General features: G+C 38.9%; 2 protein-coding genes across 3 annotated transcripts in view; one reads left to right on the top strand and one right to left on the bottom strand.

The window, feature by feature from the left end:
• SWT1 (SWT1 RNA endoribonuclease homolog) overlaps positions 1–25,110 on the top strand; it is a 90,506-nt gene extending 65,396 nt beyond the window's left edge. The window contains 4 exon segments of the mRNA XM_029935187.1: positions 9,959–10,025; positions 13,261–13,325; positions 24,078–24,174; positions 24,176–25,110. Of these exon segments, the coding sequence (XP_029791047.1) occupies positions 9,959–10,025; positions 13,261–13,325; positions 24,078–24,174; positions 24,176–24,211 (265 nt within the window). The 3' untranslated portion in view covers positions 24,212–25,110.
• A 5,671-nt stretch (positions 25,111–30,781) lies between these two features.
• On the bottom strand, positions 30,782–50,958 carry IVNS1ABP (influenza virus NS1A binding protein). Of its 2 annotated transcripts, none has more exons than XM_029935186.1 (15): positions 50,871–50,958; positions 43,940–44,167; positions 43,125–43,253; positions 42,733–42,902; positions 42,525–42,600; positions 41,194–41,367; positions 40,676–40,801; positions 39,244–39,351; positions 35,113–35,242; positions 34,664–34,888; positions 34,140–34,261; positions 33,919–34,045; positions 33,702–33,833; positions 33,391–33,564; positions 30,782–32,152 (listed from the first exon to the last, which is right to left on the bottom strand). In XM_029935186.1, exons 3-15 carry the CDS (start codon positions 43,233–43,235, stop codon positions 31,899–31,901), a joined length of 1,929 nt encoding a protein of 642 aa, XP_029791046.1. In that variant the 5' UTR covers positions 43,236–43,253; positions 43,940–44,167; positions 50,871–50,958; the 3' UTR covers positions 30,782–31,898. The 2 variants fall into 2 exon arrangements, with proteins under 2 accessions (XP_029791046.1, XP_029791045.1); XM_029935185.1 differs by lacking the exon at positions 50,871–50,958 and adding an exon at positions 50,219–50,528.
• Between the last annotated feature and the right edge of the window lie 21,131 nt (positions 50,959–72,089).

Below are 72,089 nucleotides of genomic sequence, written 5' to 3'. Positions count from 1 at the left end.
CAGGCAGACTCCATACAGTCAGTGAGGAGCCTGACGTGGGGCTCTAACCCAGGAACTGTGAGATCACGACCTGAGAGGGAGTTGGATGCTTACCGGACTCAGTCGCCCAAGCGCCCCTAAGGTTAAACAATTCTTATGGAAACTTTAAGAATACAGCACAGAAGTGCTAACTAATTGAGGTCACAGACCTTTACCCACCAAATGAATGAACTAAAACAACCTTAATGTGGTACAAATGTATATTTTAAATGAAGGGAAATATCTTGCTTATCACTGCACTAAAATCTTGGCTTGTGTTCATCTTATTAAACAAAAACTATGTTCCCAAAAACACAAGTACAGCTACTGAAATTCCTTTCAAAGATCTTTGCTGGGGGCTCCACAGTGAGGGCCATCCTGAAGTGTCCCATGAGGGGCTGTGTGCCACCACTTTACCTTTTGTATTTATCCTTTCCTTTGTCCTCGGTTGCCCTTTATTGGATTGACCAAGGTGTACTGTTGTTAATTTTTCCAAGCCTCATTTTATCCCACTTCTCGTTGGAAAGTTGCACATTTTATTTCTATTTTATATTGTTACCCTTAAACTAATAACTGCATACTTGGTTTATAAAGTCTAAAATATCAGGATTATTTAGATCCTGAGTAAAATAAGGATCTTAAGACTACTTAGATTCTCATTTCCCTCGTCTTCCTTGTCCATACTTTGTGATATTATAGGTTCACATTGTTTTAACCCCCCCAAATTACTTTTATATAAAATAGTTTTTGTTTTTGGCCCTGTCATATTTGTTAGGTGTTTGCATTTTCCTGCTGCTTCATTCATCCTACTCTGAGGATTCAGCTTTTTATTTGATAAAGCAAATGTTTGACTCATTCTTCTAGCAAAGCTGTAGGTGGTAAATGCTCTCATTTTGACTCCAAGTGTTGGTTTGCCTCCATTCTTGATTGATCCTGAGCTGAGTGTGGATTCTAGGCTGTGAACTCTCTCCCCTGAGTACTTGGAAGACAAAATTTCATTATCTTCTATCGTCTTGGAAATGGGAAGTCAGCTGTCAGCATATTGCTTTTCCTTAGTCTTCTTTTTCCTCTGAATGCTGTCAAGATATTCCTCTGTAACTTGTGTGTTCAGCAATTTTATCACAATACATCTAGGTATGGGTTTTGTTTCATTTATCTTTCGTGAGATGTGTGGAATACCTTCTTCAATCTGAAGACTCACATTTTCAATTCCAGAAATATTCATTCATTATCACATCCATCATTGCCTTTCCCCCATTCTCCTCCTTTTCTTATTTTGGAATTTCTATTCCTGCCTCTCCTCATCCTTTGAACTGTATCTCTTACCTCCTGTTTTGGTTTTTTTCATCTCTTTTATCCCTCTCTGCCATATTCTGAATTATTTCCTCAGATTTATTTTCTAGTCCATCAATTCTTTTTTTCCAATTGCAAATAATTTTATTTAATCATTAAAATATATAATACATTCACGTTGCTTAAAAATAATTCACAAAGCAAAGAAAGGATATACAGTGGGCTAAAGTTCTTCTTTGCATCCCTTTTACCTCAGCTACCTTGTTCTCTTCAAGGACAACCAATGTTAGTCCCTGTAGATTCTCTCTTGTTTATATTACTTGTTTTAAAGAGAGACTAGGTGGTGCTCTTTAAGGGCAGGAACTCTTATATCCCCACTCCACACAAGAGTTAACATGTGATAATCAGTAGGTGCAGAAATAAATAATTTGAAAGAAATTGCCCGGCCACCTGGATCTTAAAGCCATCATTCCATAGTTCCAGGTGTAGAGAGTTTGATCCCCAAATTTGCAAGTTTAGGAATTTAATCAGTTTACTGAAACCCTTCTCAGACTCACAGGAATCAAATTTAGAACAAAGTAAGCTGATATATCAGTACACTTATTTACTTATTTATGTTGAAATCAGCAGCCGAACCAAAATATTTATAAACTCCTAGAGGAAAGTTTATACTCCAAACTAGATCATTACCAAGCTTTCTTGCCATCCTCTTGCAATTGTTGGCCTGAAGCTAAAGTGATCTCTCTTTTACTCTAGAGCTTAATCTGCCCTTCAGTCAGGTCAGCCTTTCCTCTATGCAGGGAAATTATTCTTTAATCCCTTTTTCCAAGTTCTATATAGACTATTAGTTTTCATCAACTATCTCAGTCTGATAGTCATCTCAAAATTTTGAAACACAGCTGGACAGACCGACATCAGTGTTATGTATGTTGCTTTCATTACATTCCTATTGCTTAAAGAGACATCATGATGACCTTGATTAGAATTGGATGATCCTTAAGGTTCTGTCAGCCGTATACTTGCAAACCATATTTTAGGGTGAGTGTTCATCTCACGTGTTGCATGTATCTAGAGGCATTTTGTGTGGTGGGTAGTGGGTAGGAACCTGGACACTGGAGCCATCTTCCTTGGGTTTCAGTCCCTGCTCTTTCACTTTCCAGACTGACTCCAGAGAGACTGCGATTATAACATACATACATACATTTATTTATTTATTTGAGAGAAAGCATAAACAGGGGAGAGAGGAAGAAAGAGAGCGGGAATCTTAAGCAAGCTCCATGCTCAGTGCAGAGCCCAACATGGGGCTCGATCTCATGATCCTGGGATCATGGCCTGAGCCAAAATCAAGAGATGCTTAACCGACAGAGCCACCAGGTGCCCCTAACCATTATATTATGCTTAAATGCCAATGTAGAAAATACACTGGAGGTACAGGCTAATGACCCAGATAAAAGGATAAGTGAAAAGTATATGGATACATAGTATTTTAACCTTTTTACAAAATTAACAGAAAGCTGTAGTGTTGGTCAGTGTATTTTTATTATATGTATATATAGGTCTAGCGTATAAGTAAACTATATAGTCTGTTCCTTTAACAGAATTATATTTTGCTTCTATAAAATTGCCTTTATAACTAAACTACAAATGTAGTCATTAAAATTACCTATAAACTCTTGTCCCACCACCAACCTTAGGAGAAAAAAAGGATTGCCAGTATTCTGAGTAAATCAGATTTCAATTATTAATTTTGACTAAAGTTCCTATATTTAATATCTGTATCTAATTAGTATAATCACCTTGCAGAGTTCTTTGTCTCTGAAGGGAAAACAGGAAATTGAAATAATTTGTCTAATTTGTTTAAATCATTTGATTTTTTTCTTTTAACCAGTTTTTTAATTTTTAAAAATTTATTATTATTAGTTTAATGTTTGTTTAGTTTTTAGCAATAGAGTGAGAGCAGGGGAGGGGCAGAGGAGGCAAGGAGAGAGAGGGGGAGACACAGAATCCAAAGCAGGCTCCAGGCTCTGAATGGTCAACACAGAGCCCAATGCGGGGCTGGAACCCACAAACCTCAAGATCATGACCTGAGCCGAAGTTGGATGTTTAACCTACTTAGCCACCTAGGCACCCTTCTTTTAACCAGTTTTAATTATATACAATATTCTTTCAAAATTTAGCTGATGGATATCTCCTATTTACTCAGCTGATTTCACCAAATTAACTATGGAGAACATATGATTTCAATTTTATTCCTAATAAGTGACCCAAAAAAGGAGGCAGTTGTACTCTAAGACCAAAGACTTTTTTTCCTGGTTGAATGTTTCCTCATTATCAATGTGGTCAATTTTCATCCAGTTTATGAGTAATAGAACTTAAATCATCAGCAAAATCCAGTTTGGTAGTACTATCCAGGTATGTCACTATTAAAATGAGAAGAGAAGTGTCTGGGGGGCTCAGTCGGTTAAGCCTCCAACTTCAGTTCGGGTGATGGTCTCACAGTCTGTGAGTTTGAGCCCTGGGTTGGGTTCTGTGCTGATAGCTCATGGCCTGGAGCCTGCTTTGGATTCTCAGTCTCCCTCTCTCTCTGCCTCTCCTCTGCTCATGCTCTGTCTCTCTCAAAAATAAATAAACATTAAGAAAGAGCTCTGAGAGTCAGAATGATTAGCAGTTGAATCCTATTCCATCAATGTACTGTCACCGAGATAGGTTAACCTCTTTGTATTTGTTTCCTAATCTAGAAAACGGAGTTTATAATAGTTCCTTTCTTAAATTGCAGAGATTAGAGATAGCATTTGTTCAATTCCTGGCACTGGTTAGATGCTGAATAAATTATGTCATCCCCAATAATGATGTAAGCCTTGAGTCAGTAGAGAATGTAAAACAGGTGTTTCAAATAATGCCGTAACCAAACCTTTTCAGTCTGTATAGTTACTTTTTTTAATCTGATTTTTTTATTTTGGTAAAATGCACCATAAAATTTACCATCTTTACCATTTTTAAGTGTCCTTTACCATCACATTAACACATTTTTAATATATTCATAATGCACAGCCATCACCACCATCCATCTCTCTAACTTGTCACCTCTATACCTTTCATCCCATCTGCAACTAAACTATTCCCTTTCCCCAGCCTCTAAAAGCCTCATTTCTCCCTCAGCCTCTGACAGGCACTACTCTAGTTATATACACAGAAGGCTTGAAAACAGGGTCTCAGCTGTATTTGCCCAACCCTGTTCACAGCCAAATTATTCACAATAGATAAAAGATGGAAGCAACTTAAGTGTCCATCAGCAGATGAATGGATAGGCATTATGGTGTAATACATACAATGGAATATTATTCAGCCTGAAAAAGGAGGCAAATTCTGGTATTGCTACAACATGGATGAACCTTGAGGACATTATGCTAAATGAAATAAGCCATATAACTACTTTTAAATAAACTTATTAATTTTTTCACTCTCAAAACTATTTAAAATACTATATTAATGTAAAACTTTGTCTTGCCAGCAGGGAACATAATTTATTCAGTTCTGTGGGATGTAAGTTATGATTTATAAATATCCAAGAACATGCTCTCTCTTCTTTTGAATGTCTAGAATTAGATATAAAACTTGAATATTCTAGACTTCTTTTCCCGCTCCTGAGTCTGTTGCTCTATTAGGAGAAGAGTTTTGTTTCAATTTTCAAAATTCCAACTTAAAAATTAGTCATTTCAGTGCAATTATTTGATTTTTAATTTCAGTCAGATTATTCTATTAATTTGTCTCTCTTTTTTTTTTTAGTGTTTGTTTTTTTAGAGAGACAGAGCACAAGCAGGGGGGTGGGGAGCAGAGAGAGAGGGAGACACAGAATCCAAAGCAGGCTCCAGGCTCTGAGTTGTCAGCACGGAGCCCAACATGGCATCTGAACTCACGAACAATGAGAGCATGACCTGAGCCAAAGTCGGACACTCAATTGACCAAGCCCACCCCGTAACTTCTTTTTAAAACATTTGAGTGAATAGTCTTTTTGTTTTCTTAAAGAGATATATTGATATTGGACAAGATGGAAATGAAATTTGTGTAATTCAGATTAACATGTTGCTTACTTAATGCTAATTGCTCATAGATAAAAAGAAAAAAAGTTCTGTGGTTAAGTGTCAGGGCTTCTCTTGAGTGTTGGTTCTGGTACTAACTTCCTTTGTGGCTTTGAGAAAGCTATAAAAACTACAAAGATCAAGTATTTGAACATACACAAGACAGTTTACCAGAAACATTTGGTAAATGACAAATTAAAGCATTTCTTTGCTTACATTTAAAATTCTTCAGCTATTTTATTTTGATTTTATTACTATTGTTTTTTAAGTAGGCTTCATGCCCAACACAGAACCTAACACAGAGCTTGAATTCACAACCCTGAGATCAAGACAAGCTGAGATCAAGCATCAGACGCTTAGTCTACTGAGCCACGAAGGCGCTCCTCTAGCTATTTTTAAAAGAACTTTATTTCATTTGATTTAATAAAATCATTTAAAGGCAAGAAGATAGTGGTGGGTATCCTTTTTATCAGTGGAAAAAGCACAGGCTCCAGAGTCAAACCAGTGGAGAGATGCTTACCACCACTCAATATGATGTTGGGCATTCACGGGTGAGAAGTGCAGGTGCAGAGAAGCAGATAATTTGATCAAAGTCATGTAACCGAATTTGTGGTGTGAAAAGAATTCGAGATGATGTGTGTAATATGTGTCATCAGTCTCTGAGCAGGTGTTCAGGAAGACACTGTATGTTGTCGATGCTGTTCTAAGGGAAAGCAGAGTGCGTTCAGATGAGGTACAGTTTGTAAATAATCTACGAGCTGAGGACTCCGTCCTCTTTCAGAGGTCCGTTCCCCAATTCGGAGACCAGGTGTCCAACGTGAAATTTCCACATTATAAACAACTTGAAGATAGGCAACCATGTCTTTTAGTTTTCTCTTATATTCCATAGCTAGTATTTTAGTAAAATATCCATTTCAGAAAATAGTATGCATTTGATAAATACTATTGGTCATTGTGAATTTCTCTTGAAGAGACAAAGGTGGACAGTTTTATAAATTAAAAAAGGCCATTTTCTGAAGAAGTATTTCATTTCCTTCAAGGGCTAACTTCTTCATTCTGTTATTTTAAAAAGTTGCCACTGGTGGATAATTTTAGGACTTTCATTATAAGAGTCTTTTGTTTCCACATTGGTATAAGAAAAAAAAATGAGAAAGCTATAGAGAAGGCTGACCTCTCAAGAATTTCTGTGTGGGGAATTACTAAGGCATAGAAGCCCATGAAGCATTTTTCTCCATTTATTTTTTTATGTATTTTTAACAAGCTGTATTCTAGTTAGTGTAAGTTGGCAATTCTTTTAGTACCAGGCCAAATTCCGTTCTCATAAACTCAGAGTTCATAGGACATAATGAAGTCTGAATTCAACCCTAAACTGAATGTATTTTAATAAAGATTGTCCACTTAGGGTTAAATTTACCTCCAAACATTCTTTAAGAACAGTAAATTTTAAATAAAGGGACAAAGAATAGTACATTTATAATGAATTTTGTAATGTGTATCCTAATTTAATAAAATAGAATGTGTAGTTTTAGTCTGATTATAAAAGTAATATATCTGTGAATGATACACACCAATATACCTTTATTCACTAGAATATAAATAATATTGTGATATTTAGAGATAATCAAATCTTCATATTTGGAGCAAATGACTTCTTCCTTAGAAACGTAAAATTGTGTTTCATCACTAGAATCACTTCTAAACTTGTTTGTTTACACATAGCAATTGACAAGTGGGAAGAGATGGTCAAATGCATCACAATGAGATACTTGTCTTCCTTCGTTATCTTCCTGTGCTGTCAGGATGGTTGTTGTTTTTTTTTTTTTTTTTTAGGAGCCCTTTAGAGTTATGATGCATTGGTCTACCATGAGTCTTTGTCTTTTTGGTCACTGATGTATCCAAAGGCCTGGAGCAGAGCTTGGCTCGTAGTAGGTCCCAAAGATTTGTTGAATGAGAGAATAAAGGGTCTCTTGTTCTACTTTTGGGTATCTTTGGTATGCATCTTGCTTTTTTATACTTAACAAATACATTGTTGGGCTTTAGCTGTTATCCACAAGATTTTGACTCACCCACTGGGCTCTGAATCATAGTATGATAATCATTTATAGTTACAGCTGTGCTTTGTGATGATAAGAGGGGAAAGGATTTACAAACTGAGAAAACAATGTAGTCCAAAAAGGCAACACTGTAGGGATGGAAGGTAGATCAGTAGCTGCCTGGGGCTGGCTGGGATTGGAGGCGAGAACAGAAAGTGACTGCACACGGGCAGTAGGGAACATTTTAGGATGAAGAAAACACTCTCAATTGCATCGTTGTGCAGCTCTGTAGACTTACTAAAAATCATTGAGTTGTTAAATGAATGAATGTATGGTATGTAAACTGTACCTCAGTAAAACTGTTAAAAACAAAACAAGTAGGGAGTTTCAAATGTTTCAATTTGTTGCTAATCAGAAAACTAGGATAATGTAATTATTTTCTTTATTTCTTACTTTGGATATGACTTGTTGCTATAATAGATAAATGGCTAATTTACCTAAAACCAACTTTTCTGTGAAGTATTTCAGGACAGAGAAATGTTCATTTTATTCTCTGGTAAAGTACTTTTGTGATACTGGCTTAGAATTTTTAAGGCTTTTAATATAAAGCATCTTGTTTCATCTAATTTTCTTACCTTTTTTATGGAAATAATCCAGAGCTATAAAGTGAATAGATGTAAATTACTCCACATTGCTGCTAGTTTGTTTACATTTGGTTACAAAAGTAGGACATGTTGTTTTCTTCCATTGCCTTTCTGAAAGATTAATTTATCTAGATTGCTTTGTTTTCATTGTTTAAAGGGGATTATCTGTGGACTCTCCCTCACATACTATCCTTCTCTCCCTCCACCTTTTTTTTTTGGTTAGGAGATTATTTGTATTTTAAAGTTTATTTATTTTGAGAGAGTGAGAGAGAGAGAGAGAGAGAAAACATAAGTGAGGAAAGGGCAGAGAAAGAGGGATAGAGAGAGAATCCCAAGCAGTCTCTGTGCTAACAGCAGACGTGGGTTTTGAACTCATGAACCATGAGATCATGACCTGAGCCGGAGTCAAGAGTAGGACACTCAACCAACTGAGCCATCCAGGCGTCCCGAAGATTATTTGTATTTTAAAATTACTTGTTGGGAGGAAAAAGGTGTTTTCCATGAAACTAGTATTCTTATGCAGATTTTTGTATTTTGTATATATCTCCTCCAAAGGAGTATAGCCCCTTTAAAAATGTGATTGTATTCTGAAAAATGATTTATAAAAGCTTTCCCACAAGTCTAATAAAAGCGAAATAGTTGACAGATTTAATTAAGTTTATCGAGATCAGTTAACTCTGAAGTCTGAAGGTATCATGTGTTGGCAGGGATGTGAGGACCTAGAGACATTGTAAATAAAAGGCACTTGGATTTTAAGAATTAATTGATTTCTCATAAGTTAAATCACTGTCCTGTTATTCTGTGGCCTGAAACTCTCAGATGGTAATAGTGGTTATGTTACTATTATTACTATTATAATTGATAACATATATAGTGCTGACTATCAGACACTGTTATAAAGACTTTTCTTAAGGAACTCATTTAATTCTGCTAAGAATACTGGGAAGTGAGGACTGTCGCTGTCCTCATTTACCAGATGAGAGAAAAGAAGTCACAACTCACCCAAGGTCACACAGCTAGGAAACAAGGCAAGGCTTATCATCACTATACCATTAACAAAAGGACTGCTTTCCTTTCCTTTTTCTTTTTGTTTTCCAGAAGAAAAAAAAAAGACTTCATCCTGAAAGGGTTCAAAAATCCTTAGTATAAAAAAATAATACTTTAATGCTACATGGAGAAATATGTTCTTTTCTCCTTTATTTTTGTTTTTCTCCTGTTCCCATTTGTTGTTTTTAGGTTTCTGTCACTTACATATGTATATTTTTATGTTGTTTACATTCCTTTCCATTGTTATTTTATGAATCAGTGTTATTCTCAGCAACGGACATACTCTGATTACTCATGCTTTTTCATAGGATGAATGCTAAGCTGATAGTTCAAATAGTATTATTTGAATTTAGTTAGAAATCTCTTATTAGGATTTCTTTTATGTTGCCTGATAGTTTAATCAGTTGTCCACTCGGACTGGTTGAGCATTTCTGTGGGAACTCTTCAAGCGTTGCCTGCTGCTTAGAAGGCATGGAGTATAAATGCACTTCCATTTCTATCTGCCTTTTAAGAAATATGTATTATTGTAACTCCAAAGGTAAATTTCATGTAAGAATGCTTAATGCTTAAGTGGTGATATATCAATATAAATTAGTATAAAATAGCACAAAATAAATAAGCATAAAATATAAGAAATATTTTAATAAAATGATCTGTGTTGAATTAAATTGATGGTTTTATAATTTTTAGTGAATAAATAAAAACCAAAAATGTCTGTAAACATTTTAATAACCTTATCATACAGTAAATTATCTCACAGGGATATATTTTGAGGAAAAGTTCAAGGTATTATTTTTTTTTTAATCATTCATTCCCATTCCTTTGTTTTTATTTTATTTTTTAGGATTTTGGCCCCAAACAGTAATTATCAAGATGTTGAGACCCTCTATAACTTCCTAGTCAAGTATGAGGTATGAGAAATATTTTAACTTGTTTATCATATTTCCACTATAAACAAGTTTTACTATAAATAAACATGGTAGAATTCTAAAATGCAACAGAATTCTGTTTTACTGACGTTTGCTTTAAATTCTTAAATGCCACAGAAGTTTGTCAAAGACCCTATTAAATTTTTTCTTTCATTCTTGATGTAAAAAAGCATAGAGCTCTATAATCCTATACTTTCTCCAACACAGAACTGTTTGTCGTTAGGGGTGCTGTTGACATTTCGGACAGGCCGTTTCTTCGCTGTGTGGAACACTACGGATGTTCAGTATCTCTGCTCCTCAGATGCTGAATCCCAGTATCTGAGTCATTGTGACTACACCCCGCTCAGCTCACATAAACAGATGGCCCTCCCGGGAGAAAGAGCCACCTCTGAGTGAGAGCCGCTGATGGGCGAAGAGGAAGGCTGTAATTTCGTTTCCTCTGTAGCAGCAGCATAGGCCCTGGTGGTGGAGCTCCGAGCTGTGGCTCCGATGTATTTGTCACATAACTTGAAGGCTTTCCCTGTCAGTGCTGATCCAGGGAAAGGTTTCTGTAGATCTTCAGTTTCTTTGCCCAGGCTCCTGTATGTTCTTTCTTGGTGTGTGTGTGTGTGTGTGTGTGTGTGTGTGTGTGTTTAATTTTTTTTTTTAATGTTCTAAATGAAGGAATGTGACATACATTCAGGTTTTTCTTTTCTTATGGAGTCAAACTTTTTAAAATATATTCACTTTTATTCCTGGTTTGCTCCTTATTTAACTTTTTTTATTTAACATATTAAAAGCACAGACTGGAATCAAATTACCTGTGTTCAAATGTTGGTTCTACCCCTTATTAACTATGTGCTCTTAAAAGAGTTATTTAATTCTTTGCCTCAGTTTCTTCATCTGTAAAATGGGAATAACATCAGTAGATAAATTATATTTTTAAAAATGTTTTATGCTTATTTATTATTGAGACAGAGAGAAACAGAGCATGGGTGGGGGATAGGCAGAGAGAGAGGGAGACACAGAATCTGAGGCAGGTTTCAGACTCTGAGCTGTCAGCACAGAGCCCAACACGGGGCTCAAACCCACAGACTGTGAGCCAAAGTTGGCCGCTTAACCGACTGAACCACCCAGGCGCCCCTACAGATATTGTTTAAAGACTAAATAATTTAACATATACGAAGTGCCCCAAATAGGACCAGGCACAGAGTAAGTGTTCAATGGTGTTACCTATTTTATAGAAGGAGTTGTGTTTTCCATCACTGATTCAGGATTTCTGAAAATATAGGCACTGTGCTATTTGTTGAGTTATCTGAGAAAAAGAATCTCTCTCTTGGGCACCTGGGTGGCTCAGTCGGTTAAACATCCAACTTTGGCTCAGATCATGACCTCACAGTTTGTAGGTTCATGCCCTGCATCTGGCTCTGTGCTGACAGCTCAGAGCCTGGAGCCTGCTTTGGATTCTGTGTCTCCGTTTCTCTCTACCCCTCTGCTGCTTGCAGTCTGTCTCTCTGGCTCTCTCAAACATTAAAAAAAAAAAGAATTTCTATTAATTTCCAGATTCTTCCCTGTGCACATAAGGAGAATATAGCCTAAATCAATAGTAAGCTTCAAAAAATACAGAATTAAATCACAGCGTCCTCCAAGTGTGTCATGACTTTTCTTTATATGATCAATGACTTTTGTATTTATAGTATTATAAATTATATCTGAATTATTATATTTATGAATTTAAACATTTTTTAATGTCTTTATTTTATTTTGAGAGAGCGGAGAGCAAGCAGGGGAGGGGCAGAGAGAGAGGGAGACACAGAATCTGAAGCAGGCTCCAGGCTCTGACCTGTCAGCACAAAGCCTGATGTGGGGCTCGAACTCACAGACTATGAGATCATGACCTGAGCCGAAGTCAGATGCTTAACCAACTTAGCCACCCAGGCACCCCAAAACATATTAGTTTAAATGTTGACACCTTGACAGTGTGAAAAAGACATTTCTTTAGAAAATGTCTATAAATCAAGCTTTTTCTCAAATAGACCTTTTCCAACAGTTTATAAACTTAGTATTTAAATGAAAGGGAAGGCTCTTCAGTAAGGTCAGCTATAATACTCAAGTGTTGTTAGAACTGAATAGTTAATTTTTTCTTCCAGCTTGAATTATTTCTAATGTTCAGGATATAAACAAGGTGTGGCTGCTTCTGCTTTTAAAATAGTCTACCTGAATCAGCTGGCTGACTCAGTCAGTGGAGCATGAGACTCTTGATCTTGGGGTTGTAGGTTTGAACCCCACATTGAGTGCAGAGATTACTTTAAAAGTAAATAAATAGGGGTGCCTGGTTGGCTCAGTCCGTGAAGCATCTGACTTTGGCTCAGGTTGTGATTTCATGGCTCATTAGTTTGAGCCCTGCTTGGGGCTCTCTGATGACAGCACGGAGCCCATTTCAAATCCTATGTCCCCTTTTCTCTCTGCACCTCCCCCACTTACACACACTCTCTCTCAAAAATAAACCTTTAAAAAGTAAAATAAAATCTTTAAAATAGTCTACTTATATGACCCCAAATCTACTCAAGTCCTTTAAATATAATTTTTTAACTTCTTTAAAAAATTTTTTTTAGAAAATAAACATTGAATATGTGCATTAGAAATCTAAAATGCTAGGCTGGTTTAAGTCTGAATCTATTTTTTTCTTTAATATTTGTTTATTTTTGAGAGACAGAGCAAGAGCAGTGGGTGTGGAGGGAGACACAGAATCCAAAGCAGGCTCCAGGCTCTGAGCTGTCACCACAGAGCCTGATGCGGGGCCCTAACGCATGAACCACGAGATCATGACCTGAGCTGGAGCTGCACGCTTAACCAGCTGAGCCACCCAGGAGGTCTAAAGCCTGAATCTATTGATAAGAGCCGGTAGTAGTAATTTAGTGTTTCATGGAGAACGCATTTTTTTTCTTTCCACTTGATCTACAAAATGATTATCTACGTAATTCTCACCAACCCCAAAACCATAGATCACTTCTGATTCTGTGAACAGGTTGAGTTGTGGCAATAGGACTAGAATAGCTGGGCGTAGCCTAGCATTGTGATCCCCAAACTTCTGATTGTTCTTGCTCCAGTCGTTCTAGTGTCTGGAAACACTGGAAACTTGACATTCTCCCTCAGAATATGGGTCCCTCTAATTGTGCTTTTTCTGCTCAGGTGACTTCATAAGCATTTGAAATAACTACATCTTGGCTCTCTTCAGGTAAATAAAAACGTCCAGTTCACTGCCCAGGAGCTTTATGATTGCGTCTCACAGACCGAGTATCGGTAAGTCCCAGCCGTATTAGAGATCTGCTCTTGTCCTCCCTCGGCTTCTACCGAATATGGCACCACTGGATGTGCTGGCAGAGGGTGCTCCTTGTATGTCTTCACTGAACTGATTTGATCTTGCCTTTATTAACGTGAAATAGTCCATACAATCACCAGAGCTCGGTGTGTGCGCGTGTGCATGTACAAGGGTAGGTATAAGGTTTAATGTGGTTCTCAAATGTTTTGGCCTCAAAGACTCCTTTATATTTTACAAAACTGTTTGTTGAAGACCCCAAAGACATTTTGTTTATGTAGGGCATCCCTATCTATATCTACTGTATTATAAATTACAGTTGAAAATTTTTTAAATATTTAGTCGTTTCAAAATAATAACTAAGCAATTACATGTTAAGGTAAGGAGCGTATAATTTTGAAAATAATTTTTCCCCAAACAAAAAGAGTGACGTTCTATGCTGTTACAAATCTCTTTACGTTTGTTTTAATTGAAGACAGATGGGCTCTTATAGTTGCTTTTGAATGGAGTCTGCTTTGAAAATGCCATGTCATGTGCCTCTGGAAAACTGTTGCACATTCTTGCAAGAATGAAAATGCAAAAGGCAAACCATGCCTTAGTCTTATTATGAAAATGACTCTGACCTCTTTGACCTCACAGGCCCTTATTTTCCCCAGACCATGTTTCAAAGAGTAACTATTATAACAGATACTCATGCCTACCATTCAGTTGACAGAATAGACTTTTACCCCTCCCTACGTGTCTGACCTCCCTTCCATCCTCTCCTTGGAGATGTGTGCTTATAATTCTTGTCTTATGGGTGTCTGTATCAGTAAATATATGTTGATTGATTTCACCTGTTTATGTACTTAATATATGTACTTAATAGAATCATATATATTCTTTTTTTTTTAATGGTTTTTATTTATTTTTGAGAGACAGAGAGAGAGAGTGCTAGCAGGGAAGGGTCAGAGAGAGAGGGAGATACAGAATCGGAAGCAGGCTCCAGGCTCTGAGCTGTCAGCACAGAGCCCAATGCAGGGCTTGAACCCACAAACTGTGAGATCATGACCTGAGCCGAAGCCAGACGCCCAACCAACTGAGCCACCGAGGCGCCCCCATATATATTCTTTAAAAAAATAATTTTGTTTATAACATTCATGTGTAACAAAGGCAGTGGTATAAATCTGAGTCTTTAACATTCAGGGTGTATGTGTGAAGTCCTCCAGTCCTGAGCCCAGGTGAACACATTCATGAGGAGCAAAAACCCACTTAATGCTGTCGGTGTTTCCCTCCATCTCTCCCACCCCCAGCCCCCGGCTCTTCTTTTTTGGCTTTTGAGATTCATCCACGTTGAAGCAAGGAGCAGTAGTTGGCTTGCTTACAGTCAGTTCTATTGTGGCATAACATATTCATTCCCAAATATCACCTCTGTGCTATGCAAAATTATGCAAGAAAAGGGCTCTTGGGAAAAATGGGGCTAAGACACATCACTTAGAAACTTAGTAAGAAACCCATTTAAAAAAAAGATAGGAACCTAATCAAAGTGGTTTCAGTTTTACACATGTTAAATGGTTAAGAAATATATAAATATGACAAAAAACCTGACACGTTTCCTTGAAAAGGAGCTGAAGTTTGCATGTGGAAGTGGTTTTTGGAAGGGTTGCAGCTTGTGGGTTCGTGCGATGTGGTGGAAGGAGGGTTATCTGAAATGGAATGTAGAGTTGCAACACTAAATGTTTGGTTCTGGTACATGTTTAAAGTGTGTGCAGGTGTGTGTTTTGTGTATTCACATTAACTTCATTCCGCTGAGTACAGTTTTCTCTGTTCACTGTTGAAACTGGATATAAGAAAATGTGAAATTTGCATCATGCTCAACTTCTGTAATATAGCAGTGGTGGTGGACCAGATTCATGTGTTCAGAGCAAGTGCTGCAGCAAAACTGTACTTTCACTGCTGTGTAATATGCCCCTTCTATTTGCTAGTTTTGACTTGCACATCTACCTGCATTGTTACAAAACTTCACGAGCAGGTGCACTGACAGTGTTAACACGAAATTTTTCCAAGAAAAATCTAAAACCACTGGGCATGTCTGTTGTAGCTAGGTGTGGGTGAAGACAATTTTTTTTTTACTTTCATCTTCAGACTGTCAATCAGTTATACTCTTATTATAGAACTTTACAGATGGACCACATTTAAAGGTTTGTGTACATGACGTGTGTCAAAAATATAACATCTGCAAAATTCAACAATACTTTACGAAAAATCCTTCATTGCAATCAAGTAGCATTTATTCCTGGGTTGGGAGGGTGGTTCAGTATTCACAAATCAATCAACATGATATATCCCATCAGTAAGAGAAAGCATAAGAACCATATGATCACTCCAGTAGATGTAGAAAAAAGCGTTTGACAAAGTAAAACATCCATTCATGAGAAAAACCCTCAACAAAGTAGGTTTAGAGGAAACATACTTCAACATAATAAAAGCTTTGTATGAAAACTCCACAGCTAAAATCTTCCTTGATAGGGAAAACCTGAGAGTTTACCGTTCAGGTCAGGGACAAGACAGGGATATCTACTCTCAGCACTTTTGTGAAACATCACACTGGAAGTCTCAGCCGCAGCAATCAGACAACAAAAAGAAATAAAAAGCATCCTGATCAGTAAGGGAAAAGTGAAACTTTATTTTCAGATGGCATGATACTTTATATAGAAAATCCTAAAAATTCCACCAAAAAAGTTCTGGAACTGGTAAGTGAAATCAGTAAAGTCACAGGATACAAAATCAATATACAGAAATCTGTTGCTTTGTTCTAGACTCTGGGTCTGGAGTTCTTTCTTGTCCAGCAAGAAAGTAGGATGCAGGATTAAAAATGCAAGAGAAGTTAATGTCTGGGAGAAGACAAGAACCTTGAGTAAGGGTCCTTGCTCCATTTTTATTAGGATGGGTGTGCACAAAGAGACAATGAAATCCTGAACATTAACTCGTGGGTGTGAGGGAAAGGGGGGTTTGAAGAAATGCAGTGTTAGGGGTTTGGGTTAATAAAAAAAAAATCTTGGCTCAGAGAGGAAGGTTGTTTACAGCAGACAGGAGGCACCACCTTTGTTTACCTAAACTTGCCTGTAGGATAAGAATTTACCTATTTACCCATTTACCTAATATGGTCCTTCCTTCTTGTGAAAGCAGCTTTCTGCTATTGTACTAAGTTGGTGAGTGTTTCTGCCCTGAATACCTAATCTTGTTTATCTCATTGTGGATGTTTTCCTCCTAAGATTCCCTATTCCTGTACCTTTGTCCTATCTAGGCCATTGCCCACTTTACCTGTACTGGGCCTTGGTCCTGCCTTACCTAATCCTGTTTACCCAAACTTGGCTGTGTACATCCTATGGCTTTCTAATTCGTTATGCCATGTCAACCCATGGGGTGCAAGCAATTCGTAAACTTATTCCTCACTTTGCATTTTTATACACTAATAATAAAGAAGAAGAAAAATTAAGAAAACCATCCCATTTACAGTTGCATCATAAACTGGGAGATACCTATGATTACACCTAACCAAAGAGGTGAATGACCTTTACTCTGAAAACTATAAAACAGTGATGAAAGGAATTGAAGATAACACAAATGGAAAGACTTTCCATGTGAAATTTGTATGGAATCACAAAAGACCCTGAATAGCCAAAGCAATCTCGAAAAATAAAAGCAAAGCTGGAGGCATCACGATTCCTGACTTTCAAGTTATATTACAAAGCTGTAGTGATCAAGACAGTATGGTACTGGTACTGAAGTAGACACATAAATCAATGGAACAGAGTAGAAAACCCAGAAATGAACCTACAACTCTGTAGTCAGTCCTCAACAAAGCAGGAAAGAATATCCACTCGGTAAAAGACAGTCTTGTCAACAAATGGTGTTGGGAAAATGGGACATCAATATGCAGAAAAATGAAATTGGGCCACTTTCTTATACCATACATAAAAATAAATTCAAAATGGGTTAAAGACCAAAATGTGAGACAGGAAACCATCAAAACCCTAGAAGAGAGCTCAGGCAGTAATTTTCTGACATTAGCCTTAGCAGCTTTTTATTCTAGACATGTCTCCTGAGACAAGGGAAACAAAAGCAAAAGTAAACTATTGGGGCTACATCAAAATAAAAAGCGACTGACAGCAAAGGAAACAATCAACAAAACTACAAGGCAACCTACTTGGGAGAAGATATTTACAAATGACATATCGGATAAAGGGTTAGTATCCAAAATCTATAAAGAACTTATAAAACTCAATGCCCTAAAAAACAAATAATTCAATTTAAAAATGGGCAAAAGCCATGACCAGACATTTCTCCAAACAAGACATCCAGATGGCCAACAGACACATGAAAAGATGCTCAACATCACTCAGGGAAATGCATACCAAAATTATAATAAAGTATCACCCCAAAATTATAATAAAGAATGGCTAAAATAAAAAGTACAGTGAACAACATGTATTGGCAAGGATGTGGGGGAAAAAGGAACCCTCGTACACCATTGGTGGGAATGCAAACTGGTGCAGCCACTCTGGAATGCCAGATGGACGTTCCTGAGAAAGTAATGAATAGAACTGCCATACGAGCCCTACAATAGTAATTGCACTATTGGGGGTTTACCCAAAGAATATAAGAGCACTAATTCAGAGGGATACGTGCACTACCCCTGTGTTTATGGCAGCATTATTGACAATAGCCAAGATGTGGAAACAGCCTAAGTGTCCATTGATTGGTGAATGGATAAAGAAGATGTGGTATGTATATATACAATGGAATATCATTCAGCCATAAAAAAGAATGAAGTCTTGCCATTTGCAATGATATGGATGGAGCTAGAGAGTATAATGCTGAGCGAAGTAAGTCAGAGAAAGACAGACACCATATGATTTCACTCATATGTGGAATTTAAGAAACAGATGAGCAAAGGGGAAAAAAATGAGAGACAAAGCCAGAAACAGACTGTTAACTATAGAGAACAAACCGATGGTGACCTGAGGAGGGGGGGTAGGGGGCGGGTAGGGGATGAGTGAAATAGGTGATGGAGATTAAGGAGTGAAGAGAAGTGGAATATATCCAATATCTTGAATTCATTGCAAAATGGTGGCTGTTGCTTAGAAGCCTTTGATTAGTAGCTTTTAGATTTGTTACTCTGTGGTTTGTGTTGAAATTATTTGCTACATCTATAGTGTCAGTAGCTCTCAGACTAGCCTCACTTGCGCTCCACAGCTCACAGTTTTCAAATAAGCTGCTGAGAGAGAGGTTCTTTTGGTTTCCGTGGTTCATACTAGACACAGGGCCAAATGCACTAGATGAAAGGAAGCAGAGTTGCAGAGGAGGAGACTGCTGATGTGCCCCCTACCACGTTTATTGCAATAGGGAAGTAATTAAATTCCTTTTCAAAACCAGGAAACTATTTCCTAGGTTCTGATAAAGCAAGGAGTTAAGGTTTCAGACTGAAAGTAGCTTTGATCAAAAGTTGAGTTCCATGACACAGCAGACAGAACCTTGGTATTTATATCTATAAATAAGTTCTGTGTTTTACTTTCTATACTTTGTAGAGCCTTCATCAGAGCTTTTTGGGCTTGCCAGTGAGGTCTGAGGACTGCTTACCCTAAGGTAAGCTCTGAGGAGCTTGCTCAGAAACTCCAGGATGGTAAATAAATGAGGTTATCAAATAAATGACCAAACAGATATCCTGGGTGGAATCTTTTCTATGTATGAGAAATAAGTTAGCAACAGCATGTGGTTCACTTTGCCTTGAAAGCTCTTGAACAGTGTGTTCCAGCATGTTTGTGAGACAGGCCTCTAAAGGTCATTTTTTCTGTATGAAATGCAAATTAGTTTGCAACATCAGTCTCATAAAATAACTGGCGTATCCGAACAATATGCCGCCTAACCCAGCATCTGGATCTGAAGCTGCTTTTTCCTTGTGGCGGGTGCTTTTGGGAATTACAGCTTTCTGATGCCAGGAATCACCTCCATGGTAGTATCTTCCAGATCACGTTAGAGTTGTGGTTCGCGTAAGCATGGTTCCTGGACTTGGGGATCAGCCTTGCCTGGGAACATGCAGGAAATGCAGATTGTAAGGCTTCACCCTGGACCTTCTGAATTAGAGACTCTGGGGAGGAGCCCAGCAACCTGTGTTACCCACCCCTCCAGGAAACATTAAAGTTTGAGAATCCCTGCATTAAATTAATGACCTGGTCTGTCCAAGAAGCTTTAGACAGAAAAAAAGCCTTAGAGAAAAATAATCTCAAAACCACATTTAGACCTTTGATGCTTCTGCTTTAATTAGAAAAGGACACTATTTTTTTGTGTCAATTCAGCAATACTTTGCACTAAATTTGACTCCTTATTTGTGATAGAAGATGTTATAGGATAAACGTATACACTTTTTTAAAAAATTGAGATAAAATCTAGAATTAACAGCCATTTTAAAGTGTACAGTTCAGGGCCATTTAGTGCATTCACTCTGTCTTGCAATCATGACTCTAGTCCAAGACCTTCCCATCATCCCAGAGGGAAATTCAGTACGTGTGAAGCAGTCAGTGTGAGTGCTACCCTCCCCCCCAGACCCTGGGAACCTCTAATCTGCTTTCTGTCTCTCTGGATTTCTCTATTCTGAATGTTTCTTATAAATAGAATTCTACCACATACGATCTTTTGTATCTGGTTTCTTTCACTTGGCGTGATATTTTTGAGGTTCATCTACACTGTAGCATTTAGTAATTCACTCCTTTTTATGGCTGCATGATATCCCATTGTATGAACAGACCATATTTTGTTCATCCATTTCTCTGTTGTTGGACATTTGTGTTGTGTTCACTGGCCGTGGTGAATACTCTTGCTGTTTGTGTACAAGTATTCGTTTGAATTCTTCCAGCTCTTCCAGATTTGGGGGGTATATACCTAAGAGTGGAATCCTGTGTTTAACTTTTTGAGGAACTACTGCCTTTTTTTTTCACAGCAGCTACACTATTTTTCCTTCCCACCAGCAATAGATGAAGGCTCGTTTTTACAAATTTTGATAAAATTTATTTTCCACTGCTTTGTATTGAGTTTTCAAAATTGGGAAGTTGAGTCCTCTAAATGTTGCTTTTCTTTTTCAGGATTGGACTTTTTGGGGTCCCTTGCAATTTTGTGTGAATATTAGGATTGCAATATTTGAATATTGCAAAAAATAAAGATTATTGGGACTTTGATAGGGATTGTATTGGCTGTGTAGATTGCTTTGCGGAGTTATCACTGTCCTCCAATCCATAAACATGGGATGCCACTAATTTCGGTCTTTAATTTCTTTTGGCAATGTTTTGTGCTTTTTAAAGCATACAAGTTTGTGCCTCTTCAGTTAAACTTATTTCTGAGTATTTCAATATTTTCCATGCTATTGTAAATGGAATTGTTTTCTTAATTTCCTTTCCTTTTCTTTTTAAATTATATTTATTTTAAGAGAGTGCAGGCAAGCAGGGGAGGTGGAGAGTGGGACAGAGAGAGAATCCCAAGCAGATTCTGCTATGTCAGCACAGAGCCCGACATGGGGCTTGATCTCACGACTGACTGTGAGATCATGACTTGACCCAAAATCAAGAGTTTGACGCTTAACTGACTGAGCCACTCAGATGCCCCCATTTACTCTTCTAATTTTTCATTTCTAGTGTTTAGAAATGCGACTGATTTTTTTGTTGCTCTTTTATTTTTGCAGCTTTACTGAATTAGTTTATTAGTTCTAACACTTATTTTGTGGATTGTTTAGGATCTGTAGATAGAGATAATTTCACTTCTTTGTTTACAATTTGTATGCTTGTTATTTGTTTTTGGTGCCTAATTGTGTTCCTAGAATTTTTAGTATGTTGAACAGAAGCAGTGAACGTGGGCATCTGTGTCTTCCTGATTTTAGGAGAAAGCTTTTAATACTTCACCTTTGAATATGAGGCTAGCTATTATATACTGTATTTATTTGTTTTTATTTTTATTATTTTTTAGAGAGAGCATGCACAAGAGTGGGATTAAGGGGCAAAGGGAGGGAGGGAGAGTTAGAGCAAGAAAGAATCTAAAGCAGGCTCCATGCTTAAACAAATTTTTTTTTTTACTTTTTTTATTTTTTGAGAGATAGAGTGAGACAGAGCATGAGCGGGGAGGGTCAGAGAGAGAAGGAGACACAGAACCCAAAGCAGGCTCCAGGCTCTGAGCTAGCTGTCAGCACAGAACCCGACATGGGGCTCGAACCCACGAACCGTGAGATCATGACATGAACCGAAGTTGGATGCTTAACCGACTGAGCCACTCAGGCGCCCCAAGCAGGCTCCAGGCTTAACGCAGAGCCCCACACGGGGCTCGATCTCACCATCCTGGGATCATCACATGAGCCGAATTCGAGAGTTGGATGGATGCTCAACTGACTGAGCCACCCAGGGGTCCCTGTACTGTTTTTACATTAGCATTACATTGTATTCCATTTGTCTTTCATTTGAGATACATACAGCAAATAAATAGAAGCGTTCATAGACCTGCAAAACATGCCCGTTGTAGACTTGCTTCTTGTACCTAGAAAGAATTTTGGGAAAACTGCATCTAATACTGTAATTAGATCACTGCATTTCACTACTGCCATGCCATTTTGACAAAATTAGCCATGGAAATGAATCAGATAACCACTGAAATTATTTTTAGGTTAATTTGATCAAATTTCCAGTTTATTTTTGACCTGAGATTGGGTCAAAGCAAATTTGATACCCAAGATAGGACAATTTAGAGAAATGGCAATTTTGCAGAAATCTCATGAGCAATATAGAAACTAGAAGCAACCTCCTGGTCAGAACCTATTGGCCATAACCGATTAGGAGTTGGGATTATTTAGTTTGCAAGAGAGAAATAGGATCACTATAAGAGACATAAGATATTTGTACTATTAGATAATGACTTTTTTTTTTTTTAACTTAGGCTGCTCAGGTCAGAAAATGGAGGACTTTTTAAGCCTAGTGTAAAGGAAGAACTTTCTAGAAATTAAGAGCAATTTTGAAATGGGCTGCCTCTCATGATTGTGAGTGTTCTCACAACTTGGTGAAAGCCAACATGATATGACTCACAGAAATGCTGCAGAATGACACACAAATGTGTTAAGGTGTCCCCACATCTAGTATTCTGCCCTTCTCCATAGAAGCCCTGGGGAAAAGGAACTTAACAATTCCTGTCATATCATAGGAAAAGCACGTGGTACTTTGCTCAGTCAGCAAGGACAGCTCACCGCAGCAAAGAATCTGTAGATTCTTTGAAGCACAGTGAGAATGCTGACCCACACAGATGAAGCCAGATGCTACTCGGATCAAGAGAGGAGACAGAACTCACCTCTTAACTGTGAGAGGAGGGGAAAGAAGAAAGAAGACAAAACACAGAAATAGATTCAAAGTCTAGTTACTAAAGGAGTGTTTTTGTCCTCCCTCCCCCCACACCCCCGCCGAGCCCGCCACTTGTGGAATAAATCACCAAGAACAGGAATGAGGCCTGCCCTTTTTGTTTCACTTTTAAGTTTATGAGAAAACATTTACATCGCTTCTATTTTGGGATCTCTTAGGCTCTTCCAAAAACCATCTTCTGAGTAGTTGTGAAGAATTGACAGTAATGTAAAACTAATTTTAAGCACTGTAAATATAAGGAACAGGACTTGAGTAACACAAAACCCAAACGTCTGGTTTCAGTCAGTGTCGGACAAAGCACACGTCTTGGGGAAGCAGGGCTGCACCGAGTGTGGTGTGGTTACTTGTGCTGTCATTACCACCTCTCATCCTAGTCCCTGAGTTCTGACTGACTTCTTCCTCATTTGTATCCTACATCAAGGGATCCGTGGGTGGGGAGGAAAGTGCAGAGAGGTGGCTAGTGGTCCTCCCCAACACCACGGGGATGGTCCAGAGATGATCTTAGAAGTCAAGGAAGTAATAACAGTGCGATTTACACTTAAAAACCTGTCATTTCTTAAATACCTAATGTGCCATATGTTTTACTAGATGCTGGGTATTCTTCATGAGCTTCTGTAGACCATTTCCCAGTAGGTTTAAATAGTTTTCCATGAGATTTCAACTCTAGACAGATACAATGGATTGGTACTCTGATGACTTACAGATCCCACAGTTGTGGGCCCAAGTCAGCTAATGAGAGACCGGCTAGGCTTAGTCTTAAGTAAAATTAAGAGTTGAAGCTCAGAAAAAATATAAATAAAAAGAGTTGAAGCTCTGTCAATTTCCCATTTCCTCTCCGTTATCTGCTTCTGTCAGGAGATGCATCCTCCTGGTATCCTCCAAGCTACCTGTTCTTTAATTCTCAAACCAAGTTAAGACAAAGGTATGTGATCTAGGCTTTAGCACTGCTTACCCTTTGGACCAGAGCACTGTAACGTCACTCCACTCCTGCGGGGAGAGTCCTTCAGAGACCGTACTAAGGACTATTTTTAAGCATCCAACTGTCCTTGTTGGCAGCAGGTCTCCCGTAGGAACCCTTATTCCTGAATTCTAGGAACTGCACCAAGTTCCCCATGTTGGCTGTCTGAGAATCTGCGCTACTACATGCTTATCTTCTCATGTTGTTTAGTCTGTGCTAAGAAACTATAACTCTCTTGGTATTTTCTCTCTCAACTATCAAAGAATGTATTTCAAATCCAGGTAATCCTTCTGTGTCAAGATTTTTCATTTATCTGACTCTGTCTTGCAGTGATTTATTTCTTTATCCTCTAGGGAAAAGTTAACCATTGGATGCCGCCAACTGGTCGAGATGGAAAATTCCATGCAGCAGTGCAATGCATCTGTCTATATGGAAGCCAAAAACAGAGGATGGATGGTGTGAGGACATGCTCGACCTTAGGACCTAAATCCTGATTTATAACTTGAAAGGAATTGCATTTGTCTTAAGGAACAGTAGAGTGGCTTTCAGCCTTTTGAGTCAAACCCAAGAATCTTATAAAAAAATGTCTCATAGGTGCAAGAAAGTGATTACTTATTGTTGATAATCTCATTGAGGTTTTAAAAAGCCTAATGCATCCATTGTGGGATAAACTATGTACTCAACTCACTGCAGTTGACAATACCTCCCTACCTCTTTACTCCTGACGCTGAGCCAATCTGTCTAAGGAAGGCAGAGCTATCTTTTTAATCTCTTAGGGCTGGAGCCACTTTGGCATCTGTGGAAGGCCTGGGGCCACAACATTAGCATCTCTCTCAACCCTAAACATGAGCACATGACCAGAAACACTTCCAAACCCCAAGAAAGCATTCGGACGGGGCCATGCTCACCATGCTCCACAAATGAGATCTTCCCCTCGGCTGTTTTATGATCACACTGTCTTCCATGTAGACCTGGTGAACGAACACACATCCCTTCCACTTCCCCTAAGGTAATGAAAGTACAATTTTGACTTCAGCTCCTACTTACTGTATCATTTCTTATCTTCTTCCCTGGCTTGTCACTTTTCAGGGCCTTTCTAATAGAAAAAGCAGGGGAGACCCCTATAATAGAGTTTTCCCTCAAATGTGAAGAGGCATGAATTTGTGGGGTTAGGTGGCAGTGACTAATGTTTGCCCCCAGCTAAACCAAGTGTTCAGTCGACTTTTTATCTAGTTATATAATACATCGGAAATCCTTGTTTAGTAGAGTATACTATGCTTTTGTTAATACATCAGATTAAATCTGATTTGGTATTCTATGCTAAATGTTAATTTATTTTTTTACCAAAAAGCAATAAATTTTATTTTAGTAAGGTTTTGATTTTCATTTTGCTTTCAGATTGTGTTTCCGAATCATGTACAAGGTATGGTGATAAAAGTGAACCTCTCCAATGTAACAGAATCTACTCCAGATTCTCAGTGTCAGTCTGTGCAGGGCCCCACTGAATTTTGTTTGCATCGGAAGCTGCACCTCTACCTAGGGCTCAAATGCCATTCAGGGGTACAAGCTCCATGGAAGGAGAAGCTTCTAGAGGATCTCTGCTCACTTCTTCTTTCCTTTTCTTACTGAAGGAGCCAGAAAAGCATCACCCTCCCCACCCCTCCAAGTTTTGTTTTGTTTTTTTTTTCTGGATTTTTATCCTTCAACTCCTTCTGGTTTTTATTGGGTTTTGGTTCTGCTTTGTAAAAGGCAAAAGATTTACATGATCTGAAGAGAAACCAGAGTATTTGGTTCTGTTTTGTAAACTCCCTCTCTTTATTAAAAATTTTTTTTGTTGTTTGAGAGCACAAGCAGGTAAGGGGCAGAGAGAGGGAGAGAAAGAAAAAATCCAAGCAGACTACGCTGCCAGCAGAGCCCAGTGCGGGGCTTGAACTCATTAACTGTGAGATCATGACCTTACCTGAAACCAAGAGTTGGACGTGACTGAGCCACCCAGGTGCCCTTACACATTTTACTCTTATGCATGTAGACTTTATCATAGTCTATGTGTTTTCTACTTTGTACATTAGTCAATTACCTTTATTTTATTGACATGTGAAGATGTTTTCTTCTGACTCTAGTCTTACTTGATTTAGAAATTTTTTAACATGTTTATTAATCTGTTTCTTTACAATGTTTCTTTTTCTTGCTTTCTCTTCTAATCTTAATTTTCTACTTTCTAATAGTGTAATGCAGGAGTTGAGGGATCCCTTCTCCCCCACCCCCTACTCTTTTCTGGGTCCCCCACTCTGGACTGAAATAACTCAGTTGACATAAGGATCCTTCACCTTGCAGAACACACTTTTGTTTTGAGGGAAGAATTACTAGATCCTTAGGAGAGGAACTTACAGTTCTAAAATCTCCATTATTCAATATGTATGGCTATCATATTTTGGGTAGAAGCCATCATAAGTATGCCAGTAGGAACAAATGAGCAAAGTCACACCAGGGGAAGGGCCCTCTACACAATGCCCTGGGCCTTAGCAAGGAGTTGGTGATAACTTTATGAGGGCCATTCAACAGTGTTTCTCTAGCAAAATTACTGGCACCATCTTACATTAGTGGACTTTTCCAACTTACTTTTACAACAGAATCCACCTCTCTCCTTAGAGGACTAGGGAGGTTCCTTTGGGTGTAGCCACTCCAGTAATTCCAGCATTCTGGGCCAAAGGAATGCTGGCTTTAAGAATTGGGGTCTGGGGGCTCCTGGGTGGCTCAGTCAGTTAAGCATCCAACTTTGGACCAGGTCATGATCTTGTGGGTCATGGTTTTGAGCCCCTCATGGGGCTGACAGCTCAGAGCCTGGAGCCTGCTTCAAATTCTATGACTGCCTCTCTCTCTCTCTACCCCACCCCCACTTTTGCTCTCTTTCAAAAATAAACATTAAAAAAAATTTTTTTAATAAAAAATTATTTATTTTTGATAGAGAGAGACACAGCATGAGAGGGGGAGGGGCAGAGAGAGAAGGAGACACAGAACCGGAAGCAGGCTCCAGGCTCTGAGCTAGCTGTTAGCATAGAGCCTGATGCAGGGCTTGAACCCACGAACATGAGGTCTGACCTGAGCCGAAGTTGGAGGCTTAACCGACTGAGCCACCCAGGCGCCCCTAAAAAACTTTTTTTAAAGGACAATTGGCATCAGTCGTGCCCCACTGGGAATGTTAAGACCTATAGTAGGCAATTGGAACTGCACAGACTAGAATTTAACAGATGAATTTCACTTCCCTGTTGTGGACTTCATCACCTGAATGACAGGAACATAAAACAAACCTGAAGCTCATTTCCTTTCTTTTGGCCATCACCTTGAGAGAGAACAGATCTTTTCAACTTTTTTAGGGTTGATTCAGGTTTATTTAGATGACCACTGTTCATATTCCTTTCGACAGCCCCCTGCCCCCTTTTAGAGAGAGCACAACAGCATAAGTCTGGGAGGGGCAGAGAGAGGCTCTGGGCTGACGTGGGGTTCAACCTCATGAACCATGAGATCATGACCTGAGCCTAAATTAAGAGTTGGATGCTTAATTGAGGCCCCAAGCCCTCCCCCTTGCCCCCCCCCCCCCCCGAGCCCTTTTCAAGCATATTTTTTCACTCTACTGAAAATAACCCGGTTACCAGTTAGGAAACTGGAAGGTGAGGTGGTAGACACTCAGACTCCAGCTAGTCGTTTGGCTCAGTGCCGCAAACTACAAACTGATGTTAATATCCTATTTCTTTAGGAGTTCTGTCTTTCCTTAGCTTTTGCAGCTCTACTGTAGACTGATGGTTATGGGCTAAACTACATGAGGTCAGTATATAATCCTTGCCTGACCAGTAAGAATCAATGGTTCCCTGCTGGGATTTCTAAGGAGGTAAAATTCAAGTATCTCTCCTAGTCTCCTTTTGAAAGCCTTTTCTTTCAAAAGGTTTGGCACCCTTTTGGTTAAGCTGGAAAGACAATACCTTTTTAACGTGTACAGTTTTGAGTTTTTTTCAAATCACATAATCACCAGCTCTCATGCCCTTTTATAGTCAACTCCCATCTGCACCCCAGGAAGCCATTCATGTGTCTGCTATCCCTGGTTCCCTCTTCTCCAGAATGTTATTTAAATGAAGCCTTATGGCTGGCTTTTCACTTAACATAAAGCTTCAGTGATCCATCCATGTTGTCTTTAATCAGCACTTCATCTTTTTTATTTCTAGGTAGTATTCCATTGTATGGATGCACCAATTTATCCATTCACCGGTTGGAAGGCTCTGTTGACTTATTTTTGGTGACTGAATAAAGCGGCTATATTCACATACAGGTTTGTGTTAATGTTTTCATTTCACTTGGATCAATTCCTAGGAAAAGTGATTGATTACTGTTTTGCAGGATATTTAATTTTGTCAGGAACTGTCAGACTTTTCCAAAGTGACCGTAGCATTTTGTAATTCCTCCAGCTGTTTCAATTGCTCTGCATCCTAACTAGAACTTTTTGTTTTAATGTGTGTATGTCCTTTTGCTTTTCACATTTTCCTAATGATTTATGATAGCATCTATGTTCTGTATGGAATCCACTTATTTTCTTTGGTAAAGTGTCTTCAAATCTTGTGCAAATTTTTTTCTTTTTAAGAAAAGTTTTGAGTTCTGGGTACCAATCACTTATCGGGCATATTCTTTCAAGTCTGTACCTTTCTTTTTTTAATGTTTTTTTTGTTTTGTTTTGTTTTGTTTTTGAGAGAGAGAGAGACAGCATGAGCAGGGGACGGTCAGACAGAGGGAGATACAGAATCTGAAGCAGGCTCCAGGCTCTGAGCTGTCAGCACAGAGCTGACGCAGGGCTAGAACCCATGAACTGTGAGATCATGATCTGAGCCAAAACCGGATGCTTAACCGACTGAGCTACCCAGTCGCTCCTCAAGCCTGTACCTTTAAAGACTTGTTACCACTTTTGCTTAAGGTAGAGACAAAGCACGTTAGCTTAATGCAGGAGGTAGGTATTACTTCTGTTTGGGAGTAACCTTAATGGATAGCTGACCCTGCTAATTATTAGACTTTCAACTTCTCAGTTCAGCCATTCTGTGAACTTGGCGTTATCTGTCAGTTCACCTTGGGTCATTCCCTCATTTCTTTGATTCATCCTAGTTTAGTACTGTGTGTGCCTTTTCTCCAGGCTAAAATTACTCCCTTTGCTCACTGTGAGCAAATGTGTAGCCATGTTTCCAGACATAGGTCCTTCTTAGATTTCTACACAACCCTGTACACGGAGCTTTTGCTTTTCTCTTATATTCAATCCCCCAGTAAGGCATGGAGCTATTCATAGTGAAGTTTAAATATTTTGTGGCCATTATTGCTGGGACTTGTTGCTCAGCATCATTTTAGGACTGAGAACCTTCTGGTTTTATTATGAAACTGGTTCTTCATACTAATTTCTTTTTAACCTACAGAGGATTCAACTTTTCCCCTTGATTTTTAAAAAGTGAATAAATTTGACATGTCACATTGTGTAAGTTTAAGGTGTACAGCTTACTTTGATATATTTATATACTGCAACATGACTGCCATGGAGTGTTATCACATTACATAATTATAGCAGAACATTATCTATATTCATTATACCATGCATTAGGTCTCAAGTTGATTTTGTGCCCTTAAATACCACTCTTGTATCTCCCTTACCCCTGGTAATCACCATTTTACTATTTTACATCTTTACCTTTTTTAGATTCCACATATAAGTGGTATTCATACAGTACATCTTTGACTTATGTTGCACAGCATAATGGGCTCAAGATCCATCCATGTTGTTGCCATCTTCCCTTCTCATGGACAGTTTAACTTACTTAATACATCTCTCGTTTGTAGGACCAAATTTGTGGTGTGGCCTTATTAAATGTAAAGATTCATACACTGGTGTCTCCTTGTTTTTATTTTCACCCAGTTAATTTATTGTGTATCATATGCCTCACTCAGATTCTTCAAAGGCAACTCTGGAGTTGCAGAAATATCCTCCAGGGACTCTTTCTGTTACCTACATCAAGCTTATGACTTCTAAGATCTGGAGAAATCATAGAGTGCACACCTAGAATACTAGGCAAGGATTCTAGAACTGTACCGCATTCCTAGATCTCCCCCCTAAACTATAAGGCATTCTAAAACACGTTGAATAGGTTAAGTATATATGACAAACTAGAAGCCAAAATCAAAACCCTACCTTGGAAGTCACAATAAAAGTCATGCCTGAGTATAACCTACTGTTAATTCAAGCAGGTATGTTACCGTTTTAGGAATCTAGTATGTTTTATGCATTATTACAATTGACTTCAAGGGTTAATTATTAGCAGTGTTTTGGGTTTTTTTAACCAGTGCTATTGCTAAACTACTCCAAAACCCATATTCGTGGCAAAAACCTTAATTATGTTGAGTCTATCCACATATTCTCCTTCCCTTAAGAAAACAGGTACCTTTTAAATGTATATAAGTATAAACTGGTGACTGAGAAGATTTTTTCCTTTTTTTATATTCAAAACATACTTTTTAGGAGCTTACTTAGGAACTGAGAAGTAATTTCAAGGATTTTACTGCTGAATCCTCAACTAAAATTTTATTTCCTTGAGCCAAACAGCAAATAGAGATTCATTAAAAAAAATAATCACCCTAATGAGGCAAATTTAAATCTGCCAATCTAGTTTTAGTCTAGAACCAAACAAGCAATAAATATAGTCAGCAACTACAACGCTACCAGGTTAACTTACATGATGGTTCTTTGTGGAATAAGTGAGAGAAATAAAGTGTCAGAGTACCAGTGGGCAATTTTCTTCCTAATCCAAGTCAGCCACTGGCAATCCTGTCCTAGTTAGCTTATTAGATTCCTGTGTGCTTCTTCATCTTCTCTGAGAAAAAAAACCTTATCAGTTCTTATTTCAGAAACATCAGGTGACTATTTTCCCATAAATACTTTAAACTCATCATTACTGGAAAAAAATAAATGGTCCCAAACACTTGTAGTAATGAATGCGTACACAAACAATATCTGGATATTAATTACATGGTGCAAGAATTTCCTGCAAAGTACCTTTAATGTTTGTACCGGAAGCAAGCATTGGGATGTGCTAATTTTGGCACCATCAGTTATATGTGTAGCAGTACACATTCAGTAAAGTCACCCCAACCAGTATTTATCCATGTGAAAAGAAAAACTGAACAAAAACATAGTTTTGATAAAGGCTGAATTCTTAAACCCAATACAGTTTAATATTTTTTCACAATCGAGGGCTGCTACTTAAGATTGTTGTTAATGATAAAAATTATTTAGAAAATAAACTACTTCACTGTTCTTATATATTAAGTGTCTTGCTATGTAAAATATACCCTCAAGAAGTCAAAATATGTGAAATCAGTGTTTCAAATAAAAACAGCTATGTTACTGTTCAGCAACTCCATTCAAAGAAATATCAGTACTGCATTCTCAAAAAAAAAAAAATTAACTGAGGCAAAAGCTTTGAAGTTTGCATTCTGGGTGTACAACAGAAACCCCTCACCCTGCATCCTTTAAGACCACCAGTCTGCTTCAGTAATTTGAATCTGCCATATCTTCAATAGGTAAAGCACTGTGCTGAGAATATAAAAAGTTATAAAAAGGCAATCATAAAAGATTAAATCTTGGTAGGCATGACAGCTTTCTTTTGATAAAAACAAAAATAGTCATTGTCATCTAGTTAAATAAGTCTCTTGTATAGTGTTCCAGTTATTGAAAAAGGGCCCTTAGAAAAACCCAACTGCCTCGATCTTAAACCTTACCCCTCTTGCCCCATAACACATGTTTGAAGGAAGAGTCACTTAATGTGCAAATTGGCAAAATAAATGTGGAGGAGAGGGGACTTCTTGAAATGACATGCCCAATCAAGTCTTGGTTTATTCTTTTACAATATCAACTTCCAAAAAGTAAAGTAACCCAAAGTACTCCTAAAAATACACAAAACAGACCTTCATCTTTGCATTCCTTTCCCAATAAACACAAAAAATATGTACAGCATGTTTAATAATATGCAATATGCAAAAGCTTTGTGTTGCTGTTAACAACATCTATACCCACCCACCCTCCTTATTCACAAGTGTACCTCTACTAAACACAATTACATCACTAAGCCTGTTAGTTTGAAAGGGTCTTAAATTTGTTAGAACTGGAAAATCTTTGTATAGGGGCTCCACTCATTTGACTCAAAGTTGTAGACTTCCACCGTATTCAGAAACTCATTGCCATCAAAGCCTCCCACTGCATAAATGGTGCTTCCTACAGTTGTAATCCCAGCGTTGCTCCTGGGTGACGTCATGTTTCCCATCATCTTCCATTCATTTCTAGTTGGGTCATACATCTCCACACAGCTAATGGCATGAGAACCATCAAAGCCACCACCTACAAACAATTTTCCTAAAAGAGAATGAACCAAGGTAAATCTAGAGAGGATAAGGAAAAAAACTCCCAAATCTGTTTTTTGGTAAAACTGGTGGTTCTTAGTAGAAATGCCTACTCATTCTATCAAAAAGTACTTGTTAAATGCCTTTCTAATGCGGCAAGTAAACCCATTCATACATGGAACTCCAGCAATTTACAAGGAGAGGGGCAGCCTCCAACTGAAGCACAATTCTCACAATTCTTTTTGGTAACTACTACTGTTGCCATTTCACAGAAGAAATGAGGCACAACAAAGCTGGACAACTCGCTTAGAGTAGCAGCCAGCCAGCCAGAGCAGTTCTGTGCACTGGAGGTTTTGTGCTAGTCCAGTGCCTAAGAACTAAGATTAAAAAAAAAAGTTACAGGAAAGCAGTTTTCAGATATTGAACATTTTCTTCAGCTTTCCAATTCTATAAAATTATTTTGGTATAAAAACTTCTTGGAAACAGACGAAGACTTATTACTGTTTTCAAATATATACACAGAGCAGTTATTTTCAGACACATAAAATGTTAACATTAAACACTGTATAGCTTTAAAAACTTCATTATTTTCTCATTTGATTGTCCCCTAAATCTATCTACAACCACATATATTTCAGAAGAATTGGCAAGGTCAGAGTAGACTACAGGCTACTTGCTGGCATGTCTACACATCTATGCTTTCAGCAGGTGAGCCACCTTGTTCCCAAGACAATCCAAATTAAATTATTATAGTTTTATAATTAAACATGCAAATCAATACAATGGATGTGAAAAAGCTGCATCCATATAAAACTAATGTTGGAAAGATCTGTTTAGTCTTTTAAGTTTTGCTTCCAACTAGGTATGGAGTAGACAGAAGAGACTAGAATCTAGATGATTTACACTTATTTTGCTTTGCAAATAAAATGTCATTAAATTCTTGCTCTAACGGAACAAACTGGAATTCTAATGTTTTGCATATGGTTTATGGAAGGAAAGGACTTGAGACTTCATTCAGTGAACCCATCAAAAGAGTAGTGTTAATATATTTATATTATTACTTCAAGTACCAAGTCTCTTATTAGAATTAGAAATGATTTCTAAAAGACAAACCACCAGTCCCCACTGCCTCAGAAAAGATGGCTGCTTCTGAATTCTAATTATACAAGTGTAGTTATCATGGATATTCTCATGGTTAGAACCCACTCCTGCCACTCCTTATTCTTTACTTTTCGAAATCTCAACACTCACCATCAAGAACAGCTACGCCAGCTCCTCGTCTAGCCACGTTCATGGGTGCAATTAAAGTCCAGGTGTTATTTTCAGGATTGTAACGTTCTACTGTGTTCAGACAATTCCAAGACTCTGCACCTCCGATTATGTACAAATAACCACCAAGCTCACAGACTGCAGACTGGTGTCTACCTATAAAATCAAGTCAAACCAAAATTACGAGTGTATCTCCCAAAACTTTAAGTGCGTATACTATACATACTATTAATTCAGAGATCTTAAAAACAAAAATAAAAAACCCTGAAGGAATAAAACCCAAATCAACTCACGTATGTTAAGAGGAGCACAGCTTGTCCATGACTTTGTTACAGGATCAAATACATCACAGTTTTTCAGTCCTTTCTGACCATACGGGTCAGAGCCACCAACAATGTATAATTTCCCATTCAGAGCACATACTCCTACGTGAGTAAAGTAAGGTTACATATTGATAATATAATTACCATATTTAAACACTGATTATCTCAGAAGAAAAGTTAATTTTACCTGCATTACAACGGTTAGTTCTCAGTTCTGGAACAGGAGTCCAGTCATCTATGTTTGGATCATACATCTCTCCACAACTCAGGTCATCTGAATGGCCATTCGATCCACCTACCACATAGAGCTGGCCCTGTGTCAAAAGTACAAGATCAGAATTTCTGCCATTCTGAAGTTAGGAGAAACAGCTAACCATGGATTGCTTCCTGCTGCCATAAACCACCTACCATGAGTACAGCCATTTGAAATCGAGCTCTTGGTGTTCTCATGGGAGCAAGAAAGGACCAGTGATCTGTACGTGGATCATAGCATTCAACGGTTCGAAGACACTCCTCTCTGTTATAGCCACCTGGTAAAAGAATCATCAAGATTCGTACTTAAGATACCAAACCGGATGAGGGTTTCTTGTCCAGAATGACTTAGCCAATCTGCACAATGAGAAAAAGAATTTTTACCCACAAACTTATTAAGGCCCCATTAGTTGATGTTTTAACTCCAGGCATGTAATAGCCGAACATTATCAGTATAAGTAAATTAGAAACAGACATTTACTTAAAGGTTAGGCAATACAATAGTATTTACTTTTTTCTTTGTCTTTTTAGAATGTGGTAAAGTAGAATGCCAAGAAAGAAGGCATATTAAACCCTCTCTTCCAAAGTTCACATGTCACCAAAAAAAGCACAAATGTCCATGCAGAGGCTTAGCCAGCTGCAAGTTTCCAGTAAGAAAACACTCATCTTTCTGTTCTTACCTGCTGCAATAAGCTTGCCATTCATCTCTGCTGTCCCCAGACCAGACCGCGCATACTGCATGGGAGACATGGGCTTCTCAATCAGCTCATCTGGTTGCATCTCAAAGCTTAAACTTTTAATTAGTTTTGGAGTACTTGTTGGTGAGCTCTGTGGGCTGTTTCGCCCATGAAGGAAAATTACACAGAATATACCATCCAGCACAGCCAGGCACAAGTAAGTGTTATCTGTAAGCATAAGAGTTCTATGTTTAAGATGCAATTATTACTACTTTTGGTTGCTGTGTGATCCTGATTTGGATTCCAGATCCCAGACTGGAATGATCTGCTACTGTTTTCCAAATTTAATGGCTGCTGAGTTTTTCCCATTGTCAACTTCAAAGTTATTACATGGTTCCACTCAACACTCTTCTTTAAAAATAAAGACAATCTGATGAGTGTAGTGCACTTACTTGAAGTCTTTTCCGAAGCAACGATTTTCCACTCATGCTTAGGGCTTTGTACTGTAGCATTTGGAGAAGAGAGACATCCGGTGGAGCCGCTACTTATCGGCTTATGGTCATTCTCACGTGGTGGCTTTTTCTGCAAAATCAAAAGGGAGCTACAGAAACCTAGCCAAAGACCATGCCTGGTGTACCTTTGTTCCTGAGCTACTCCACAACACTGAAAAACACCTAGAATCCTTCACCTATGTAGGACATTTAAAGCACACCTAAATTTAACACAAGCCAACATTTTCCAATGGACACAAATTACTAGCATACTTCCATCTCCACTTACAATTAAACAACTATACCTACACAAGAAGCCAGGTCAGGAAAAGCTCAATTGAAACAATTAAAAAGCAAGTTGTAGATCAAGTATCAGAATACCTCAATGGGGGGAAAAAAAAGAAAGGAAAAAAATCCCTTAATCTACATAAGCTCACAGTTCACATACTCTTTATATTAAGTATAGAATCATCTTCCAAAAGAGATTATTAATTTAAAATGGTATGGATTATCTGAAAGACTACATTTATCCCACTGTCTCCAAGAAACTGTCAAACCTAATAAAATCGTATATACTGACATCCTTCATACAATGCCAGCAAAAAGTGAGCAAATATCCAATCCAGTCCCTCTGAAAACTATTTCTCAGGACAAAAGAGGTAGTTACAAGAAACACTTAAAAGTATTTTTCCTCAGGACCACCATATAGGTATTATAGAGTGCTCTTCTAGACAAACTATATCAAAAGACAAAATGAGAAATAGTAATCGAAGTAAAACAATAATAAAAGAACCAAACATTCACAAACATAGTATAGTAACACTAAGAGGGAGAAATGGGCAAGGCTACATATTTTCCCAATGACTGTAAAAGAATTACATTGTGTTCTTGTGTATGAGTTCCCTTTGACCATTTTCTTCCAATTATGTTATTAGCCCTTGACACTTTTAAAGAAGATGATCATATGGAATTAGAAGAGTCAAAGACACCCTATGAGGAACTACTGAATGAACAGGTACCATCCCCCTTCAGTACCTGACATAAAGTGTGCTGATCCACTTATTTTGGTCCCCACGGCCAGAGCCACAGGAGTAGCTAAGATTTATAGCAGAAATTTCTGTTTCTTATGGAAGCAAAAAGCCATGTAACAACTATTAGAGGAAAAGATTTTGGTAGCTACTTAAAGCTGTGAAAAAACTAGAAGTTTGGTCTGGAACAGTCAACATGTATGGCTATAGCCTATGTTGGCTATTTTGAGAAATGGCAGAGAATGTGCCATGTTAATGGTTACCATTAAATTCTACTTTGACATTTATTATATACCTAGGTATCATTAGGCACTTTATTCACATCATCTCTTTTAATGGAGTAAGGCCAATACTGCCAATCCATTTTATAAATAGCAATACTCAAAGAAGATATGCATTACCTAAATCACTACAACTAAAATAAAGATTAGAAATTCTGAGTTTAAAAAAAAAAAAGAAATTCTGAGTTTAAAGCCATTCTTTTTATACTAAGACAAAGTTGTGTCCCCTACTACTAGAAATTCCAAGTTAACATAAAACCCCATCCCAACCTGTGGGAAGAGGGGATCCAAAGTATCACAAATTGATGATGCTTACATTCATAACTGAGAAAATCAATGTGAAAGAGGAAGGCAGGGTAACAATGAAGATTACTGGTGTTTTATAACTAACAAGTCATACAGAGGTGCTGAAGAACTCCTTTATATTCCTTCTGGAACATTTTCAAATACAACCCCTTCCTCTCCCTTAAGACTTTCCTGTGTCAACTCCTCCCACACAGCTACCAACTGGCCCCACTTTCTTTGCCTCTAGCTCCTAAGGAGGTAATTTCCAGTGGCCCTTTCTTTTTCAACCACTATTACATCTCAAGCTAAGATATTCTTAACCTTACATTCTGGAACTTATTCCCACTAAAGATTACCAAGTGGCCTCCCAAAACCAGTGCAGAAGAGATACCCATAACCAACTTTTACATGACCTCCAAAAGAATGATTTGTGACAATTAATATTTTAGTCTTCCTTCAAACTTTTCTCCTAGCTTTCAACACAATTTGATTCTAATCTCCTTCCTAATGGCTTCTCAACCTCTTTTCCTATTCCTCAAGTCTAATGTGTTCCCTCATCCTATTTTACTTCATGATCTTTATCCAGGTAACCACCCTCTAATGAGTCCCATGGGAATCCTGCTTTCTCAAGATCTTCCTTTCCCTTAATTTTCTTATTCTAAACAATCGCTAAAGACTCACGCAACCTTTGAAACTATAAATGCTTAGAGTCCACTTTTCCTCCTTCATTCTCCTGATCAAGCCCTCATTATTTTTTTAACTAGACTACTGCTTGTAGTAATCTACACATTGGTCTCACAAGCTTTAATCTACCCTCTGTAGTTGGCCATAAAAAAAAAAGAAGGGTTTAATGTAATCATTTAATAAAGTAAGAAAAACAAAACAAAACAAACCACAGATTAGCTGAAGTCCCATGACCCAGAAATACAGTAATTTAACAAATGCCCCTATTGTTGAAAGATATCTGTGTTCAGGGGCCCCTTGGGTGACTCAGTCAGTTAAGCATCCAACTCCTGATTTTGGCTTAGGTCATGATCACACAGTGGGGAGATCTGGCCCTGTGTGGGGCTGTGCTCACAGCACAGAGCCTACTTGTGATTCTTTCTCCCTCGCTCTCTGTCCCTCCCCCACGCTCTCTCAAAATAAACAAACATTAAAAAAAAAAAAGGAAATAGATCTGTTCAAGCCACTCTACTTCCTTGTCTAAAATTCTTTGAAAGTTCTCCACTACCTGTAGGATAAAGTCTAAGCCCTAATCAGGTGGCATTTACCTACTTTCCCAATCTTGTGACTTGCCATTCTAAAGCTATCATCCTTGCACAAGTATTTTTCTTTTCCCATCTAACACACTTCCCTCCATCTGCTTTGCAAACTCTTCTAAATCCAAAGACTGCTCAAATGCTATCTCCTCTGTGAAATTTCCCTAGTCTCTCTCCTCTTGGCTCCTCTATGCCCTCCCCTTTATGCCGTTTGTAGATCCCTCTATAAGACTGTACTGTTTTAATCTACTGTTATAAGATGGTCATGCAGCCAAAAACTGTCTCTTACATATTTTTGTGTCCTAACATCATGGCCTGCCACTTGAAAAAGTAACAAAAAAAGTATCTTTGGAGTATGAGGAAAAATATCCTAAATGGTCAAAATGCAAACTATGAACAAAGTTCTCAACTAATTTAAACCCAAACACTCTTTGTGAAAAATAAAGATATTTGGCCACTGCTGCCACAGAACACCTGGTAATATCACCATTCAGGTCACTTCTGTGTCAACCTTTACCTTCTAACTGTTAAAGAAAACACCCCTTAAAACTGGGTTAACTGGGCCTACTTTATAGTTTGTCCCTCACAAATAGATGTTGAAGCTAAAGGTCAAAAAAAGAATGAATACTATATGACCATTTATATACATTTCAAAGGCAAACTAATCTATTGTTTCAGAAGTTAGAATAATAGTTTCCCTTAGGGCTGTGTGAGGAGGTGACTGGGAAGAGGCAAAGGAAGGCTTCCAGGGCCACAGCAATCTCGTCTTGACCCAAGTAGTGAACTAGTGGGTTCACTATTTGACACTTATCGTTTCTGTCCTTTTTTCTAAATTTTTGTTCAGAAACTGAAGAAGTTCTATGCCTTGAGATTTTTATTTTTAATTGGGCCTAACAACACCTATTCCCTGTTCCAACAACTATTTTTTGTAATTTAACAAAAAAATCAATTTCTACGTTGCTTCATCTTATTGACCTTTTTTCTTACTACCTGTAAATCCTATATTTCATTGAGAAAAAAAAAATCTACATGTGGTTTCCTAACTTGCTGAATTTCTTTTTATGTGGCAAAACAGTAGTAACTCTAAGAAAGATATGCTTGTTTTGTCCTGAAAATGTTTCTGTTCAGTTATACCAATGAAATTCTTCCACTTTCCTTTCTTAAAGGAAAATTTCAGTATACTAGAAAATGCTCTAATCACATTTTAACCTGAGGTTACCTCAGATGTGCAATGTGTACCTGCACAAACTGAATGTGGTCATCATCACTGCCAAACACCTCAGCCTGTCCATCTAGTAGGTTCCCATCAAGCAGCTTGTGATCAGCTGAGTAGTACAAGGTTTGAACCTGCAAAACAGCAACAGAACACCCATGTGGCTACTGTCTCCATGGCTACTCCACTAGTATGCAGATCACACAGACGCCTCAAGGTAACCTCCAGTGTGCTTCTTGAACTTCTTGACATCTTGCTCTGGCAGGATCCCGAAGTAAAGAAAATATGTCATGGTTGTAAAAATTTTAAAAACAAAAATAAAATACAGAATCTTCTAACACTGGCCGAAGAGTCCTTGGCTTGATTGGCTTGAAAGAAATCTTCCACTTTTCCATAGTTTCTATTATAAAGCATTTTTTTTAAAAAGACACTAATACAATATATAGGCTCTTAAGGCATATACATATTTACAATAAAATATGGACTATAGTTTACACCTTTGAAGTGCTCTGATTTGCATTAACATATTTCTGTCCTATAGGCAATGTCAAGAAAAACAGATAAAAAGCAAATGCAAACTCAAAACAAGCTGTAGAGACACCTCCCTCAGCAGATGCAAACACATGGTCAATGCACCTGATTTTCAAGTGGGAAAGGATATGAAATGTGTAAGTCACCTGTTAGCCTTTTTGGGACATAATGCTAACAGTATGTTTCAAGGCCTAACAGATCTGGAAAGCCTTTAGTGGAGTAACAAATTCAAGGTCACTCCACAGCTCTATCTGCATATGTTTAATTCCCACCATTTCTCCATCAAGTTTTTCTTGTGTTAATTTTCAAAAGTAGCCCAAGTTAAGTGAATGACTATATGTAACAACACCATTGAAAAACACAAAGCTTTAAAGATAAGAATCCTGTAAAGGAGTAAACACCATTAAATCATCATCGTTCTCTGCCCACAGCGGATTTTTCTTAGGAGAACTGGGGCAGGACTGCTGCTTCTTTACGTGTCAATACACTTGAGGTTTCTTCTTGTTTCTTCAGTCTTGGGTATCCTAGTTTTGTTAATAAACCTATGGGGAGATAAATCAATGGGGAGGAACAACCATTAGAAGCTTTTACCTACTTATCAAATTTAAAGCAAAAACCTGTGAAGAAAAATTAAGAATCTACAGAAAACTTCAGTACCACCTCCCATTTCTAAAGCAAATTACATGCTACTTTAAAGGAAGTTAACAGCACATAATAAGCAAAGAAATAAAAAAAGAAAAGCAGAAGACCAAACTGAACAGTTCATTCAGCTCACCTGGACACCCCCCCTGTTTCTCAGCTTAGGGGTACCTATAGCAAAATTTAAATTCTTTAGGGTCATGGTTATAAAATAAAAGTGAAAGGGAATCCTTCATGTTATAGCAAAATAATTAAGAATTGTTGAATCCCATTTACTTTAAAACTAACCTCTTCCATCAGCTCTTCCAGACTGTCTCCATTCTCCCAGATGCTACGCTGCACCCAGTTGATTACCTTTGTATACAATTTGCCATTGCTGGGCAAGCAAACATTATCTTCAAGCATTACCTCCAACTAGAGTCAGGAAAAAACAATGACACATACATCAGTTGAGCCTCTTAATTCTCAGCTTAATGCTCAATTTCCTAATGAAATGGTCACAGATGCCTAATCTCATCCCATACATTTATTCTCATTCATAAGAAAATCAGTAGCCAAAAGATAAAGAAAACAAACTGATAGGCAGCAAACTGTTACACTGCTAAAAAATAAAAGTATCATTTCAATGTACTTTTTCACAACCATTACTTATGTGCTTGAAACATGAACAAAGATTCAGCAACTGGAAATAATATATACATAATAACATATATAACTAATATATATAATTTATATATAATATATATAAATACACACACACACACACACACACACACACACACACACACATAGATTTTACTCCTTACCTTTAGCCGTGGAAGTTTAAGAAACTCTTCCTCTTCTGAAATTTGTAACAAATGCTCCTGAATATAAGCATCAACTTTATTCAACAAACGGGTGTCTCCCATACAACTTGCAAAATTTCGGTAAGAGATGCAGCTGGTAACATCCATTCTAGACAGTAAATAATCACCACAAACCTGGGAAAAGAAATACACAAGTGACAACACTTACATATATTTTATTTAATGAATACTCAGTACTCAATGTGTAAGCATTCCGTGAAGATATAAAGATGAATCAAACACCACTACCTTAATAGAACAACTTTAACACTGGGAAGAACCTATGTATACAAACAATAAACATCAGAGAATGCTGTACAAATGTCTAAGTTATTTATGGAATGATGGAAAAACTGAAATGCTGTGGAACAATTTAGTTTGGCTGGAGCAAAAGACAAGTAGAAAAATAATTTTGGAAGCGTAGCAACTACATTAGGGAAAACATGCAATGCTAACATAACTTAAGGGGTATGTGCTATAAACCACAGGATTTTTAAGCAAAGGAGTAACATTACAGGAGGGGCCAGGAAACTTCCTCTTAAAGGGTTTAGGCTTTTGGGCCATAATGTCTTTGTCATAACTACTAAATTCTGTCACTGCAGGTGGAAGCAGCCAGAGACCATATGTAAGTAAATGCTGTGTTCCAATAAAACTTTGTAACAAGCAGCTGGCTTGAGGCTTGCAGTTTACTGATTTCCAAATTAGAGAATTAAATGCTTTTTATTCTATGCATTATTAGGCAGTTTTCAATAGTGTTACATCTAAAAGTACTTTTAAAGAGGAACTCCCAAGTGTAGAAGAACAGTGAACTGAGAATATAAGTTCCATGATTAACTCTTGAGAAAAATAAGAATATTTTAAATGTTTAATTTTTTTTGAGAAAGAGAGAGGGAGAATCCCAAGCAGGCTCCAAGCCCTCACAGAGCATGACAGGGGATGGAGCGTGACAGGGGACTTGATCTCACCTCGAGATCATGACCTAAGCTGAAATCAAGAGTCTGATGTTTGAGTCACCCAGGCACCCCAAGAGTATTTTAAATCCTACTACCAATGACTGATATAGCTACCCAATCAGTGAAGACAACTGGAAGAACAAGAGTTTAGCTCAAATTATCTGAGAGGAAGTTATACCTTGCTACTTTACTACAGCTAACTAGTTAAAATAACATTCAGTTCTAAGAGGGGCCATTTTCAAGTTCTTGAGACTAACACATGTCTTATGACAAATTATGCATCTTAACTATGTAAAAGCAGACTTGCTAGTAACAGTCCTCCTTATATATTTACTCTACCTGCTTTACTCGGTCCATCTTCAGCTTTTTTGCTGCAGAATAAACATCTTTCACTAATTCCTTATCGGCTTTCAACCTATTAAAGAAAAGTTCTTTATCACTTGGATACCAAGGCCTTAAAACACAGATACTACTTAATTCAAATACATTTAGAGGCTTGGAATTTTCTGATGACATCCCCTCATTATACAACTTATAAAGTACTTACTGAGCAGTGTAGGCATAATTCAGTAAGACTTCAACAGCTTCTGGATTGAGATCATCAAATTTAACATGAGAAATTCCATGAGGATCACTATCGCTATTAAAGATCTCAAATAAATAGGGACTGCAGCAAGCCAGAACTGCTCTGTGTGCTAACATCTCATGGCCACAGACCTGAAATTGTGAGGAATTACAATTAGAAGTACTGTGGACGATTTGTTTCTCTAGCTAATTACCACATCAGGTCCTGTATCTAATATTTTTAGCTAAATCATTGTTTTTTGAAGTTCTTTCATCAAATGCCTACCATGAAAAAGAAAATAAGCATGTCCAAGAACTTACTGCTTTTAGTAATAAAACATTAATTTTGTAAGTTTCCAAATAAGTTTTAAATACCTGAAGTCGAACATCACAGAACTGGCCACTTTTCCTCAGGGCATTTAATTTGGCAACAGAGGACTCAATAAAATTTTCATCTTCAAACATTAAATATCCATTGGGAATCATTTTTCCTTATAAATTTGGCTAAAGGGCACAAAGAAAGCCAAGTTATTTTACTAGTGAACAATGATCTTTGTTTTCAAATTCCATCCTATCAACATCACAAAAACTTTATTACACAAAAACACTGCTGAAACAACACTGGCACTGGATGCCCAAGTCTTTGGTCCTAAGTCTTTTTAAGGATTCATATAGCAATGAGTATCTGAATATTTTTGCCCAGGTTTCCCTGCACATTCACTGGGAAGGGAAAGAAATGTAAACCCAGCCCTGCCTGAGCCTATACAATGAGCAACTTAAGAAGCCTGGAAAAGATGTAAAGTGCCCATTGCTTAGAGGTTTCCTTGATTTGGGTTGCTGTCATCCCTTATTCCCAAATGAGAGAAACTGATAAATAAGGCAAACAGATCTGTCCCCTTTACAACTTTCAGATAATCCAAATCACTTATCTCCTAAGAATACATGCTAGACCTGTCCATTTCATCCTGTGAACTAATGACTCAACAAATCCATCATTAAAAAGCAGTAATAGATTCCAGTTTGCCCTGATTTATTTAAATTCAAAACAGAAAGAAAGAATATAATTTTTTCCCTACAAATGATAACTCACTTCCCCTTTTAAAAAATTATGAAAGGCTGTTAGTGTACTGGCATAGTCTTATGAAAAACAATGTGTCTTAATGTTTCATTAGGCACAAATATTCACTTACCTACTGAACTGGTGAGAAATGTACTTCTGAGATGTCTTAAATAATCCAAGGACAAAGGAGTATTACAACTCAGTACTTCCTCAAGGTATGAAGATGGGTGGTTGAAGTCAAGGCAGAGGTGTCTTAAGCTCTAATGGTGATTCCAAAACTATCAGGCTTGAAATGATGTAATCAAGTCCTTAAAAGCTATAGACATGAATTTCTTCTGTGATAATCATGCATCATAATCTGTAATAATGACAAATTTTAGATACTCAGAATGATCAAAGACTCATTGATCTAAGCGGATTATATCATATAAAGTCCTTATCTCAAAGAAATGTTGATGCACACATGGCTCTAACACAGAAAATAAGCAACACAAACGCAACTATACATAAACATTTTTCACTTAACCCGCAACTATTCAGGTGATCAAAAACAAAACACCCAACCCTGGAAGACAGGAGCTAATAAAGTGTATCATTTAAGTGAAATACGTAAGCACAGGTTAGAGAACAAATATACTGAACTTTCTCTGAAAGGCATGTGTCAGCCAGCTAATCTGTTCTGGATTTGGCTTCTGTGGACCTCCTTATCTTCCTTGATTTAAGGTCCTAGAAGGCAGAGCCTCTGTCTTGTTCATCTTTGTATCCATCCCATCTCCCTACTACCAAAACAACTAGCCTAGAAACTTAAATATAAAGAGCATTTTGTTGAAATGAACTAAATAAACAAAAGAGAAATATTGGTATCTATTATCTGTATGGTCCTTTTTCTCGTTTACAGTAATAAACTACCAGTGGAATAGTTCTGGTCCAAACCAAATCTGCAAAGTAATCATATTCAGCCCTCCTACCTCATTTTCATGTCATCAACTGCAAGTGTCAAATTCAGATGGTACTTATATTTTAACCATCTGAACTGCTATGACACCACTGTCTAATTCAGGAAACCAGAACCAAACAATTTGAAAGATGTGCTTACTTTTTTAAATGGACATCTTAAAATGACCTAGATTTTCCTTATACATCACTTATATGCAGAATTCTAAATCTAACAATTATATTCAGGTGAATGAATAATCACTTAACCCAGAAACCACTGGAAGCTGGTCCAACTCTAATTGAACAACTGTTGTGTTAAGTTCAACACATGCACAATCTGTAATGGATCTGGATCCCACATGTCCTAACTGGTTTCTCCATAACTTAGGTTCTATTTCAAGGAAACCTGAGTAATTCTGACCCAGGTTGGGGTTGTTGTCAATGCTTACCCCTGCAATGGAACTGTATCATACCATTATGTAATACTGATTTCCTCTGCTCTACAGATGCACCTAGATTAGTTTGTTTAGCTATTAAGAAATCAGTTCTAATAAATGATTTCCAATTACCACACAATTCCATGTACACAGAGAAAATATTATCCTAAGGAATTTTTCAAACATTTTCAGTGAAAACGCAGCTTAAATTAAGAAAATCCTTATATATATGGTATATGCTGGGGTGGCCAATCCACAGATATAGTTGGTAACTCGTCACTTCAGTTCCATAAGCTGCTCTTAAAAAAGAAGGGTGAATTGGGTGGGTAGGACGGGGGGGGGGGGGGGGGGGGGGGGGGGGGGGGGGGGGGGGGGGGGGGGGGGGACGGGACACCCTCCATGCAAATTATGGCAATATATTTTAAATGTGCTTTTTAAAAAACCTAAACATTGTGATACAGAGATTTAGGAACGTTTTAAACACTGACCAGTTTTACTCATTATTCAGTGTTTATCGGTAACCTCGTTTTGACCTAACCAAGAATAAAAATGCATCTATTTATATTTGATAAATTAGAAATTCTACCTTAAATTTTGGCGGCGGGGGAGACATGGTTAAAATCATGGAAGAAAACACTGGAGAACTTCTAGAACAACTCTCAGCATACAAATTTGTATAATATTATTAGTTTTGCAACCAAGTGAGTTCTACATTTAGTACTTGAGTATTTTCTAGTATATCAAGATCTTAATATGATCTTCATCTCTAATGAGTAATACAACCCTACCTCATTTTAAGAGCTAGCCCAAGATCACTTGACATTTAAGTTAATGCAGCAAACTTACTTTCCTCAGTTACTGACTGTCCTCATATACTGTGGGTCTCACCCACGTTAAGGACCACTCTCACCCACCGCTAAGCTGGAGGAGGTCATATTCCTGCCTACAGAACCATGTCTTCGAGTGTCCACATTCATTTTCACTAAAGTAAGCATTGGGCAAATTGAGTTTCAAACTATTCTAAAAATGTACACATGATCTTAGTTTGGTCTATGAAACTCAAGCTCCATAACTGGTGGAATAAAAATGTGAGCAGATTTTTTTTGTTTGTTTGTCTGACAAGCCTAACCAAAAGCCTTACCACCCTAGAGTTATATAAAAGAATAAAACTTAAAATCTTCCTTGGTATTTAAACAATACGAAAATACTAATTCAAAGGAATATGAACCCCTATGTTTATCGCAGCATTATTTATAATAGCCAAACTGGGGAAGCAGCCTACGTGTCCATCAGAGATGAATGGATACGGAAGATGTCAGGTACATGTGTGGACACACACACACAATGGGTATTAGCCATAAAAAAGAATGAAATCTTGCCATTTTCAACAACACAGATAGATGTAGAGAGTATAATGCTAACCAAAATACACCAGAGAAAGACAAATACATGATTTCACTCATATGTCGAATTTAAAAAACAAATGAGCAAAAGAAAAAAGAGAGACAAACCAAAAAACAGACTCTTAACTACAGAGAACAACAGATGGTTACCAGAGAGGAGGTGGGTACAGGGATAAGTGAAAAAGGTGAAGGGTATTAAGACTACACTGATCTTAATGAGCAGGAGCAATTATATGGAACTGCTGACTCACTGTACCACACACCTGAAACTAACGTAACACTGTATGTTTACTGGAATTAAAATTAAAAATTTTTTCTAGGGTATTAAAATATTCATTCAACTAATCCACTTTCAAAGTTAAAACTGGGTCAAATACAATATATTCTGGTAAATACACTTCAGTTCCTTAGTATGGCCAGTGCAGGAAAAGGGAAACAGAAGACTCCTAAATGAGTAATTAAACTGCTTTAGTAACCCCAGAAACCCACGTTATGTTACCACAGCCCCCCCAAAAGATTAGCTTAACTGAAATACAACTCATCAGGTCTTATCCAAGAGTTGCAAAAAAGGTAGGCACAATATGGCCTCCCCTCCATATTCCTTTCTGGTCTTCAGTAAGCAGAAGATAAAATGTTATCACCAAACTTCCAAAGCAACCTTAAAAGCTCAAGGCAAATTACAAATATTATTTAACTTTCAAGGCAATCTTTTAAGGGCAGCCCACTCACAAAATAAAGTCTATTTTTAAAGAACAGACTTTATAATGATACAAAGTAAATCTCTGTATAACCAGAAGGTACAAATTCCCAGTGTCACCTCTAAAACTACCATCACCATCATCTACACCAAAACTCACCAAACTCACTCACTAGCTCCATCCTCATCGTTCTGTAATTCTTATACATCCCACAAACATTTATGGCACTGAACATATGGCAGGCACAATTTGGAATGGGATGCTCATAAAATCAATGGAGTTAACTCCATTCCTCAGCCCTGAATACTGCACAGACCAACCATAATGACAGATAAATCAAGCAGTGAAAATAACTCAAACAAAAGAGGAAAGGGGTATGACAGCATACATATTCCAGAAACTGGAGCTATCAGAATGCATAGGTTAAAAAGGGGGAGAAGTAAGAAAGACGAAGTCTAAGGTTTAAACAATGCTGGAGAATAGAAAGGATTATAGCAAGAATATTCTAGCAGAAATGTGGGGGATGGTCTGGAGTAACAGGTAAAATATGGAAGCAGGGACATTAAGGTATTATATAGCCTTGCTTACTAACTAAGGCAGTAAGGATATTTTAGCTTGGATATGTGTGGGATCCTTATCAAAAGTAGCACCAAAATTAGAATTCCAAAAAACGTAACAGCTATCTTTAGTTTGCTGTGTGCTCAAACTTAGGAAGGAAGAGGAATTTGCTTTTTATGCTAAGGTACCTGTTGCGTATCCAGGTTGTTACCAAACGTGTAAGAAAACTGATCCAATAGGTGGGAAAATACCAATAGGTTTAGAAATTATTTACAAGGTGGTTATTCAAACTACAAGTGAGGATGAGCATGTATTTTCTGTGCTTCTAACAAAAACCCAGAGATCACTTCCTTGTTCACAATTCCTCCATTCACACTCTGTAGCACAATAAGGTGGGAGGATCTTCAGCTCCTAAGAATTCCTTCATGGAGATTTGACTATAAAATCATATTGTTGAAAAGTCAACGAAATAATTTTCAGGGGTGTTTCATCTCAGTATTCATCTTAGTGATTAAGACATTTCCCCAATAAGAGAACATTTTACATTAAAAACCGGCATTTGTTAAAAGGACATCAATTGCCATCTAAACCATCTCAAACAAGAAAAACAAAACCCCACTCCAAAGTAGCCAAAAAGACACTAATTTAGGAGTGCCTGGGGAGCTCAATCTCCAATCTCAGCTCAGGTCTTGATCTCAAGGTCATAAGTTCAATCAAACCCAGTGTTGGACTCCATGCTGGGCATGAAGCCTACTTAAAAATAAATAAATAAATAAATAAATAAATGGAAAGGAAAGGAAAAAAAAAAAAGACAGCAATTTAAAACTAAAACCAAAACCTGGGATCCTCTGTTTTGGGGGGTAAAGTTAGAAAATTGGAATTACAAATTAAGATGAATTTAAAAATTACTATCTGTTAACTACAGAGATTTCATATATTGGAAAAACACAGAGGAAAATCATTCTGGTTCTCTTTTAACTCAATGTATAGTCTGGTTTCACCACGAACTACCAATTTATAGGCATTTGATAAGTAGCCTGCCAGATGGCATTAAATGATCCTATTGTTACTCCAATTCTAAATAGTCAATGTTTGCCTCATCTCCAGATAAACAAATACAACAGCTCCCCTCAGCATCTTTAAGACAGAAGTTTCAGCAGGATTATGCCTAAAGCTATTCACCAGTATTTTGTTATCCTTAAACAACTTCTCGTTCCAGAATTATTAAGAGAAAAATATGGCTTCTGATAGTCTAGTCCATGCTGTACTTGTTCAACTGTTAATAGTACTAGGCTTCCAGAGCTGTTACTTATTACTAGACACAAAGTCCTCAAAGAACAGTTTGATACCACGGCATTCTAATCCTCCATCTGGCAACATACATTTGGAAACAATGTCTTTAGGCATCTGATTTCTACCTGCTATGGGTTTTGAGACGTCACCTGGAGAAAAAGTAAATCTATTTCTAAAATATTTGTGGTTAGGTCTTCTTACATTCTTAACCTGATATTGCCCGATACCTTCCTACCATTGAGAACTTATAACCAAACACCCTTTTGCAAGATGCGTGTAAGGACGGTAAAAAAGCAAACTTCTTTGCCAATCGCTTTGGTCAAAATTAAAGTGGCGATCGCTCCAGAGTGACTAGAGTGTCCTGTAGCCCCAGGCCTTCCTCCCGGCGCGGCCTGGCGAGCGCCCACTCCCAAGGCTGGAAGGCAAGGCGCCCAGCGCCCGCACACCCCCGGCGGGGATTGGCCGGCCAAGCAGTCATTCAGCGCCGACACGTCAGGGCAGCCGCTCCCTCCCTCCTCCCGCCCTCTTCTCCCCGCGCTTGGCAAGAAAAGCGGGCAACGTGGAGCGGGAACAAAGGACCCCGCGGCCCACGGCGATCCGAGATACGGTGCCACCCCACTCCAGGCCCCGGGCACCGATGCCGCCTGGGGCTGGCTGCCCGCCCACATGCGCCGGGTCCTGGGAGGTCTCGGGGAGGAGAGTCTAGACCTCGGTTAGACCCAGACACTCGGAGTCGATGCCTGACATCAGGAATAGAAATTCCCGCGTCTTCCTTCCGGTAGTCATCCCTGCCCCGTGGCGTCCTGACCCAGGCCCACGAGGTTCCCTCGAGCAAGAACTCACGCCCCACTTCCCCGGCACCCGCCTCGGCAACCATGGCAGCGCCAGAAGCGCGGGCCCAGCACGGCGCCGGCTCCTCGCCCACCCCCCCTAAAGCGGCAGCAGCGTCTCGGAGCGTCCTTCTCCAGGATCAGGGCGCTACTCTGCGTCTCGCACCGTCTCCCCCGGCCGCCCACACCGTCTCAGCAATGGACCCCGGTCGCGCCGTCTTCCTCCTCCACCGCCTAGGACCTGCGCGTATTACCTGGTTCATCTCTGAAGAGACGGAAAAATTCATGTCTGGTGCTTCGATGGGGAGCAGGAGGAAGCGGGCGGGAATCGGCGCAACGGAAAGCGCCTCGAGGCCGCGGAGAGGGGCAGCAGTTGAGCGGAAAGACTAGCGGTCAGTCAGCGGAGGCTGCGAGGAGGCGGCAGCGCCACCGCGGGTTCTCGGGGACTCGCTCACTCGCTCGGTCGCACTGCCGCGCCAAAGCAGCAGGCGGAGAAACTGTGCCGAGCAGCTCTGAGCGACCGACCTCCACGCGCGTCCAGGAGACACTGCCGCCGCCGCCCGTTCGCGCCGCACCCCCTCGCACGTCACCACGTGCGCCGCCGCCGCCAATGCCTCCAGGCTGCTTCCGGCTCCAACCGTTGGCGAATCACAAGCTAGCACCACAAAGCTCCCGCTCGAGGCCCCGCCCACCATTCGCCCCGCCCCGTCCCTCTCCTTCGCCCAGTTGAGTTCGTTCCTTACTGCTCGGCTCAAGTAGGTCAAGGCAAGGTGATCCCAGGGAGGCTGGCAGTGCTTGGGGCGCGCCTCCTTTTACTCAGCGCGCGGTCTTCTCCTTCCCTTGCCTCGCACCCTCACTTCGCCCTTTCCGACTGTGCCGGAACTGGTTTCCTCCAGCCGCCCTCACCTGTTCTGCCTCCCCCTAGAGGCACGATAGCCGGAGATCAGACGTGGGAGATTAGATTTCTCGGCGTCGAATTTCCATCTAGGCAACCGCCCTGGACTGGGGCTGGCTGCTGTGGACCTGAAAGTCTGCAGTCGGCCGTGGGCCCCTACCTTTGTTGGAGGGTGGGGTGAGTGAAGAGGGGGCGTGGAGATTGTGAGTGAGGAGAGAGGCACGCTGGGGGAAGATAGGGCGAGAGGATTCAGTAATAGAAAAAAACCATTGGAGAGGTCAGAGAAGGCCTTCTATTCTGTTAGTGTTGGTATAAAAACCTCCGGATTTTTATATCTGTTTTGTCTGAGGGCGGCTGTCCCTTCGGAGAACAGTCCGTTCTTTGCTGGTCTTGCCCTCTTTTGGAAAAAGAAAATCGCCCTATCCTAACCTTCTGGAGACTTTTAGACCTCTTGCCAAACTTATTTATCCACCCCGCCACTTTGCCCCCAAGAGGCAAACCCGTTCCGGGGACACATGAAGTGTACTGGGCTCTGACAGCAACTTCATGTGACTCTGAAGGGCATGCTGGAAAGTTTCCTAGATTAAAGGTGAGGGATTTGGTGTGGTAAAGTTGTTTAGAGTTTGGCAGAGGCTTCCAGGCTAATGTCCTGTTAGTTTATCCTGATTTGGGGCAGGCACTTAAGCGGTCTAGATCTAACCTTGTTTGTATTTGACTGCTCAGCTTAATTTCCAGACATTTCTAGGAGCCTACCATTCTTTATCATGAACTATTTATGCTTATGGGAGCAGGAAAAATAAATGTTGGGGCTCTTCATCTGCAATAGCAGCTTTGAAACATTTCATTCTAAAATCTTGAGGCAAGGAGACTAGTTTCCATCCCCTCCCCATTCAGTTGTGGGAGGAAACAGAAACTAAGATATCTATTAATATGATTTTTCTATCTTAAGGAGAAAAAGACTGCCATTTGCCAGTGGACACTTGTTTTTGTCTTCTGATAGTTAGTAACCGACAGCAGAGTTCACTTTTATTGCAAATGAAATATTAGAGTACATGACTCGTAAGCTCTTTTAATACCAAGTGCTTCATTCTTTAGTGAGTGAGCATGAATTGCCTACTTGGGTTAGGCACATGACTGTGTGGCCTGCTGGACACATGGTCCCTCTTGCTGTACTCTAAATAGTGCCTTTGTGACCTGAAACAGTCAACACTTTTCTTAAAGCTACAGTGTGATCAGTCAATGCATTTTTTACTTGTATGGAATTTCACATTCACATATGGATACATGTATTACATTTTCTATGGATAATGACATAATTAATTAATTCCATTTGTCTTCTAGGCAACTCCAGACTTGAGCCTATCCAATTCCTATATAATCCAAATGAAAACTTGAAAATGGAACACTGGCAATTTCAACCCTCTAAAGTAGCAAATTAGAAGATTTTGCTCCTAATGTTTAATATAGATAAGATATATTCGGAGAGTGTTTAAATAAAAATATAAACTATCAACTCCTGTTTTCTCAGTCAGGTGCTGAGAAAGATAAATTAGGAGTTGGTGCCAACCTGTAATCTTTCCATTTTTCTCTCTGATCCAACTTCAGATGTTGTCCCAGTGCTAAACTCTGACTTGTGTTTTATTCTTAATGTGTTAGTTTGCTAGGGCTGCTGTAACAAAGTACCACAAACTGAGTGGCTTAAACAACAGAAATTTATTGTCTCACATTTCTGGAGGCTAGAAGTATGAGATCAAGGGGTCTGCAAGGCCATGTTCCCCCTGTGGGAGCTATGGAAGAATCTGTTCCAGCCCTCTCTGGCTTCTGGTAGTTGTTTGGCTTGCCTGGCATTGTCCCTGTGTGCCTATCTCTTGGATCCAAATTTTCCCTTTTTATACAGACACCAGTCCTATTAGATTAGGGGCCCACTCTAATCCAGTATGACCTTATTTTAACTAAATCTGTAATGACTATTTACAAATAGGTCACATTTTGAGGTATTGAGGGTTATGACTTTAACGTATGAATTCTGGAGGGGACATAATAGGACACATTAGTTCAAAGTTTCTCAAGTTTGGTCCACTGACTATATTTGTCGAAACTACCTGGATGGATTAGAAATGCAGCCCTTAGGCTTCACCCTAGACACTTCATCCAAGGAGGAGAGTAATTTTTGCTCTAGGGGATTAGCAACATCTGGGAAAAGGCCCAGAGGAATGATGCTATGGGTCTCTAGTGGACCGGAAATGCAGCTCAACTACCTAGAAGACACAGGAAGTTCCCACACAAGAAAATCATCTCACTTAAAATATCAGTAGTGCCAAAATTAAGAAACCTTATTCTAGAACTGCTAGATCAGAACCTCTGGGAAGGGGGAACATTCCAGAACACTGGAAATCTGCATTTTGACAAGCCTCCCAGCAGCTTGGAACCACATTCAAGTTTGAAAACCACTGCAGATGCAGAAGCCTTTACTAGGCATGTGAACATGTGCCCTTTTGTTCCCGATGTTAGCCGCCTCTCTTATTTATCAGCCACGCTCACGATGATAAATTAATTAAATATTACTACTTAGCAATTCACATAATTTACAAGTCTTACTCTATCGTTGAGTTTAAACTGGACACTTGTGTACATTTTAACACTTCTATCGCACATTATATTACTTTTAATCAACTATCTGCATATTGTGGGTGTCCTTTGCCTGATGAAAAAACCATTGCCAATTTATGGCTTGACAAAGCAATGCTTTGCCTCCTCCAGTCTACTCATTTCTGCTGTATTCTGAGTGACTGACTTGTCTGTCTCATATATTACTCTCATCCCTTGTAGTCCATGATTGCTGTTCTCTCAATTCTTTTTCTATTTTGGCAATTGAAAATATTTTTATGGTACATTAGTGGTGTCTTAAGAGCACAAACAAGGGGTGCCTGGGTGGCTCAGTCGGTTGAGTGTCCAGTTTTGGCTCAGGTCATGATCTTGTGGTTCATGGGTTTGAGTGAGCCCCACGTAAGGCTCTGTGCTGACAGCTCAGAGCCTGGAGCCTGCTTCAGATTCTGTGTCTTCCTCTCTCTGTGACCCTCCCCTCCTCACACTCTCTCTCTCTCAAAAATAAATAAAACATTAAAAAAAAACCTTTAAGAGCACAAACAAGAAAATGGTAGTGTCACAGGGAAAAATTCTAAAACTTCCACTAAAATAGGTCATTGAAAATTATTATGTATTGCAGTGTATAACAAACTGAGAACTCGATGCCTTTATTAAAAAAAATCGTTTTAAGTCTTCCCTTTTGGAGAGAATCTTCTGCTTTCTGGGCAGGATTTCCATAGAGAGTTTGCATCAGAACAGCCAAACTGTTCAGATATTTTTTTAATCCACATATTATAATATCAGAACATTTTGGTCCTGTATTAGCCTCATTGGCTATTACATTATCCAAGCCAACTGTTTTACAAATGACCTTTTGCTAGTTTTCTAAAGACATCACTACTAGAGTTCTGAGAACAATTCTAGTCTCCTCTTCCAGTAACTAGAATCCCCTAATAGTTTCTTTGTCTTTCAACAATTTCTTAGGTGTTAAAACTTCTCATGTCATTCAGATATTCTTCCAGTGACATTATATGACCTTCAAACCTGCTACCTCTTTGGACCATACAACCAACAACTGTATAGTCAGCTCTTGAATTATAATGTGTAACCTAAGCTTTCTTAAGCCTTCATCCAAAACACATTTAAAAAAAATAACTTGATTGTTGAAAATAAGCAAGGCATGGGATAAGCAGCCTTTATATTATGCTGTTTCTGATGTAAACATTACAATCAAATGTATAAACAAAAGTGTGTTAACATACAGCACAATCTATCCAGTCCCAGGGAGATCTTTTGTTGTGTTCACATGCAAGACTTGATACCTGATAGATGAAAGTTACACACTATAGTTCAGCTGGACTAGTAGCCAACTGTTGCCAGTGTAAACTGATCACTTAACAGATCAAGTTGAGACTTCCTTAAAGAAAGAAACAGAAAAGACAGAGCAGTGAGGTTATAACATCAATTCTCCTTCTTCTATAATGTTTTCTACTGTCTGGAAGAGACCAGAATGAATGACAATGAGAACAGGATGAAATTTTATGAGTCTAGTGCATTGGGCTTTCTAAACTACTGAAGACAAAAAGTCTTAAAATTATTATCTAATGGTTCTCACCACTGAGAGTGATCCCTGCAGGCTATGTTCCTCCAAAATTGGTACCCTCAGGAACAGAATTGCCAAGGAAGATATTGTCTTTCCCAATCACCTCTAATGTCTTACTAGAGAGAAAAATGTGGAAGACAACCTGTGGTGGCAAAGTGTTCCACTAGTATCCTTAAGGGTGACCAAGCCCAAGACTTACTTCTCTTTCTTCCACACTTTTCTCAATTCCTTGCTCCTATCTCTCTATCAAGACCCAATTAGCACCTTGCCACTTCCAATAAGTGGGCTAGTATCATGGAAAAAGTGCTGGATTGGAAGGTCTAGGCCCAAATCTTGGCTCCGTTCCTTAACTATTTAAGGAAAATCTCTTGTCTTCCTGGTGACTGTGTTTCCTAATCCTTAAAATGGGAACAATAATACTTGCTTCACAGAATTATATACTTGGTAGATGGTGGGTGAAAGTAAATATGCAATATGCATGTATGTATTTATTTAAACGCCTCTCCCCAGTACCTCCAGCATACTTAACTTCTATCTTCCTGAGCCCGGGCACATCACTTGTAACACTGACTCGTCACCACCATGGGATACTTTTATATTTGCAGACCTACGAGATGAGTGGTTTGAATCTTTGAATACATAACAGCAACTGAGGCTTTTAAGTAGGGTGTTCCTCTGCCCTCAGACATCTTAGAAGTGTTAGAAGAATGAATATCAAAATCACACATACCTTTCATGTCCCTTTCTGTCAGGCTGATATTTCCAAATAAGGAAGGTAAGTGGTAGAGGTCACTGGTGTGATAGAGGAGTAGGAATATAGGGAAGGGAATGGTTACTGAGTCACATCACATAGGAGAGGGTGTAAATGTACTTCAAATGATTTAGAACTAGGACATTGGATCTCCCTAGCTAATATCTCTTTTCTTTCACAAAAAGGCCTCAAATATGCTGAAGGGAATGTAGGATTGTCAACCCAACCCTTTCTTTCCCTAGTTTTCTCATGGTCCGCATTCAAGGAATGTTCTATTCCTTTAGTGGTGAGATCCTGAAAATCCACACTGTTATGGAGAGAGGGTGATCTGTTCTGCTTTGTGCTTAGCTCCACGGGGGTAAGGACTGCGGTTTGCTTTTTGTCTGATCATAGCACCTACCCTTGTATTTCTATGAATGACTTTTGTCTTCTAAAAATATGTAGCAGGTGAACTTTTGGAAATTCTTCTATTGTGTCAGTTGAATAGGAAATTTGAGAGGAATTTTCTCTCTGCAAAGTACTAACATTTTCTTTGCTATAAAGGGGATTCTATCAATTTTTAAACATCTTTCTTCAATAACTTATTATAGTATCTTGAATGATTTAAAGTCTGCCAAATCATAAAAATTTTACTGCTTTTACTCTATCTGGAATGAATTTATGGATATCAGATTTGCATATTAACTATAAATGAAAGAGAAAAATCCTTTAATTATATGCATTTTTTAAAGGTACCAGATTGCCTACTGAGAAATTAGCTTTGTTAATTGGCCACAGTGTCACTATGTAGAAATTTCTGTGTAATCTCTTAGTGTTGCATCAATTCTTATTTGTTCCATTAAGTTTATGAAATATGATGAGCTATCACCCAAAGGGCTAGTAATATAGACATACCTTGTAATTAACCCGAACTTCTTTGAGGGTCTACATCAGAGAAATGAATTAAATGTGAATTTTAAAAGTCTTCAAAGACACTGCAGAATCCTGGTCATTTCTTTACTGTGTTATTTAAAATATTTTTAAATATTTTTTAAATTTATTATTGATACGGAAACAGAGCATGAGGGGGGCAGGGCAGAGAAAGAAGGAGACACAGAATCTGAAACAGGCTCCAGGCTCGGAGCTGTCAGCACAGAGCCCAATGCGGGGCTTGAACCCACCAACCGTGAGATCATGACCTGAGCCAAAGTTGGCCACCCAACAGACTTAGGCACCCAGGCACCCCTTTACTGTGTTCTTTTTAAAGTGGTATAAAGAATTAAACCCAAGCTACTAAAAGGTTGAGCACTTAAAGTGAATTGAAAACCTGTTTAGAATATATACAAACAGTGTACAAATAGTATACTACTTCCTGTGTTTCTTCTAAGTGGAAAAGTTACATTATGTAGCTATTTCTCATATTTTTACATAAAATTATTTTCTACCAGGACGAAATGAATCCTGTGTTATTGTTTTCCCTCTGCATTTCCTAGAGAAGCCTATGAACTGAATCATCACAGTAGGTAGGGATCAAGGTTCTTCACTGTATGTATCTCTGCTGTGATGCAATGTCTGTGCCTAGCAAATCTTGTCTCATGTTCCTCCTCAGCCACACTGAGTCCCTCCCTTCATTAGTATACCATGCCCTTTGGATCTGCTGTTTGCACTGACTGAAGTACCCTTCACTTGTTTACTCATCACATTGTTTACTTCATTTCACTCTACTCATCCTCTAGGCCTCAGTGTAGAACTCACCTCCTCCAGGCAGCATTCCCTCACCAGCCAGTGCTCGGTGGACTGTCCCTTCCTCTGAACTTAGCACTCTGGGTTAGCTCTCTTCGTAGTAGCATCAATCACACAGTATGAAAATGTCACTTGTCTGTGCCCCTTCTGTAATGCTATATTCTAGGAGGACAGATCCCATCCTGTGTCTTTGTATCCCCAGTGCCTACCCTGGGTGAGGCATGTAGAGATCTTCAACAGATCTCTACAAAGGAAAGGGGACTGGGTAGTACATTATTACTATTGCCTTGAGCTTTGAAGACCTGCAGATGTAGAGAAAGTGACTTTTGTCTGAATTTGTGTAGTGTGATGATCAAGTCGTTTTATCTTTCAGATTCAAACCTAAAGTGATATGTGATGTTCACAAGTAGTTGAGAAAGTACTATGTAGGTACTTCTCTGTGACTTTTCAGACAAATTTACCAGAGGGGCCATCAAAAGCCTTTCATGGACCCTATTTACTCACATGGGGTAGGTAACCCACATGTCAGTGTTAGTTACCAAACAGCAAATCAAGCACATGGATTCTTAGCAGATTGAATCATTCCATTTTCTGGAATATAATGTATCTACAATTTTGATATCAGTCAAGGGAGGTATCATTCTAATGTTACACAAACATAAACCTTTTCCTATGCTTCAGACCTGTTTCTGGGTTTCTTAAGCTCTTCCATTCCATCACAAATTTCTTGCATGTCTTCTTCATGTTTTAACACAGTGTCAAGTATGGTGCCTAGCACATTGCAGGTGCTCTGGGGCCAATGAACGAATTGCAGAATAACAATTTTGAGTGTTATAGAGGTATACGATCACTTTTCATGTTATACTTAATTCACTCCTCACGGTGGTGCCAAGAAGTATTAATTGTCATCCCTATCTTATGGAGAAGGAAATGGGGATTTAGAGATGCTGGAAGTTTGCCCAAAGCCATGTTACTTCTGTGTTGGGAGCAGAAGTTCAATCAAGGAGAGTCTGGTCTGAAGCCTACCCCTGTTCCACCACCACCACACTCTGCCTTTCATTACGTGCTTACTGAATCAATTTGTTAATAATTTCCATAGGAGACAAATGAATCATCAGGCACAGCTAATTCATCTGGTGGAGGGGTGGACAGGAAGGATGTTGATGGGTTATATAACTGAACTTTTGTCTTTGGAACTAATAGAATTAGTTATTAAGCATAATCAGAAACACAATATAGACAGTAAATAGGGCTGTGAGTACACTAACCTGGCATGCACACGTAGGAAAGGGAGTAACTCTTCTTGATAAAAAGCATCAATCTAACTTTACCCACAGATCTTCAAGAGAAACAAGATGAGGCAGAAATGGCCAGTTGGCCATGTCTTTCATTCATTCTCCCTTTCCTCCTTGGAACCATAATACTAAAGGTCACAGCTTCTAACCTCCCTTGCAGCTAGTTTTGCTACACTGAATTGTGTGAGGACTTCACAGAAGTGTTCTTCAAAGGGAAGAGGAGTACCCTTTTCCCTTCCTTTTTCCCAGCCAGGGATGCAGATGTGATGGGTTGAAATCGAGTAGCCACTGTGGATCATGCAATGACAGGCCCAGGGTTGACCAGAGCAGTGCCATAGAAAGAGTCCAGCTTCTGATGACCACTGAGCTGCCATTTCTGCTCTGGACTGCCGAATTCTAGACTTCGTCTATGTGAAAGGGTAACAAACTGTCATCTTGTTTAAGCCAAATATGGAAGTGGAAATAGCCAATTTAGTAATTTCCGTCATTTAAAAAAAGGGTCCCTTCTGCGTGTCACTCTATTTCTATTCAATTTATTTCATCTTACAATACTACAGCTGTTCGTATTTCCTGGACCCCACACTGCACATTAATACTAGCAAGCAGCAAATATCATTTCTATGTCATAGCCTGCTTGCATATTGATCCTATCTAATAAGTTCACACTGAGTCCTTTGTAGGTGACTCTGATTAAAGATCAGGCTGCCACATGTAAACCCTCTAGACAATCTCAAGTTTTGGATTATAAAATTTAGAAAATTAGGCCCTACCTCATGATCTGACCATTATCTAATGTCATATCATTCCCCACCCCCCTCCAATGGCATGTTATACTACTTGATACTTAGCACATGTTTACTGGGTTTACACATAATAATGTGTAAAACATTATGTTGTATGCAGCAAATTCACAGAAGGATTATAAAAGGTTTTGATTCTTTTAGAAAGTAATCAGTGTATTGAATGAAAAAAACTGTGGGACACACGTAGGGAATGGCTTTATTTTTCTCTAACCTTCAAACATGCACTTTCTCATTCTTGCCCCGCAGATAACCCCTCACACAGATCTCCTGGCACGTCAGCCACTTTAATACCTGACAAGTAAGGTTTACTTGTCAGGTATTAAAAGATAAGTACAGTTCAGTCTAAATCCAAACCTAACATCTAATTCTCTAACCCAATTACATCTTATCTCACATATAATTCAAAGTTTCCCTTGCCTCCTCCAGCCCCCAGCCCAGGCCTGCTCCAAAGCTCAGGCCCCCATGGTAAGTGGGGTATGTTCCCTCCTCCCTCTTCCATTACTCTCCACCTGTTGTAGGGAATGCAACCCCATTCTAATCTCCTTTATTCCTGCCACATTCCCTCTGGCTCACTTCTCTCCAGTCCCACTGGCTCCTTTCCACCCCAGAAAATACTGTAAACATGTTCTTGCTAAGGGCCTTTGGGGTTTTTAGTCTCTCTGCTTAAAACACTCTTCCCCCAGCTGTCTGCATGGCTTGATCCCCTGCTTTTAGGCCTCTGACCAAAAGTCAGATGGGAAGATCAGCGAGATCATCCCTGACCACTCCATCTCAAATTACACACACCCACACCCTCACTTACTCTGCTTTATTTTTCTCACCTTGTCATCTGACAAGTTACACTTCTGCTGGGAAGCAAGGTGCCTGTCTCCCCTTCTGCAGCTACTTCTCATCTTTATGGTGGAGGTTGGGAGGTAGCACAATTTTCTCTCTGTGTGAGAAGAGGAAAAAGAGCCAAAACACTCTCCACTCCTTTGAATTCCTGCTATCCTTGACTTTCTTCAACGATCTTTAATAATTTGGCCATGTCATATTTTTATATGGAGGTGAGGGTTTATAGATACTGAACTGATTTGTTTTCTTTTCTGAGGTTTGGCCTCAATGTTTCAGGCACCCTCCTTAGAATGGGGCAGGGTGTGTGTTTGTGTGGAATTGTCTCTTGTTATTCTCGGCTTTGGGACAGCAAGGTGAGTAGATAGGAATCTTCTCACAAACCAATGTGCTCTATTACAAAAAGAATATTTGAATTTGAGGTAACCATTATGATATGAGCAGATGGTTCCAAGAATTGAAGATGTCCAGTTTTTAGGAAACAGGAACATAGGTATTTCTAGAGCTCGATAGCCATATAAAATTGGTTATGCACTACTATGGTAGAAAGCTACTGGTTCTGGTTGTGTTGGATTCATTCTTCTTTCTTCCTGGACTCATACCCTTTGGCTGCAATGAATGTTCATGGATGGACATGTGACCAAATTTGGTCCAATTAGAACAAATACTTGGGCATGGGCTGGACGGAAATCTAGAAGATTTATGCCTAGTGCTGCTGGGGACCTCCCAGGGAGAGAACTTGCCTCAGAGAGAAGGCAATAAAAAAGGAAAGTGGATGTGAGAGATGGAAAGAGACCAAGGTGCAGTGATATTGCACTGGATCCAGCCATGCCTGCAGCCAATGCCTAAACTTTTATATGAGTCCATTAATTTCCTTTTTTTCATAAGCCAGATGATTTGGCTTTTCCTCACTTGCAGCCCAACAGTCCTGGTTGTTATGCTATTTGTCAACTTAAACCCTTGCCTGTGCATTGTCATCAGAGCTGCTATGTCCCTGGCATATTTTCTCAAGATGGACTTTTTCCAGGGAGTTATGATAATTGATGGTTCTATTAATGTCCTGTTCTGGGATTCTTCTGGCCATGGGGCACACCAAAGAACTATTGTTAATAATTATTTTGACAGGGGTGCCTGGGTGGCTCAGTCGGTTAAGCATCTGACTTCAGCTCAGGTCATGATCTCACAGTTCATGGGTTCAAGCCCCACATCGGGCTCTGTGCTGACCACAAGCGCAGAGCCTGGAGCCTGTTTCAGATTCTGTGTCTCCCTCTCTCGCTGACCCTCCCCTGCTCATGCTGTCTCTCTCTCTCAAAAGTAAGTAAAAATCAGGAAAAAAAATTAAAAAAATAATTATTTTGAAAAATACAGTAATGTTATGTTTGGATGCATAGTTGTGTCTGTGATTCTGAATTTTATTGTTCTATGTATGCCTGAAGAAATTTTCTTTTCTTATTTATTTCCCACAATAATTCAACATGGAAGGGTTAAGGGTACCTGGTAGCTTAGTTGGTTAAGCATCCAACTTTGGTTCAGGTCATGATCTCATGGTTCATGGATTCAAGCTCCACATTGGGCTCTGTGCTGACAGTTCAGAGCCTAGAGCCTGCTTCAGATTCTGTGTCTCCCCTCCTTGTGCCCCTCCCCCCTCACACACTTTCTTTCTCTCTCTCTCAAAAATAAATATTAAAAAAATAATAATTCAACACGGAAGGCTTATATTCTTTTTATTCATTATTTTTATTAATTAATCTTTAGAGGAACTCTACAAATATCTTTAAGTTACTACTCTATTATGTTCAAATATAAGTTATATAATTAACTCCAAAGGTACCAAAACTTGTTAAGATCCTTTAAGATCTAAAAAAATATATTCTCTCTTGTGCCTGAGACAATCTTCTAATAAGGAGATTTATAAATTAATATATAGCCCAGAATGGTTCCCATCTTTGAGAACTCTTAGCAGTGTTATTGTTGGGAGGATTAATTTTTTGGATGAATTAGAAATCATCCCTAATATCATGATTTTATATACCCAGTAAAGTTCTAACTTTAACTTTCTCTTTTTATTTTTAAAAGAAAACATTTATGGAAAGAAATACCAAAATTTGAGAGGACATTTGAAATCAAATTCATTATAGATTCAGCCAAAAGGAAGAACTTTGTTTTTTTTTTTAATTTTTTTTTTTGTTTTATTTATTTTTGATACTGAGAGAGACAGAGCATGAGAGGGGGAGGGGCAGAGAGAAAAGGAGACACAGAACTGGAAGCAGGCTCCAAGCTCTGAGTTAGCTGTCAGCACAGAGTCCGATGCGGGGCTCGAAACCACGAATGTGAGATCTGACCTGAGCCGAAGCCAGAGGCTTAACCGACTGAGCCACCCAGGCGCCCCCAAAAGGAAGAACTTTGAACACCAGAATCCATGAAATACTTCATGGCATTTGGTTTTGGTTTCAACCTTCTAACAACCTTCTTGTGTTAGAACACAAGATAGGTAAGGAAAGATCCGGTTGTTCCTTTAAGGAAAAGGGAAAGCTGACCTTAAAATTCTCATGTCTGGGGATGCCTGGATGGCTCAGTCAGTTAAGTGTCTGAGTTCCGCTCAGGTCATGATCTCATGGTTCTAGTTGTAGCCCCACCTTGGGCTCTGTGCTGATGGCTCAGAGACTGGAGCAGGCTTGAGATTCTGTGTCTTTCTCTCTCTCTGCCCTTCCCCCACTCACACTCTGTGCGTGTCTGTCTCTCTCAAAAATAAACATTAAAAATTTTATAATAAAATATTATTAAAAATACCCTTTACTTGCTTATTAATTAATTCACTAAGTAAATGTTTATTACATGCTTACTATATACTAGGCACTTTGGTAAGTTTTCATCCTATGAGGTGGGAAATAGATATAAAAATAAATGGCTATAATCACTGTAATAAGGTTAAGTTAGAGAGAGGTTCCAAGTGCTATGGGAGTTTGGAAGAAGAGCAGGTGAACCTGTGAGGGCAGTGATCAGGGAAACTTCCAGTGGAAGTGGGGTTTGACCTTGAAGGATGAGCATGAATTTTCCTGGTGGATAAGGGACGGGAATTTCAGAAAATATATGCAAAATGAAAAGAGTGAGGATTCCCGAGTAGATTACAATGGAGAAGGAAGAAGACAGGAGTGGAGTGGATAACAAAAGAGACAAAGGTAGGCAGGGAAGCAGGTGCCTTGTTATTCTTTAGAATTTGGAGCTGTTTTAAGGCAATGGGGTATGGCTGAAGGATATTAATTTAGGGAGGAATATTATCATATTCATGTTAGAAAAAAGCTTTTCTGGGGGGTTTTCAAACGAAAAAGCTAATGAGTTCCCCATATCCATGAGTGAAAGAATAACGTGAAAAAAGCTGAGACAGGAGGGCTGAATCTTTGCAAGAGAGTATATAATAAAACAAAGAATGTGACCCAGTGGGTGATCAGGTAGAGTTTATAAAAACTTGGAGATGTTATAAAGGATGGTCATCTTTTACATTTTAAATTACATTTCTGAGCGAGGCAAGAGATTAGATATGGTTAGATTTTCCAAAGTATGTTCTCTAGAAGACTTGTTAATAGATGTTTCATGAATAGAAAACAAAGTTTCACTGCTTTCTAGAAGTTTCTTCTGCACAACTGCACAACTGGATAGGACTTTATTTACCATAAGACTTTTTTTTTTTTTTTAACAAACTTTAACATGCTAATGTGCCTTGTGAATCTTTAAGTGAGACATTGAACTCAGGGTTTCCAAACTTAATTGGTCACGAAATCTCTTATATGGAGTGCTTCTGTTCTATTCTAAGGAGCACATTTAGTAGAATACTGAAATGGAAACCTTTGATTCTCTTAACCAAGTCTAAGATTTTCCCCTTAGGTTCTGAAATCCTAAAAAGTATTTAAGACTTGGAATTACTGTTTTATAGTGTTTATCCATTGCAAGTGAGTGATCTTACAGTTCTCAAGCAAGTCTGCCAATATTAAATAACAATTAGGCAATGATTAGCATTTAGAGTCCTTTTGTTAAGGTTGGATAAATCAGATAAAATATGAACATGTATGTTGGCCTTAAACATAAATCCAACTAGAATCCTAAGGACCAACTTAGTAGACAATCCAAGAAACCAAAGGTTTCATTTCAAAGAATTAAAATAAGGAAGAGATAATCTGTTTCTATCCCCTCACCTGAAATTATTACCTGATACAACTCAAAACTCACAATGGGAGTTGGAATTCTAATGTTTTCCAACAAAAAAAGATGAAACTTTTGAGTCATCTAATGAACATTACTACTGGAAATGTGACATTGGGTTACTAAACCGAAGATTTGGGGTGTTCAGAGAAACCTCTCAAGAATGGTTAGATTTTCTAGTGATTTAATACAATCCTGGGATTGCAAACAGATTTCAACTTAAATGTCAATTCCAATTATTTGACTGTGTTGTAGTGTTGGGCTGTGAAGAATCAACACTAAATCTCAATGCAGTGGAACAAGTGTGGCAATTGATGAGAAGTATCTATTTGCCTTCCGTGGGGAAAGAGAGAGTGAAGCTCCCCATCCTTGGTTGCCATCCCCCTATTAAGTCATACCTGGAGGCATGTTAGGTCACAAAGGGAGCTGTTGAGCTGGATTGGGTCAGAAACAACTATTTGAGAAATGCAGGTCATTAAAAAATGATTCGGAAGACCTTGTCAAATCACTCTGTATATAGCCATGTAGGTGTGAAAGGGAACCATATTACACTGATCTAGGTTAGAAATGTGAACTTTTCAGAAATGTGGTACAACCCCTGACCCCCTAGAAAGAGGTCCTTGACAAAGAAGTCTACAAATCTTTTTCAGCACATGGAGTGTAAGTCTTGAGATTTGGTAAAATATGAGAATTTCTGTGAGGAAACTACATAGTTGGTCTTTTCTATGAGTACCTCAAGTTCATGTTCATTATTATCTGTTTCACCATGTGGCATTATAAATCCTTAAAGGAATTCTAAATATAGAGAAGAAAGAAATAGGGACTCTGTTACTCAGAGGGATCCCAAAGTCCCTTCAATGTGTAACACTGTCAAGTCAAGGGATACTTCATGAGAAAGGAGAAGGAAAATAGTGACGTGTCCTTGTTGATCACACTGGATCCAGACAAATCCCAGTCCACAGCTCTTGGTGGGGCTTGTCCTGTTGGTGGATGAGCTGCTTCCCAAGTTAGGTGATGCACCTGGTGAGTCAGGGACAGTGACAACTTCATACCCAGCTCCCTGCCCCAACCTGAGCCAATTTTGTTTCTTAGCCAAACAACATACAAAACAACTTGAGGAAAATACAAAGTTACACCCTTCCGAGACAGTCTGTTTCCAGCAGTGTCTGGTCTGTGGCTAAAATTCTAGACTTGAAATTAGGGGAGCTCAGAACATTTGACAATTCCACTTTCCTGGGCCTCCGTTTCCTCAATCTGTAATTGAGAAGAGGGGGAGGCTAGAGGTGAAGACTGTGAAGAAAGGGGTTTTATATTTAATGAGTTCTCTAGTTTCCCCAGACCACACACATGGGCTCCTAAAAATGGTAATGAGATGCTGATCCGACAGACTGGATGAAATAGAGGGAGCCCCTCCTTACCCCTCCCAACTGCTGTAGGAAGCCTCAAAGTTCTGTCACACAATGATTTCACACAAGTGGCTTCAAATATTTCCATGGCCCCATGGCTCTTGCGATGGGCATGGTCATGAAGATAGTACCTCACTCCTCACTTGTGTCATAGACTGACTTCCAAAAAGGCTGCTTTGAACTGTTTCCCACACGTGTCTAGGTAACACGGCCCCATGTTATTATTACTGGCACTATTGGAGACATCTTTTTCCTAAGAATGGGAGAAAGTTCCTGAGGATGGGGCTGAGAACAATCCAACTGCTTTCAAAATCACCTTTTCCTATTGAAGGCCTTTGCTTGACGCTAAATCGTACGTATAAGCCAACATGCACTTGCTTTTGTTGGGTTAAATTCCTTAGACCAGTGTGGTCTTCAGACTTCTGTAGAACTCTATCTCTTTGCACATTTTCAAGTGAATCTCTGAACATGTACAAAAAAATCTATTTTATATTATCTTCATGCTTTAAAGTCTTTTCCTCAATATCTCAGTCAGCGTTGCTGATCTGCCTCGTTCAGATCAGACACTCTTTATCAAGTGAGAGGGCAAATTATCTGGCTACATTAGATTGACTTTTTCTGTGAGGAGAAGGCTGACTTCGTTTTTATTCTATTATTGCAAATACATGTGGCTAAATGTATGCAACCTCACTTCTGAATGAGAGAGAGAAAGAGACAGAGAGAGACAAAAATAGTGATCGAGAAAAAGAGAGAGAATGAAATTGAGAAAGAGAAGGCACAGGGCACCTGGGTGACTCAGTTGGTTAAGCTTATGACTCTTGATTTAAGCTCAGGTCATGATCTCATGGTTTGTGAGTTCAAGCCCCACATCAGGCTCCACATTAGCAGTACTGAGCCTCTTGGGATTCTTTGTCTTCCTCTCTCTTTGCCCCTCCCCTGCTCATTCTCTCTCTCTTTCTCGCTCGCTCTCTCTCTCTCTCTCTCTCAAAATAAATAAATTAACATTTTTAAAGAGAGAGAGAAGGCCCAGAACCTTGTGGTAACTTTCTTGGATTTGCTCTCCCTCTCCAGTAATCTCAGGAAATCTACATTCCTTCGCAGTCCCTCTGTTTGCTGGTTTTGGAGGTGTTTATCTCTGGAGTAAGTGCACAAAGCCCAGGGTCCGGTGGAGCTTTACTTCCACTGTTTTGTAAAGTGGCTACAGGGCTACTGCTTGAGAAAGAGCATGTGGCAAAAAGGGCCACGGGTGCAGTCCCTTTAGTAAGTAAATCAGTGTTATGACAGGACACTTGGGAGTTGGGAGTTGAACACTGATCCTGTAAAAACAATCTATGCCCATGAACCCCTATGAAATCTTCATATATGTGTATATATATATACATATATAAATATGTATACCCCTGTGCTAAGGGTACCCCAGTTTGAAGACCACCGTCATAGACACACTTTGGTACTCCTGATAAGTCTGGGATATGCCCACGTAGGTTTGGTAGCTACTTTTTTTTTTGTAGTTTTATTATTTTTTTAAGTTTATTTTTGTGAGAAAGAGAGAGAGCAGGGGAGAGGCAGAGAGAGAGAGAATCTGAAGCATATTCTGCGCTGCCTGCCACGGGCAGGTTTCAGTCTCACAAACTGTGAGATCATGACCGAGCTGAAATCAAGAGTTGGCTGCCTAACCGACTGAGCCACCCAGGCGCCCCTGATTGCTATCCTTACCTTGGGCCTGCGAGTTGTTGAATATCTCCAATGTACCAGGTATCTTACCTACATAAGTTTGTCTTCCTGAAGCCTCTCAATTTCTATATTCATGTCAAGTTCAACACTATGAACAAGTTCTATGGAAGTAAAAATGAAGATAGAACTTGCCTCCCAATTGTTTATCCCTGAAGATAAGTCCCTACAGGGAAGCCCAGCTCTTAGCTTCCTCTTGATGGGGGGGGCGGGGGGACCAGAGGGGTGCCGGTGAGAAACTGTAGCCCCTCATTGAGCCATAACAGACAGTGGGACCCCTCATGAGTTTGAGCCACACCGGCACATATCCTGACCCCAAGGGAGGAGGACCTTGGCAGGACACTGCTGTGCTTATAATTAATTCTCAGGCTAATGATTCAGTTTTTACATTTCAAATTTGCATTTATACTAGTCAAGCAAAGAATCCCTAGTAAAATGCTAACTTGAGGGTTCCTTACCTCTTGCCTGGGTTGTTGTCATTGTGTCCTAACCCGTATATCTGCTTCTGTTCTCAGGGGACTTGAACATTGATCAGAATCACCAGGAAAAATACAGAAGGCCTGTGAAATGTGAATTCCAGATAAGCAAAATAATTTTTTGGGGCATAAGTTTGTCCCAAAAGATTTAGTCAATTTTGCCCCCAAATATTACATGGGATACTCTAACATATGATGGAATGACTTGTCATGAAATCTGTAACAGGTTTTGTTTTGTTTTGTTTCACCTTTCAGTGTTGACCACTTCTAAATCTCTGTCCAGCCTTATCATGTGAGCTAAACTGAATACCTCCATTGTGATGACTTGCAGGTAGCATGTTGAAATCTAAACTTATTATCTAGCCAACCCATAATCTCAACTTCAGCCATCCATCCAGTTGCTGAACTGTCCTGGACCATTCATTATCCCTTAGATACATTAGGTGGGTCCACATGCCCTCTCATAGGCCTTTTTGTTTCTCTCTCTACTCTAGTCTCAACATTCAATGATAGCTTTAAAAAGATTACAGCATATTCCCTCTACTCTTTTCTCTTTTTTAAAATCTTTCCTTTTAATCAAGCGACTTTCAAATTGTGGACAATCGCACACACACACACACACACCACATACATGCACACACACACACACACACACACACACACACGGATATATGAAGATACAGAATCAAAAAGTTCCTGGAAACTATACTTACCCTTAAAACCTGAGGGGCATTCTGATGTTTTCTATTCTGTTTCATTTTTTTAAAAATAGAAATCTGGTGACCCCCTGAATTGATGAGTCATGACCTGTGGTTTAAAAAACCACTACTGATTCCATTTTACAAATAACAATCTGACAGTCTTTATAAAACATTGAACAGATTGTGTCACTCCCCTGCTTTTAATATCTTTCAATAGTTTCCCATACATTAGCCTTAAGAGAGAGTAGAAGATACGCTCACTGTGGCATCAAAAGCCTCTTTTCGGGGCACGTGGGTGGCTCAGTCGGTTAAGCGTCTGGCTTCGGCTCAGGTCATGATCTCACAGTTCGTAGGCTCGAGCCCCACATCGGGCTCTGTGCTGACAGCTAGCTCAGAGCCTGGAGCCTGCTTCCGGTTCTGTGTCTCCTCTCTCTGCCCCTCCCCTGCTCATGATCTGTCTCTCTGTCTCAGAAATAAATAAATGTTTAAAAAATTAAAAAAAAAATAAATAAAAGCCTCTTTTCTCTCAGGTGGTCCTCTTGTCTGAAGGGAAGTCCTCCCTTTCACCTAGTGCTAATGCCGCACAGTAAACAAGTGCGTCAGGCTCGAACACCGTTTCTCTAGGAGGCTTCCACTGACCTTTTAGCCTGAGTGAATCCCTTTCCTAGATGGCCTTCCATACTTAATACTTTCATAGCAGAACTAACCTTTATGAGTGTTGGTCAGTCCCTCAACTGCTTACGGTGGCCCACTCTACACAAACTGACATGATCTTTCTTCCCACCTCTTTGACCCTGTCTCCTACTACTCTTTCTTCTTATTTACTCTGCTCCAGCCATACTGGCTTCATGATCATTCCTCCAGGTTGGCCCGGTATACTCCTACCTCAGGACCTTTGCATTTGCTGTTTCTTCTACTTGGAACACATCACATCTTACAATGTTTACTGGACACTCTCTCATTTCTACTAGTTTTCTCAAATGATACATTGTCAGTGAAGCTTTCTACAATAACCTTATTTAAAATTGCACCCCCTATTCTGGCATTCTATTTTCTTCTTTGTTTTGTATTTATTTTACTTATTATGTATCTCTCTCCACTAGTATGTAAACTTAAAAATGATAGGGATTTTTTTTTCCACTGCTAAAATCCTAGCACCTAGAATAGTGTTTAGTTTATAGTTGGTGCTCAATAAGTTTATTTGTTGAATAAATGAGTGAATAAATAGATAACTCCTGTGTATCCATTTGTTGCTGTTGTTGTATATCCACTTCTAAATCATTATTTTCTTAGAGGAGAAGATACCTGTTCTGCTCACGAATGTACCCAGTTTATTGCCTGGCACATAGTAAATGGAGTCTCAAAAAATAATTTCCTGAATGAAATTCATTTAAAATTGGGAGTGATAACAATAGAGAGAGAATAGTGTGTGCCACTTTAAGAATACATTTGTTTTTATAGTGTTTGTAACCGGACATTACCGCTCTGTACACAATCCTTAGAATAGAAAACTATTAGTAAGTATATTCACTTTTTTTTGTGCTGGAACAAACATTAGTCTTATATTGTTTGCAAACACCAAAAAATTGGAGGAACATTTTATATGAGAACACAATAGAAAAAGAAGCTTGCTGGCTTCAAAGTGATGGTGTGTACAGTCCCCCTTTGCTGTAATGACAACCAAATGGAACATAGGTCCACAGTTCCTCGCTGAAAACCTTTAGGACCAGTTGGATTCAGGGATTTATGTTCCTCCCACCCCCCCAGGTCTCCGAAGGTGGATGTGCTCATTCATTATATACACAGCAGACTCTGGGGCAGTGCCCCATAATCAACCATGTCAATACGTCTGCAGAGAAAAGTACAGTTCGCCTTTGAACAATATGAGTGTAAACTGCATGAGTCCACTTATATGTGGATTTTTTGATACGTACATTATTGTAAATCTATTTTCTCTACCTTATTACTTTCTTTTTTTATTAAAAATTGTTTTTAGTGTTTACTTATTTTTGAGAGAGAACGAACAAGAGAGGGAAAGGGCCAGAGAGAGAGGGAGACAGAATCTGAAGCAGGCTCCAGGCTTTGAGCTGTCAGCACAGAGTCTGATGTGGGGCTCAAACCCATGAACCATGAGATCATGATCTGAACAGAAGTCAGATGCTCAATGCACTGAGTCACCCAGGTGCTGCTACATTATGATTTTCTTAATAACATTTTCTTCAGTTTGATTTATTGTAAAATTACAGTATATAATACATATGACATACAAGAGATATATTAAGCAACTATTTATGTTATCAGCAAGGCTTCTGGTCAATAGTAGGCTGTTAATAGTTAGATTTGGGGCAGTCCAAAGTCATGCGCAGATTTTCCACTGTGCAGGGAGGGGTTGGTTGAGGGTCATTTGTAGGACTAGTTACACTTGGTAAGATAAAGACAACAAATAGCCTACATCCATTCCATTCTAGTTTTTCCACAAAAATGGGCTTTGATGCCAAAAGCATGGAAAAAATTAGTTTTCAGAGCTTTTGGGTTGTTCTTTTGGCTTCAGAGTATTATTTATTGTTGCTGCGTGGTAACACTGTGTGCTGCCTGAGCAGAGGGCTGTTGGCCTCAGGAAAGTTCCTGTTCCTGTTTTTAGTTCCGAAGCTAGTGATGGAACAAATGATACGTGATTCTGACTGAATGGCAACCCAGTGTCACCCATTAGCCCAATTGTCTAATATTGAGTGATTTCATCTATAACAATTCAAGTAAATAGACATAGGAAGAAAAAGGTCCTTTTCTATTCAGTATTCCAGAACCATGACTAGAAGAATGTAGTCACATCATTAATTATGAAAAAAACAAGGTTTTGATTTGATTGCCTCTAGAGTTTGAAATCCTTAAGGCATAAGTTCTCAAAGGTTAGCGTTCAGACTCTGCAGCAGGGTCAGCAAACATTTTCCATAAAGGGACAGATAGTAATATTTTTGACTTTGCAGGTTACATATAGTCCCTGTCTGTGAGCATATTTTCAATACCTCCTCTGCCCCACCACCTCCATTCCCAGACAGAGAAGACTGCCTGACCTTGGCACTGTCAGTATGTTTGGATAAAACTGTCAGAAGAAAATCCTGTTGGCATTC

This window comes from Suricata suricatta, chromosome 3, assembly GCF_006229205.1.
Source record: "Suricata suricatta isolate VVHF042 chromosome 3, meerkat_22Aug2017_6uvM2_HiC, whole genome shotgun sequence".
In the NCBI taxonomy this organism is placed as follows: domain Eukaryota; kingdom Metazoa; phylum Chordata; class Mammalia; order Carnivora; family Herpestidae; genus Suricata; species Suricata suricatta.
Note: the sequence above shows the minus strand (reverse complement) of the source record. Positions and strands in the feature narration are given on the sequence as shown.

Excerpts from the sequence above, each read along its gene's own strand:
- IVNS1ABP (XM_029935186.1), bottom strand. The coding sequence starts at position 43,235 with ATGATTCCCAATGGATATTTAATGTTTGAAGATGAAAATTTTATTGAG. Across the intron at positions 41,368-42,524 it reads AGATGGACCGAGTAAAGCAG|GTTTGTGGTGATTATTTACT; the intron begins GTAGAGTAAATA and ends TTCTTTTCCCAG. Across the intron at positions 34,046-34,139 it reads TTCAAATGGCTGTACTCATG|GGCCAGCTCTATGTGGTAGG; the intron begins GTAGGTGGTTTA and ends CTTTTGACACAG.